At 39.8% G+C, this 72,089-nt stretch overlaps 2 protein-coding genes across 2 annotated transcripts in view; both read left to right on the plus strand.

The window, feature by feature from the left end:
- Positions 1 to 31,855: 31,855 nt before the first annotated feature.
- On the plus strand, positions 31,856 to 41,167 carry Ca3 (carbonic anhydrase 3). Its single transcript, XM_004656915.2, has 8 exons — positions 31,856 to 31,938; positions 32,301 to 32,390; positions 33,019 to 33,216; positions 35,584 to 35,702; positions 37,009 to 37,101; positions 38,004 to 38,066; positions 38,832 to 38,987; positions 40,281 to 41,167. The coding sequence occupies exons 2-8, from the start codon at positions 32,357 to 32,359 to the stop codon at positions 40,398 to 40,400; spliced, it is 783 nt and encodes a 260-aa protein (XP_004656972.1). The 5' UTR covers positions 31,856 to 31,938; positions 32,301 to 32,356; the 3' UTR covers positions 40,401 to 41,167.
- A 17,806-nt stretch (positions 41,168 to 58,973) lies between these two features.
- The window catches only part of Ca2 (carbonic anhydrase 2), a 17,986-nt gene continuing 4,870 nt past the window's right edge, over positions 58,974 to 72,089 (plus strand). Inside the window, exons 1-6 of the mRNA XM_004656916.2 lie at positions 58,974 to 59,129; positions 60,489 to 60,686; positions 68,407 to 68,525; positions 68,978 to 69,070; positions 70,099 to 70,161; positions 71,633 to 71,788. Coding sequence (XP_004656973.1) covers positions 59,096 to 59,129; positions 60,489 to 60,686; positions 68,407 to 68,525; positions 68,978 to 69,070; positions 70,099 to 70,161; positions 71,633 to 71,788 — 663 coding nt within the window. The 5' untranslated portion in view covers positions 58,974 to 59,095. The remainder of the gene's footprint in view (positions 59,130 to 60,488; positions 60,687 to 68,406; positions 68,526 to 68,977; positions 69,071 to 70,098; positions 70,162 to 71,632; positions 71,789 to 72,089) is intronic.

Here is a 72,089-nt window from a genome sequence, read left to right on the forward strand (position 1 = left end):
AGCTATGTATTTATATCACCCTTTCCAGAGAAGATATGATGTTGTATCTCTCTCATAGTTGTTATCAAAAATATATGCATTTGTACTCCCTCTACAGCTAAAAAGAATTTGAAGCATCTTTGTTTGAATTCTGCCCAAAAGCCATCTTGGAAGTGTGCCGTCACCCAACTTAGTTGAGCTTCTCGTAAAGGCATCTCCAGAGCTTCTAGCCAAAGAATATTCCTGGGGGTGAAATAAACAGAGGTGAATTTGGCTGCTGAAAGACACATGTACGCTCTTTATTTAGAACACTGATTCAATGGTTACTGAAGGAAAAGAAAAACAGGGTGAGTTCAAAAAGAATATTTACCATTCCTGCTGTCTTAGAAAACATTACAACCATTTCTGCTTAGCAGACACAAAAATAAGCTGGTAAAACAGGTGGTCTGTCTGTGGAGCAGAGCTGAGTTCACCAGAAAGGTCTGCTAAGACTGGACCAGGTCTATATTAACCACTGGGGCTGCAGAGATGAACAGGTTATAGTTACTGTGAGTTGCTTACAGATGGATAGAGAGCTAAGTGACCACCCCACACCCTTCTGTCATAGGATCTCCCATTCTCACATGGTGACTAAATATGTAACTTTATTGCTCCTGCACTTACTCCCTTAACATTCTATAATGTCACTATACGATACCTGCTATTTTCCCACCTTGTGAAACTGTCCAAGCCAGGGTCTTGATTTGCCTATAGCATGTGATGTGATTGCATATAATGGTCAAGCAAGTTCTATGAAGCCACAGGTAACAGTGAAACCCTTAGTTTTTTTTTTTTTTTCTCTCTCTCTATTGCATGTACTGGGATGAAGAGCAAAGTAGGAATCTCTTGTTCTTATTGGTATACCACAATTTGCTGAGGCTAAGTTAACTAAAATCTTCTGCTATCCATATCTTATACTTCGAGAAGTTCCTAATATGAGTTGCATTTGTGATGATGTGAATGTAATGCCCCCAAATAAATGTGTGTGTATGTGTATGCATGTATGCTTAATTCTCAGCTGGTGCCATTGTTTTGGAAGGTTGTAAAAACTTTAGGAAACGGCATCTTGCTGGAGGAAGTGTGCCAAGGGGATTGAAGGATGCTAGGGCATTAAATTGTTACAGCCCAGGTCCCCTTGCTATTCTAATTTTTTCTTCTTTCTCCCTGCTGCTGTGAATATGTGACATCTGATATTAACTTTTTCCCTGATTTCCCTGCCATGAAAGACTACCTTCTAAAATTGAAAGCTAAACTCTTTTTCTTCCATAATTTCTTCTGTTCTAGTATTTTGTCAAAGGAACAAGAAAGTAGCTAATACAGAAAATTGGTACCAAGAAGTGAAATTTTTAGTGTGATAAACCTAACCATGATGTTCTTAGTCTTTTGGTAATGCTTTGCAGGCATAATGGGAAAGGATTTAGAACTTTTCACTAGAGAAGCCTTAAAATACCAAGCAGAGCTTAATGGATCATTTTGGTGGGCATCTGGAAGATCAGAGGTAGGGAAAAATGTAGAATGTGGTGGCTCAGGTTATGAGGTTTCAAAGAGAAAGAAGAACTCTATAGGGAACCAGACTAAGGGCAGTTCATGTAATATTCTGCCAATGAATCTGGCTGCATTTTGTCCCTGTCCTAAGAACTTCAACGAATTTAAAAGTAATGGACTAATATGCTTGACAGAGAAAATTTCAAGGCACAATAATATTGAATCTGTGGTATGGTTTCTTTTATTTGCCCTGATTCAGATCTACAATGAATGAGAACAAAATGCAGAATGAAAAGATATGAAAAACATAAAGTTTGGAATAGAAAGAAATGTAAGCACATTAAAAATTTGCTGAGAGATTTTAGCAGCTTTGCCTATATTTATTAAAAGACACCACTAAAGACAAGTTGACTGCTCTGTACTGGGGTACTAGGAATGACTTCCTAAAGGCAAGACCAAACTCATTGCAAGCTGAAATTAATAATAATAACAATTCTTTTTGAAAGGAAAAGAGCTGAAGGGAGAATACTTAAAGAGCTCTGTGCTCCCCAACATCAGCATACAGAGGTAACTATAGTCATGGTCCATAGCAGGCTTCATGCTGATATGACAGCAGAACTTGGCAGCATCATACACATGGAATTGGTTTAAGTAGCATGAAAAATGCAAGATGAAGAGTGTCATGGAGTTCATGGCTTCAAAGAGCTACTGAGGCTACGCAATGTGATGCAGGGTTGAAGTCCATGTAAGGAGAACCTGTGAGGCCAGTGCATGAAGATATGAAGGGGAACCCTAAATTTCAGTGGAGAGCTCAGTATATTAGATATGTCAGAACCTGGGACATCTTCCAGGAAAATCTGAGGCCTTAGGGCATGTCTGGCCCATGACCGAGGCTACAGGAAACACAGCTGAAGGGGTGGATTTACCCAAGCCTTTTGGAGCCTAGATGATTTTATCATGAATCCCACATACCAGACATGGAGCTGCATAATTTGGTGTTTGGTCTTGTTTTGGTTTAGTCTTTCTTTGTTATGCCCCCATTCCTATTTACTCTTTGTCATTATACGTAGGAAGTGTGCAAATTGTGTTTTGATTTTATAGGACTCACAGTTAAGAGATTGTTTTGAGACTTTGCACTTTTTTATTTTTTGTTTGTCTATTTTTATTTATTTATTTGAGAGTGACAGAGAGAAAGAAAGAGAGAGAGAGAGAGAGAATGGGCATGTCAGGGCTTCCAGCCACTGCAAATGAATGTGTGCCCCCCCTTGTGCATCTGGTTAACATGGGTCCTGAGTAGTTGAGCCTTGAACCAGGGTTCTTAGGCTTCACAGGTATGAGCTTAACCACTAGGCTATGTCTCCAGCTCAAGAGACTTTGCACTTTTGTACCATGTTGGGCCTGGTAAAAAAAAAAAATACAGAACTTTTTAAAGTTGGACCAAGTGCATTTCAAACCATATGATCTATGGAGGGCGAGGGGCAGAATGGGTGGTTTGAACATAATGTCCGCCATAGACTCATGTGTTTGAATATTTAATCTCCAGTTGGTGATTCTGTGCTGAAGTTTGTAGAATCTTTTAGGAGGTAGGTCTTTATTGGATGAAGTATGCTATTGGGAGGGGGCCCCACTTGCCATTCTCCTTCCCTTTCTCTCTGTCCCCTTTTTCCTTACAGATGTAACATCATGATTCTGACTTTTTGCTCCTGCCATGCTTTCCCCATTATGATCGACTCTATTCTCTGGAATTGTAAGCTAAATAAAACCTTTTCTTTCATAAGCAGCTCTGATCTGGTATTGTGTCCCAGCAACAAGAAAGTAACTAATACAACTTTCATGCAAAGTAATACTGAGGCTACACCACTGCATGGTACATTCATAATGTTTAGATGTTTGTCTCCTCATTTACAAAAGTTGTGATAATAACAACTACAAAAAGCCCATGCTTTCTGCAACTGTAAGATATGTCTTTTTTTTTTCCTAGAGTAGTTCTTTTTGACACATCCCTTCAAGTCTCTAGCTTAGAAGATAAATGACACGGGCATTGCACTGATACTAATGACAGATTTTCAGTAACATGTGATCTAAAAGTTGGCTTTTTTCCAGTCGTGATTCTTTTTTTGTGAGAGCCAAGTTATCCACAGTCTTACATAACCTCTGGTCTCTTTTGATCAGAGATGTGAGCTTTCACGATGCCTGACCTAGGTTAAGGGGTTTGTAGTTGTGTAACAGTTCTGAGGACAGAGCCAACTCCTCTGGGTAGAGATCATGACCATGGGGGCCCATCAGTGCCTGGCACCAACCAAAGTGAAGCTGGCTCTCATAATAACTACATAATTGCAACTTTGGCAAAGGGGAGGAGAGACACTGCTCAGGACACTTTGCACTAGAAATTAAATTCACATTCTGGTCTTGAATTTTTACTACTGTGTCAATTAAAATATATAGTGCACTTGTCATGTTTCCAGAAACATTCTGACAACACTTGCTTCTGAAAATGTGTAGGAAACAAAACTCTCTAAGATGTTTTCATAAGGTAATATGACACAATAATTTCTGCCTTTGGTTGGGGGAAATTTTGTAACCATTAACTATACTCAATTACTTTATAAGTTACATGTAACTCAAGAGTCTTAAGTTAGTGAGATTTTATAGTTTGGATTTCTATAATAACTACTATTGGATGGGCTTAGTTTGAGTTCTAATATGACACAAACTATTGGAAAGATGGCCTAGTCTTTACAGCCAAATAGATCAGGTTGAGGTTTGCCAGGCTACAGCAAGATCTTGAGCAACTTACTTATTTTTTTCATACTCTGTTGAGTCACTTGCTATTGGTTTCTTCTTGGTTTCTTCTTCACATCCTTATGAGGATTATTATGGGTCCAGAAATGCTTGACAAATGCTAAGCTCCTTCTTTCAACATTTTACATAAGAAGAGCTCTGCTTCAACCTTTAGAAAGCTCCTATCCATAATTAATGGATCTTATATCATGTCTATAATATTGCCCATAATAAAAGAAATCTTGGGCTGGATAGATGGCTCAGTTCTTAAGGTGTTTGCCTGTAAAGCCAAAGGACCCAGGTTCCATTCTTCAGAAACCACATAAGCCAGATATACAAGGTGGCACATATGTATGAAGTTTATTTGCAGTGGCTGAAGGCCCTGGCATGCCCATTCTCTCTCTCTCTCTCAAATGAATAAAATAAATTTTAAAAGAAATCTCTGTCCATAAATATATTTAGATAAAATAATAGTCCTTGAAGGAATGATACCAATGGTCCTCTAGGCTTCAGTGTGTGTAGACTTTCTTTTTAATCCAAATGAAGATGTGTGTCTGTCCTAAAGAAACTAAAGACAATGATGGTAGGCTATTCTCTGTTTGTACCTAAAAAGTATTTAATTTGACTTGTGGTCTTTAAAGATAACTTTCTAAAACTATCTGGGGACTGGGAAGATGGTTTGCTAACCTTGCCAGCCTGGGTTCAATTACCAAGTTACCCTCTTAAGCCATCAGTAATACATGGCACAAACATTTGATGTTCATAATAACAAGAGGCCTTGGCGTATGTCTGTGTTCATGTATGTACGTGCATGTGCACACGCACACACAAACCTACGCATGCATGTATGCATGCACACACATGCAAAAAATCAACTAAAGAAAACTACTTGAAATAATTTTTTAAAATATGGTAAAAGACAAGTCTCTCTAGTAAGTTTGAATCATGAACCACATGGTAATAAAGGAAACTGACACCTTGTTGCAAAATGGGTTGTACCATATGAAGCAGAATTAGAAGGGTCAACTTGAAAGGCATGTCCAGAAGGGGAAATTCTTCAGAGGACATATATTATAAGATGCTCATGATATAAGTCAAAGGCTTTTTTAAAAAGTCATGTTGCCTACTGGAAGAATACATCTTCCACAGTAAGCGCATGGAAAGATATTTGATGAGGACTGGAAAAGGAACAAGAATTCATGGAGATGTTAGCAGTTGAGGAATGAAGCACAATAGCAGGCCTCTGACAGGCAGAAGAGCAGGTGCTGTGTGTTAATGGAGACTTTGAAGTGGAAATCTGTGATGGTACAGTTTCCACAGGAGAAAGACACCATGAGAACACCTTCTAGTTACCTGTGCAAATGTCAGTCTTACATGAAAGCAAGTGACTGTCTACTGTGTAATTGTGCTCCTGTGTCTGGATTCTTCATCACTGTTCCTTTTCTTTCCAATGTTCTAGGCACATTTATTATGCTGTATACTTATACTTATGAGCTCTTTTTTTTTTTTTTTTTTTGAAGTGGGGTCTCACTGTAGCTCAGGCTGAGCTGGAACTCACTCTGTAATTCCAGGCTGGTTTTGAATTCACAGTAATCCTCCTATCCCAGCCCCAAGTGCTGGGATTAAAAGCATGAGCCACATGACTCATGAGCACTTTTTATTGTCTTATCTCTCCTTATTAGAATATAAGGTTTGTGAGAGTAAGGATGTCTTTGTACACTTTTGTTTTCCTTATATATGTAAAAAAAATCAAAATGAATGAATGCCACATGAAATAGCTATTTGAGGGCACAAAAAGGTGGTCTTTTTAAGGAAGGAGAATACAATATGCTAACACTATTTTTGAATTGATTTATATGCGACCTTCATAAACATTGGATGAGTGTGAAGTAAATGGACATCTCCAAAACCTGAGAAATACTATTCTAAAATATGACTAGAAAAAGCTTCTTTACCATGAATGTTCTTAATTGCTTCTGAGATATTTTGGTTGATTTTGTTTACATGCTTCTGTTTTTGTTTATTTCCCTAATAGTGTAAATATTATTGATATATCACATCTCTCCATTTGATACATACAGAATTGCTAACAAGAGTACCACACATGTTAAATGGCCAAAGGACTAAGTGATTTTAGTATCTTAAGATGAAATCTTATAGAAAAGGAAACACTGGAGACCAGGTCAAAAGCAGAAGAAGATATACAAGCAGAAATGAGTGTCCTGTGAATTCTTGTTTTCAAAAATATTAATTTATTTTTTATTTAAGAGAGAGAGAGAGCAAAAAACAGAAATAAATAAAGAAAGAACGAGAGAGAGAGAAAGAATAGGCACACCAGGACCTCTAGCCCCTATAAACATAACTCCAGATGCATGCTACCTTGTACATCTGGCTTACATGGGTCCTGGAGAATTGAACCTGAGTCTTTAGGCTTCACAGGCAAGTACCTTAACCACTAAGCCATCTCTCATCATCTGTGAATGCTTGAAGGCACTTTCCATCTTTGTCCCAACTCTTCTCTGAAAAAGGACAGAATGATATAAAGGAACTCTCTATGATCATAGTAAGAATGTATAGACCAAAATACTCTTGCTCTATATGTTACCTAAAGAAGAAGCTCTGACACCTGACTGCAGAAAAACCAAAAGGATAAAGACAAATATTAAGAATTATGTATGAATTCTGTCATTTAGAATGAGCTAACCTTTACAACACTGAAGAGAATAATATTAGCTACTATGTATTAGATCAATTGCAATTTTAGTTAGCAGAATAATTTTATGATTTTTACTAATCTAGTACTTCAAAAGATTTATGCTACATCTTGGCGAAGATGTTAAAACTTTAAGCAGGCAACAGAAAAACAACCAGTTTATATTTTCTAGCAAGAAGAGTGATTTTGTGAGAGGTAGATAAAATAAAAGGACTTTTGAGGAATAAAATAATCATTTTTTTTGTTTGTTTGTTTCAGATTTTGGTCTTGAGGTAGGGCTTCACTCTCGTCCAGATTGGCCTTGAAATCATTCTATAGCCCAGGTTGTTCTTGAACTCAGGGTGATCCTTTTACTTAGCTTCCATAATGCTAACATTATTAAGCACTTTTTTGTCACAAATTAAATAACCTCATGGAATAACAAATCCCTTAAGCACAAACTACCTAAACTAACTCAAAAGAAAATAGAAAACCTGAATAAACAAATATGTCTGGGGGGGAGGTCAGTAATTGATAACATAGAGTAAGGCAAAGGTCAGGTCCAGATGGTTTTGTTGGTAAATTCTACCAAGTTGTTAAATAACCACTAACATTCATCATTGTAAAACTGTTCCACAAAGCACAAGGAGAAGCCAGTTATACCATTATGCCAAAGTCAGCAAAGCAGGGCACAGACTTCATATATAGGAATTAAAGTCAAATATACAATAAGAAACATCTCCACATTTATTAAGAGAGCTATGATAAAGACGGAATGAAAGGAAAACTGGTTCTTCCTAAAAATTTAACCTAGATTTTCCTGTGAGTCAGCAAGCCCCCTCCCAGATGTGTACTCAAGAGAATAGTACAGATTTCATCAGACACTTGTATCTCAATGTGCACTGAGGTATAATTCACAATTATAAAATAATTGCAAGCAAGACAATTATTTATGAACTGATGACATAACAAAATTTATATATTTACATAATTGAATATAATAGCATGAAGCGTAATGAAGTGTTTATACTTACTAACCATGGATGAAACTGAAAAACTACGTTAAGTGGATGAAGCCAGGCAGAATATGTTACATCTGTATGCTGTTAGAGTTGGACCAGTCACAGGAACCACAGTGAGTGTGGCCAGTGCTGGATAGCTTTCTGTTTGGAGCTGTGAAAATGTTTTGGAATTAGATGTTGGTAATGATTTTACATGTTGTGAATGCATTAAAAATCATTGGCTTGGGCTGGAGAGGTGGCGTAGCAGTTAAGCGCTTGCCTGTGAAGCCTAAGGACCCCGGTTCGAGGCTCGGTTCTCCAGGTCCCACGTTAGCCAGATGCACAAGGGGGCGCACGTGACTGGAGTTCGTTTGCAGAGGCTGGAAGCCCTGGGGCGCCCATTCTCTCTCTCTCCCTCTACCTGTCTTTCTCTCTGTGTCTGTCGCTCTCAAATAAATAAATAAAAAATTAAAAAAAAATCATTGGCTATATACTTTTATTTATTTATTTTTTAAATATTTTTTAAAATAAAAAATTTAAAAAAATCATTGGCTATATACTTTTATTTATTTTTTTAAATATTTTTTAAAATAAAAAATTAAAAAAAAATCATTGGCTATATACTTTTATTTATTTTTTTTAAATATTTTTTAAAATAAAAAATTTAAAAAAATCATTGGCTATATACTTTTATTTATTTTTTTTAAATATTTTTTAAAATAAAAAATTTAAAAAAATCATTGGCTATATACTTTTATTTATTTTTTTTAAATATTTTTTAAAATAAAAAATTAAAAAAAATCATTGGCTATATACTTTTATTTATTTTTTTTAAATATTTTTAAATTTTTATTTATTTATTTGAGAGCGACAGACACAGAGAGAAAGACAGGTAGAGGGAGAGAGAGAGAATGGGCGCGCCAGGGCTTCCAGCCTCTGCAAATGAACTCCAGACACGTGCGCCCCCTTGTGCATCTGGCTAACGTGGGACCTGGGGAACCGAGCCTCGAACCGGGCTCCTTAGGCTTCACAGGCAAGCGCTTAACCGCTACGCCATCTCTCCAGCCCGGCTATATACTTTTAAATACTCCAGGAGTTGAGTGTTTTATATTAGGTAGCCTTTATCTCATTAAAATTGACTACATGTCTTATAGGAAAATTAGAGCTAGGGAGACAATACTCAAGAAGTCCTCAGTGATATATGGGTAGAAATCAAATTTAAAAACAAATAAGGATCTAATAAATTTGGTACCACAGTTTTATATACCTTAAATGGTTTAAAATGAATAGCTTTTATAATGTCAATGGTAAGTTATAGGGAAATGACTAGAACCCAGGAGCAAAAACTAAAACTCTTAGAAGAAAATGTAAACAAAAGCCTTGGTATCTTTGAAGCAAGCTATGTTTTCTTAAATATTGTTCACATCTATTTAGTAATTTAATTTATGTAAATGTCCAGAATATGCAGAAAATAGAGAGTGGTTGTCTTAGTCTAAGATAAAGAACATGGGAAGTGATTGCTAAGAGATGTACAGTTTCTTTGTGGGATGGTGAAAAGTTCTGAATTTAGATTCTAGTGAAATCTTCACAGTTCTGTGAGTATACTAAAGGTGACTAAGGTATATGACTAAAAAGGGTAAAATTTGTATGATATGTGATAATCACTAATAGCCAACAATGAATCACTGAAGAAGAAATGATACTTGACTAACACCATTTTCTACTATTTTTTCATAACTGGACTGAAAAAAGCAGACCAGAGAAATTTCATAGACATAGATAATGCAGTTTGGCTTTGTTCATTTTTTTGGTAATTCATTACCTGCTGCTAGTTTGCTGAAAGTTTCTATATTGTTCTGGATAATGGAAATACAGAGCTCAGCACAACACAGTTCTTCATGCATTTGTCTACAAGATTTTTTTTAAATGAGAATTTTGAAATAGAAATTCACAGAGGCTAAATAATTATCCTGAAATTATACAACTAGTGACTGTAAGAATTTAAACTGTTACATGTAGCCTTAAAGCCCATGATGTTCCAGCAGCACGCTCAGGTAAGAACAGGAAGTGGGGATGGCATAATGAGGGAGATTCCACATTACACTGCTGTGTGCACAGTATGTGGGCTCAGACAGGATTCCATCAGAGTTGTCATTGAGTTCTATTTGATATATATTTTTAATTATATATATTTATTTGCATGTATGTGTGAGAGTAAGAGAGAGGATTGTGTATGGGTGTGCCGAGGCCTCTTGCCATTGCAAATGGCAGATGCTTGAGCCACATTTTGTATCTGGCTTATGTGGGTGTCTTGGGAATTGAACTCCAGCCGGCAAGCTTTGTAAGTGCTTTTAACTGTTAAGCCATCACCCCAGCCCTGCTACTTGATATTCTTATCAGGAACATAAATGAAGACACAGAAGTCACATTTTCCATTGACACAAAGCTGGGAGAGATAGTTAGTACAGTCAAAGAAAAGAATCAGGATTCAAATAGATCCCTCTAGATTATAACTAGGAGCAGAAATTAATACAGGATTCCGAGAGAGCTGGATTAACAGGAATCCACATGAAAAAGACTTGGATATTTTAATTGACAGAGAGCTAAATGTGATCCAAAGGTGTGAGCCAAAAAAGCTAAGGCACTCTTATCCTGCATTAGGAGAAATACAGAGTCCAGGAAAAGGAATACAATTGCATTTCTGCTCACTGTTGTTGGCAGCTCTATAGCGTTTTGTTGTGTGGAGCAGCCTTTTTTAAGATGAGCATCAACAAACAGACCATATTTGGAAGAGAAAGACCAGAAGACTGAACTGGCATGTGGAGCACTGGGGACCTCATAGAGAATAGGCCTTTACTGGCCAATAGGTGATAGGGGAAGGGACAAAACCATCCTCTTTCAGAGATTTGAAGGAATATTTAGGGTTGACAGATTATTCTCTTTCTTTTCTTTTTATTTTATTTTATTTTTTTATTTATTTGAGAGCGACAGAGAGAGAGAGAGAGAGAGAAAGACAGACAGACAGACAGACAGACAGACAGACAGACAGACAGACAGAAAGAGGCAGGGAGCGAGAGAGAGAATGAGTGCTCCAGGACTTCCAGCCACTGCAAACGAACTCCAGACACGTGTGCCCCCTTGTGCATCTGGCTAACGTGGGACCTGGGAAACCGAGCCTCAAACTGGGGTCCTTAGGCTTCATAGGCAAGCGCTTAACTACTAAGCCATCTCTCCAGCCCTATTCTCTTTTTTCATGTTGCCAGGACCTATAAGACAGAGGTACAGATTTCTGCTAATACACTGTTTTCTCATATTTGGAGTTCTGAAAATGAAAACAATTTGCTGATTAAATTTCTTAAGAAGACACTGGGTGTCCCCTTGAAAGTAATGTAGAGAAAGTCTTGAATTTTGTTGTAAATTGGCTCAATGAACTGTAAGATCTGTGTGAGTTAAAATAATAATAATAATAATAATAATAATAATAATAATAATATAATTTTATGGTATCAAACAGGATGCTATAAATTCAGGTTGTGATTCTTAACTACTCTATTAAAATTCTCTCTGGCTCCACATTGTTTATTCTGTTATAGTGAAGTGACTTTAGTGAGAAACTTTAGCTTGACTTCTCTGTTTAGAGTGAATATAAATGAGGCGATGTTGTGTTGTTATACACCTGAATAATTCAAGGTCAACAGAACTCTTATGTCCCTGGAGAGAGAAGCTTTGCCAGTGAAATTCAGGATCTGCAAGTCCAGTGTTTAAAACAGCAGATTGTTTAGCTCATATTTTCATTCTTGGGTGATTTTAGGCAGGAATGTGCCAAAGTACATACAAGCAGATAACTTGGTTTCAGATTTTCATTCTTGAATTTGGATTACAATAAGTATGCTATGCTAGCAGATGCCTACCAGAGAATGGAATGAGTAAGAAATGGAAGTTACAAGAGGGCCTACACCCATTAAACTCTCTATTTAAAAAAAAGTAAGGGTTATTTCATTTGTCCTGAAACTAACTTACTCTCCGTTGGAGAATCTGCTTCTCTTTTTCAGATAGATGTAGATCCTAAGGAGAGAGCCACACCATCACACCTCAAAAGGACCCCAGCTGAAACTAAGGAAAATTGGCGAAACAAGCAAGGGTGCTGTTTTCCTAATGAACCAGATACCAGCACAAGGGGGAAAGAGACCAACACAGAAAAATCAACTACTAAATCAGAGAGCCAGAGCCTCAGAGTCCCCCAACACCTCAACACTGAAGCAGACCAAACATGGCTCATGGCCATTTTGCGGAAGAGGGGGCGGAAAGAATGTCAAAGCCACATGTTGGGTCAGGATATGCAGAGACATTTATCGTACCAATAACTGTGGGCTAACTCCACAAGGCATGACCCATATACCTCAACAAGGAGGGGCCAATGGGGACTGGGTAGGTCATGGATGAGCCTAATAATGGTACCAAACTTGCTGAATAGGAAACTAATATATATATATGATAAAATAAAAAGAAATGGAAGTTACCATATTTACTTGTATGTCTCACTAACAAATTTCTGCAAAGTGTGTGGTGATTATGATTTTTTCTGCTATTCATAGTGACTGAGCAAATGACAAGTGTTCCCTGATAAAATAATTGGTAAAATATACCTTTGGCTTTAATGTTTAGACCCCAACAGAAAGTTTAAGTCCTTGGAAGAGAGGAAGAACAGTAGTGTTTTACTTTAACTATTATTATTATTAATTAGTATATATGCATTGTATATAGTAATTGTTTCATAAGGACATTCTCATATAAGTATATAGTGTACTTTGACTCAGTCTCCCCATACTTTCCTCTCTCCTGTTCTTTAGTATCCCTTGTTTCTCTAGACAATTTTGCTTCTATTTTCATATTTGTAAATATATGTTTTTATGTATCTGTATAAAATCTAGAAACCATCAATGAGAGATAACATGATATTTGTCTTTCTGAGTCTAACTTAGTTTGTTTGATAGTATAATATACAGTTACATTCCTTTCCTACAAATGACATAATTTCATTCTTTGTGGCTGAAAGAAATTCCACTATGTATATACTATACATATTTTTTATTCGTTCCTCTGCTGATGGACCGTAGGTAAGTTCCATAACTTAGGTGTTGTGAGTAGTGCTGTAGACAACATCAACATGCTGGTGTCACTGTGATATGATTATTCAGCTCTCTGGGTAAATACCTAGGAGCTAGGTCATATAGTAAATCTGTTTTAGTTTTTGAGAACATTCTATACTAATTTCTATAGTGGCTGGATTAATTTAATTTTCTAACAGCAGTAAATTAGAGTTCCTTTCCCTTCCTATCTTCACCAACATTTGTTTTCTTAATGATAGCCATTCTGACTATGGAGAAATGGAATCTCAAAGTAATTTTAATTGCATTTTCTTAATGGCTACTTGTGCTAAACATTTTCATGCCTATTGGTTATTTGTACTTTTTTTTTTTTTCCTGGTAGGGTCTCACTCTAGCCCATGCTGACCTGGAATTCACTATGGAGTCTCAGGGTGGCCTCGAACTCATGGTGATCCTCCTACCTCTGCCTCCCGAGTGCTAGGATTAAAGGTGTGAGCAACCATGCCCAGTTTGATTTTTTTATTGCTTAATATTTTTAGTTCTTTGTAGATTGTTGATATTCTCTACCAGTAGTGTAGCCAGAAAAGACTTTCTCCCATTCTGTTGGTAGCCTGTTGACTCTGTTTATGGTGTGTTTGTACAAAAGCTTTTTAGCTTCATGAGATTGCACTGCTTGAGTGATTGTTTAATTTCTTGGGATACTGGGGTTTTGTTCAGGAAGTCTTTCCCAACTCCTATATCAATAGAGAGTCCCCTCTACTTTTTTTGTCCAGTTATCTATGAGTTTAGGTCTTACATTGAGGTACTTAATCTATTAATCAACTGATTTTTGTGCATGGTGATAGGAGTGTACCTACTTTCATTTTTATACATGTGGTTATCCAATTTTTCCAGCACCATTTGTTGAAAATGTTGTCTTTTCTCCAGTGTCCATTGTTGGCTCCTTTGTGAAAGGTAAAGTAACTGTAGTTACTTGAACTAAGGTTTGGGTCTTCAATTATGTTGCATTGGTCCCTATTTATGATTTTATATCAGTATCATGCTGTTTTTGTTACCACAGCTTTGTAGTATAGCTTCAGATAATGTAGGGAGATACCACCAGAAATATTTCTTTTGCTAAGGCTATTTTTTTGATATCTGAGACCTTCTGCCATTTCATATGAATTTTGAGATTATTTTTTCTATCTTGTAAAGAATGATGCTGATATTTTTATTGGTATTGTGCTGATTCTGTATATTACTTTGGGTACAATTAACATTCTCTCAATATTAATTCTACCTATTCAGGAGCATGGAAGATCTTCCCATCTTCTCAAGTCCCCCTCAACTTCTTTTTTGAGTATTTTTATGTTCTCACTGTAAAGATCTTTTGCATCATTAGTATTATTTCAAGGTGCTTGATTTTTTTTTGTGGCTGTTGGAAATGAGACAGTCTTACTGATTTCTTTCTCTGTATTTTTGTCTTTTGCATATAGAAAGGCTACTGATTTTTGTGTGTTGATTTTATAGCCTGGCACTTTGCTGAAGCAATTTACGACCTTTAAAAGTTTTATGGTAGGGTCCTTTGGGTCACTTATGTATAGGATCATGTCATCTTGAAAAAGGGCTGGTCTTACTTCTTCCTTTCCAATTTGAATCCCTTTCACATATTTCTCCTGTCTTATTGCTTGGGTTAGGACTTCTAGTACTGTGTTGAAGAGCAATGGTGAGAGTCGGCACTCTTGACTTGTTCCCTACCTTAATGGTAACTTGTTGAGTCTTTCCCTAGTAAGTATGACTTGGGCTTTAGGTGCTTTGTATATATCCTTTATTATGTTGAGATATAAAGCCCTTTATGCCTAGTTTCTACAGCACCTTGATTGTGAAGTGATGTATTTTGTTGAAGATCTTCTCTGCATCTACTGAAATGATCATGTGTTTCATCTGTTTAAGATTATTTTTGTGGTATATTATGTTAATCAACTTCTGTATGTTGAACTATCCCTGTGATGAAGCCTGCTTGATCAAGATGGATAATGATTTTAATATATGGCTGAATTCATTTTGTAAGGATTTTGTTCAGGACTTCTGCATCTAAGTTCATCAGGGATATAGGTCTGTAGTTTTTATTTCTTGCTGCATCTCTGTCCAATTTTGGTATTAGGGTTATTCTAGCTTCATAGAAGGAGTTGGGGCACTTCCTATTTTCCTATTATGTGAAAAACTTGAGAAAAAGAGGTTTAAATTCTTCAATGAAGGTTTAACATAATGCGCCTCAGAATCCATCAGGTCCTGAACTTTTCCTTTTGGGAAGGTTTTTTATTACATTTTCAGTTTTTACAGATGAAATAGGTTTGGTTAGGAGATTTATCTGGTCTGAATTTAGTTTTTTTTAAATTTTTTTTGTTTATTTATTTGAGAGTGACAGACAGAGAAAGAGGGAGAGGGAGAGGGAGAGGGAGAGGGAGAGGGAGAGAGAGAGAGAGAGAGAGAGAGAGAGAGAGAGAGAGAGAGAGAGAGAGAGAGAGAGAGAAGGAGAGAATGGGCATGCCAGGGCTTCCAGCCACAGTAAATGAACTCCGGATGCGTGCAACCCCTTGTGCCTCTGGCTAACGTGGGTCCTGGGGAATCGAGCCTCGAAACGGGATCCTTAGGCTTCACAGGCAAGTGCTTAACTGCTAAGCCATCTCTCCAGCCCTGAATTTAGTTTTTGTAGGTGGTATGTGTCTAGCAATTCATCTATTTCTTCCAGGTTATCCAATGTTGTGGAGTAGAGGCTTTAGAAATATGTCCTGATAATTCTTCCAATTTTGTTGATGACTGTTGTATCCTCCCCCTTTTCATTTCTAACTATGTTAATTTTTGACCTCTCTCTCTCTCTCTCTTCATTTGTTCAATTTGGCCAAGGGTTTGTCAATCCTCTTTAATTTTTCAAAGAACCAGCTATTTATTTCATCATTTTTTTTTCGTTTTCTTAGTTTCCAATTCACTAATTTCTGCTCTGATCTTAATTACTTCTTTCCCTCTGTAACTCATAGTGTTGGGTTGTCATTGTTTGTCCAATGCCTTTAGGTGGGTGGTTAGGTTATTAGTTTGAGATCTGTCTTTGTTAAGAAGGCATTTAGTGCTTTGCATTTTCTCCTTAGGACTGTCCTCATTGTGTCCCACAAGATTTCTATGTTCTGTTTTTGTTATCATTCATTTCTAGAAAGTTTGCAATTTTCTTTTTGATTTCTTCCACAACATTTAACAGCATGTTTGTTCAGTCTCCAGGAGCTGGTATAATTTTTGTTGTCTCTTTTGCTCATTTCTAGCTTTAATGTGTTGTGGTCTGATATGATGCTTCAAGAATCATATCAATTTTTCTGAATTCGTGGAGGTATGCTTTATGCCCTAATATATCACATATTTTGGAGAAGGTTCCATGGACTGCTGAGAAGAATGTGTTTTCTACAGAATTGGGGTGGAATTGGGGTGGTTCTGTAGATGTTTTTTAGATCTAGTTGATCTACAGTGTTAAGCTTTATTATACTCCTGTCCATTTTCTGATTGGATGATCTGTCATTTGATCATCATGGAGTATTTCAGTCCCTTACTATGGTGGTATTAGATTTTTTTTTTTCTGCCAGGGAAAGGAATTATTATTTCGTTAAATAATATGACCTTTAAAACCTCAACATAGGGCTGGAGGGATGGCTTAGCGGTTAAGCACTTGCTGTGAAGCCTAAGGACCTCGGTTTGAGGCTCTATTCCCCAGGACCCAAGTTAGCCAGTTGCACAATGGGGTTCATGCGTCTGGAGTTCGTTTGCAGTGGCTGGAGGCCCTGGCATGCCCATTCTCTCCCTCCCTCTCTCCCTCTCTGTCTCTGTCTCTGTCTCTCTCTCTCTCCCTCTCAGCCTCTTTCTTTCTCTGTCGGTTGCTCTCAAATAAATAAAAATATTTTTAAAAAACCCCTCAACATAGGTTTAAGTAACACATTTCAACAGTGCAGAAATGTGAGGAAATGTTTACTCCTAATTCAATTTTTTTCTTAAATGCAGTTTTGAGACCATGCCAATTATTATTTGTACCTGAGGAAAAGTGTGAGGAAAAGACAGGCCATTTATTTGTTTCTCATTACACAAGCAGATTAGGCAGTGTTACCATTGTAATCAATGAGTCCTAAAGCCCAGTCAACAATGCCAGCTGCTCATCCTCTCAATCAGATATTAAGGTGTGAAGTTAGCCAAAGATAAAAAAAATATCTGACCAGCTGTTGCTCTCAGGTTCAGTTCTGATCCATGAGTGAAAGAAAGAATGCCTCAGAAAAGTAATTGCCAGTCTTTATACAATGGCTGCCAAAGGAGGAGTCTAGCCCTGTTTATCTCGGAAGGCCTGCGTATCTGGCTGTGCGCAAGGTATGGATACCTGAGCTTCTGCGGAGGGGCAGCCAGATTCATCCATCTCATGTGAGCTGAAATTTCTGTGTGAATCATTTGTCCTCTGTACCTGATACCTTTTGAGGGAAAAATGATATCTTTAATGTCAATCATAAATAATTATGTTTGTGTGAGAAGCTAAAGACAAAATATTTGCTCAGGAGAGCCACTATTGAAGATTGATGCTCTGAGAGGCCAGAGGGATAAATTGTCCATAGGGCTAAAGTCAGCAGAACCTCAGTTTACTGAGGGATTAATGGGGGAGGCAATAGAACAGAGCTGCCTCAAGCTAGTACAGTACCTTCTGGTCTCCCCTCTCCTACCCATTACTTTCTCCCCGGTTCTTGTTTGTCTCCATTGACACTTTCTTGGCTCTGCAGTGAGGATATGCTTTCCAATTACCCATTTGTTGCCATTTATAAATATTCACTAGCAATAATTCAGTGTTTTGGACTAAGGAATTCGACACAAAGTGTTTCCATTATCCTGAGGAAGGTCTGGCTGTTCCAAGGATTATAGTTCACTTTTATGTGCCATATGAGTTCTTTCATTCCATTGTATTCCTTTTCCATAGGATATTTGGAAAAGTTAAAACTATAGATGCTAGCTTTTGTTTTTGGTAACTAATATCATAATTTAGGGATAAAGTATATTGCAGATTAGGAAACTATTTAGTGTCAACCTTGAATTCCTCGGCCATATTAATTCACCTGAAATCTCTGATATATGAAGAAAGACACATTTTTGTAAAACTCACTCAGATATGAAAATATAATCCAACTGTGGTGGGAAACCTTCGTCCTAAGGTGACACAAGCACACATCTTCTACCCAGAGAAGATACAGTTGACAGCCCAAAGGAAAATTACAACAAAATCATTTTGGTGAACCAATGAGCTTATTGGGGTTACTTAAAGACGATGGTGAGGGATTGCTTACAGGGCACCAGATGACTCAAACCCAGCAGCACCACGAGAAGTATCATTCCTTCTTGGATGATGACCTCCCAACAGCTGCTTCAAATCAAAGCTCAGCTCAATATAGGTGATGACACATGGAAGCTACATCCCTGGAGCAGACCACACCAGCCTTTCCCTATGCCTGCATAGTGTAGTGTTCTCCCTGCTTTTTATTCTAGTTGTTTTAGAGTTTCAAGTCTTATATTGGGGTCCTTTATCTATTTAGAGTTGGCTTTTGTGCAGGACAAGAGAAGTGAGTCTAATTACATTCTTCTATATGTGGTTATTCAATTTCTGCAGCACCGTTTGTTCAAGAGGCTGTTTTTTTCTTCAATGTATATTTGTGGGCCTTTGTCAAAGTTGAGGAAGATATATTTGCTTGTATTTATAGATGAATCTTCCATTCCATTGACCTATGAGTGTCTTTTTTTTTGTTTTTGTTTTTCTTTGAGGTAGGGTCTCACTCTAGTCAAAGCTGACCTGGAATTCACTCTGCATTCTCAGGGTGGCATTGAACTCATGGCGATCCTCCTACCTCTGCCTCCAGAGTGCTGGGATTAAAGGTGTGCTCTATCATACCCTGTTCTTTTATTTTTAAATATATTTTATTTATTTATTTGAAAGAGAGAGAGAGAGAGAGAGAGAGGGAGAGGGAGAAGGAGAGGGAGACGGAGAGGGAGAGAATGGGCACACAAGGGCCTCCAACCACTACAAACAAACTCCAGATGCATACACCCCTTGTACATCTGGCTTACATATCCTTTGGCTTTGTAGGCAAACTCCTTAACCACTAAGCCATCTCTCCAGCCCTGCTCTCTAGAATTTTAATTTTGAAGGAGTATTATAGTTTTTCAAAGACCTTTTCTGCATCTATTAAAATAATCATGTGATTCTTGTGTTTAATTTTATCCATGTGGAATTACATTTATTGATTTCCATATGTTGAACCATCTGCATCACTGGGATGAGACCTACTTGATCAAAATGGATGGTATACTCTTGAATTCAGTTTGACAACATTTTATTTAGAATTTTCACATGTAAGTTCCTTAGAAATAAAAGACTATAATTTTCTATTTTTGTTGTGTCTCTGTCTGGTTTAGATATTAAAGCAATGCTGGCTTCATTGAAGAAGTTTGGGAGCCTTCCCACTTTTTTTACTGTGCAAAATTGAGGAGTGATTTTAGTTCATGACTAAAGGTTTAGTAAAACTTAGCAGTAAATCCATCTGGGCTTGGACATTTTTTGGTTGGGAGATTTTTAAATTTCATTAGGAGTAATAGGTTTGTTTAGGAAGTTGACCTGTTTGATATTTAATTTTGTAAGGTAATGAGTCAAATAATTCATCTGTTTCTTCCAGGTTGTCCAATTTTGTGGAATACAGGTTTTTGAAATATGCCCTGATGATGTTTCCAGTTTTATTGGTGTCAGTTCTGATTTCTCATTTTCACTTCTAATCTTGATGAGTTTCTCTTCTTATCTTTTGATCAATTTGGCCAGGGGTTTATACATCTTTTTATGTTTTTGAAGAACCAGCTCTTCATTTTATCACTTGTTTCATTTTCTTTATTTCCAATTCATTGGTTTTTGCTTTAATCTTAATAATTTCTTTCCACCTTGTACTTCTGGGACTGGATTGTTCTTGTCTTCCCAGAACCTTCATATGGATACTTAAGTTACTTATTTGATAACATTTTATTTTTGTAACATAAGCATTTAGTGCTCTAAACTTCTCTCTTAGTACTGCCTTCATTGTGTCCCATAAGTTTTGGCATGTTGTATATTCATTATCATTCAGTTTAATAATTGTACTGATTTCCCTTCTGATTTCTTCAACAATCCATTTATTGTTTAATAGTGAGTTGTTCAGTTTCTAGGAGTTGCTGGATTTTCTGTTGTTTCTGTTGCTGCTGAATTCTAGCTTTAATGTATTGTGGTTGGACACGATGCCAGGAATTATGTCATTTTTTTCATAATTTGTGGACACATGCTTAAAGTCATAATAGATGATCTATTTTGGAGAAGGTTCCATGACCTGGTGAGAAGAATGTATATTCAGTAGAATTACAGTAGAATATTTGTTAAGTCCATTTGATCTATGACACTATGTTGAATGATTGTTTTGGTTTATTTTCTGCTTAGAGAATCTATTAATGATAATGGGTGTTAAAGTCTCCTACTTAAAAAAAAAAAGTCTCCTATTATTATTGGATTGGGGTTTATATCCATTTTTATTGTCTAGTTTGCTTTATAAAATTGCATGCCCCTGTTTTGGTACATATAATTTTATTATTATAATATCTTCTTGTTAAATTGTTCCTTTAGTGAGTATGAAGCAGACTTTTTTATCTCCTTTGATTACTTTTGGTTTAAAGTCAATTTTGTCAGAAATTAGTACAGCCATTTTTGCCTGTGTCTTGTTTTCATTTGCTTGGAAAACTTTTGTCCATCCTTTCACCATAAGGTGATGTTTATCTTTCATTGTAAGATTTAAGTTTAATTGTGATTTCTTGTAGACAGCAAATTGACATTTCCAGTTTTCTGATAAAGCCTGTTAACCTATGTCTTTTCATAGGAGAAATTAGCCCATTAATGTTAAGACTTATAATTGTGACTTTTGAGTTCATCCCTGTCATGTTGAAGGTTTTGTGGATTTGGTGCTTTCTTGGTCTTTGTGTGCTTTATGTCCATTTTAATTCTGATTGTTTCTTTTTCTCTTTTCATGTGCATGTTGGTTTCTCTCCTTAGTGTGGAGTTTTCCATGCAGTATTCTCTGTAGGGCTGGCTTGGTGCTCAGGAAATTGTGAAACTGGTTTATATCATTAAAGGTTTTTCTTTCATTTTCTATTAGGATAGATAATTTTTCTGGGCATAGTAATTTGAGTTGTCAGCCATGGTCTTTTAGCTTTTGAAATACCATGTTCCAAGATGTTCTGGCTTTAAAAGTTTTCATTTAAAAATATGAGGTAATTCTGATGTCTTACCTTTGTATATAATAAGGTGTTTTTCCACTTTTTTTTTAACTTGACAATGTTTTTGGAGTTATGATCTAAGTCTTTTGTCTTGTCCTTGAGTTCCAAAATTCTGTTCTCTGTGTGGTCTATTCTGCTGGTGAAGTTTTTGGGGGAGGGAGCCTTTTAAGAGTGTATGGCATTTCTGTTTTCTGCATTGTTTTTCTTCAGCATTTACATTTCTTGCTTGAATTCCATTTTTATTTCCTGTCTTACTGAGCTTTTATTTTTGTTTGTTTGTTTATCATGATAGGCTCTTCTATAGTCCAGACTGTCCTGGAATTCACTCTGTAGTCTCAGAGTCACCTTGAACATATGGCAATCCTCCTCCCACTGTCTTCTGAATGCTGGGATTAAAGACATGCACCACCACACACAGCCATTTTTATTTCTTGATTTGACCTTTTTATTGTCTCTTGTAGTTTATTCCTATATTTGGAGATGTTCTCATTGAGCTTGTTTCATTGGTCTGTGCACTTATTTATTTTTTGATTTTCCACAAATTTCTTCTGATTATCTCATTTTGATTGACTTTGATTTCATTAAGTCATCTGTGGAGTACTGTTTCCTGATTTTCTTTGGTCCCCTTCAGCTATCAATTGAGTTGTTCTTGTAGATTATCTTCCATTTCCTTCATCCATCCCTTGAGTTCTTTTTGTTGCATTTCTTCCACATCATTAAGCCAACCTTTGATTTGTAATCTGAATTGTTTGGGGCAATTTTCTTCCATTTCCTTCAGCCATTCTTGGAGTTCCTATTTGATTATTCTTTATCCAGTTTCTTCCTATTCAACCAGTCTTTGTTCATGGTCTCACTAAATTTGTTTAAAATTTTGGTTAAGATTTCTTGAGCTTCTATGTCTTGGGTTAAGTGCTCATTGGAGGCTTCCATTGTGGGACAGTTAGTCTTGGTGGGGATCCCTTTGCAGGTGTTGTGTGCTATGTGCTTTGCGTTGGGAGTTTGCCCACCTGTATATCAGATGTTTCAATGAGGATGCAGCCATAGCAGCTATTGTATAGCCTGTAGTGGGTTTCCTGGTCTGAATTGATCAGGACAGGTGTGTGATTGAAAACTGTCCACTGTATTGGGGGTGGGTATGTTTGAGCTTGAAGAGGGTTTAATTTGTGTGTGCCATTTTTTAGCAAATCTGGGTCAGACCTTGGGAAACCTGGCTTGCCTGGTAACCAAGATTGGAACTGATCTTCCAGATCTATTTGTGGTCTGGATTTCTGGAGTGAGATCAGCTCCAACTTTCTCCTTAGGGCTGGGGCCTGTATATAGTTGTCATCTGCTTCAGGCCTTCTTCATATAATTTTTTTGAGAGGGGCTGGTCATGTGGGTCTAAGAAGTTAAATCCAACTTGGTCAGCTGCTTGTGTCTGAGCTTCTCCTGGCTGGTTTTTTCCCAGGTACTTATCTTGGGATGGTGTCTAGCCCTGGCACACAGGGGCTTGGCCCTGTCTCACAGTGGCCCTGCTCCTCTTGGACTTTCCACAGATTTGTTCCTTCCCAGGCATCCATCCTGGAATGGCACTTAGCCCTGGTTTAGCCTTATTTTCTAATAGTATGCAGTCCTGCTCCCCTCTGATCTTCTGCTAGTTTGTTATTTCCCAGACACATACCCTGGAATGGTGTCTACACCTGGTGCAGAATGTTTGCCTTCAGCCCTGTCTCACAGTGGTATACAGCCCTGTCTTCTATTTTGATATATTGTTTTGCCCTCCTCCACTATCCATAACAAAATGTTGATGGGCCAAATATTGTGTAAGCCAACAAGAGTTGCTATGAATTTATAAATGCAATGGCATGGCATGTTTAGAACACAGTTTTCCAAAGAACTCCTCTCTATCTCCTTGCTCTTACAGTCTTTCCACTCTCTCTTCTGCATTATTTTTCACATTGGAGGTGATATAAATGTCTCATTTAGCACTGAGTACTCAAAAGTCACTCATTTTGTATCATTTTGATGAATTTTGAGTGTTCCCAGTAACCACTGCCTTCTACAAATAGAAGTTTTTCTAACTCGAGGTAAGAATAGCACTAATATATGGTTATAAACATGAATCTGTAAAGACAATTTAATGGATATAACATACCCATTGAACAAAATAAAAAGTAGTAGCATTCCCTCCCCCATGGCTTATCACTTTCCCAGTCATAGGGTTTTGACTGCATTTTCATTACCAAGTATGAACTTGCACCCATTGAATGGACCTCCAATTCAATCAGATGGTTACTCCAATAGCAGTCATGCCATTATTATATCATGGTAATCTTCAGAAATGTGAAGCACATCTTTGCCTGGATAGTTGGTTGTGTGATCCCCAGGCTCCATTGCTGATTACAACTGGTGATTTTCTCCCCAAGCATCCAGCATGGCACTTTCTTGCATTATGACAGCTAAGGACAGTAGGCTTATGTTTCATTGTGGCAATCTTCTTGACAATTAGAGTTATACTGGCTATTGCCATGGCCAGAATTTTTTAATTAATTATTTTATCTCCAAGCAGAGAGAGACAGATAGAGAGATAGAATGGATACACTCAAGCTTCAAGCCACTGCAAACTACAGACATGTGCCACTTTGTGCATCGGGCTTTATGGGGATGCTGGGGAATCCAACCCAAGTCATTAATCTTTGCAGGCAAGCACCTTAACTACTAAGTAATCTCTCCAGCCCCATACCAAGGATTTCAAACTTTCTCCCTTTTCTTTCTGCGTCAGACTTTATGTTTCATATCTTTCTTGTATGAATGTTGCTCTCTTTCACTTTAGAGCTGGATAAGAGCAGCAAAGAGATGTCATACCACAGACTCAATGATATTCTGCTTTAAAATTTCCTCTGCCAAACACAGTAGTCCCTTACTTTTATATTAAATTTCAGTAAAGTTCTTAGCATATGAGTTGAATGCAGCCAAATTCCTTGCCAGAATATCATGAAAATTTCCTCTTTCATTTTCTGATAGAGTTCTGATTCTCTTCTGAAACCTCATGAGCCAAGCCTCCATTGTTTGCATTTCTTTGTCTTCTAATAGCCAAACATCTCATAAAAATGGCCTATTAAACTCTGCTCACAGTATTCTAAGGTTTCTCTGTCCAAAATTTCAAATTCTTCCACATTCCTTCTACAAACAAATTCCAAAATCTATGAACCACATGGTAAGATTTATTACAGCAACAGTCCTACCTTTCTGTACCAGTTTTCTGTATCAGTTATATTCTCATTGCTGGAAACAAATAGCTTGTCTCATAGCTGATCAGAAACAACTTAAAGAAGGAAAAAGGTTTAATTTGGATTACTGTTCTGGAGGACAGAGTGTATGATTGCAAGGAAGGCATAGAAGAACATGGTGGGAAACTGTAGTCACTGCAGCAGACAGAAAGTAAATAGAGAACAGTAACATGGCTGGTCTATAAAGCCCTGCCCTTACAGAACCTTTGTAAAGGTTCCACACTTTCCTGAACAGGGCCATAAAAAGCTAGGATATAAGTATTCAAACACATGAGCCTATGGAGACAGCTTATATTCAAACCACAATATTCCTTATTTATATATTCAATTAAATTCATAAAATGAGAATAATGGTTAGTAAAAGATATCAATTTCTTTTTTATTAGTTATGTATATAGTGTGTATACAGCCATGATGTTACTATTCTTAGCCTTCTCCCTGTCGTCCCCCCTGTGGATTGTGTTACATCAGTTATGGGGGAGAGGCAATGTCTCTGTGCATAATCACCCAATTTATGGCTCTAACAATCTTTCTTCCCCTATTCCACGAATGTCCCTGAGCCATGTTGGTTTCATTTTATTTTATTTCAGTGACAGGAGGTCTTGGGAGTCTCTATATATCTGATTTGGTAGGAGTTGAGTCTTCTCTGTGTCTGTTTCCTTCACTCTTGTGCTGATACCAAGTTCACCAAGAAAGCATCTCTTGCTCATTACCTTACTAACTCTATGGCTTCAGCTGGTGGGGTGTGATGGGCTGAATCTCTCCTCAGGTTCTGTGTCCATCTGAAAAAGAGAAGGAAATTCTCTGACTGAGAGTGAGGTCAATGCAAGATACATGGATGCCCATTATTATTTTAGAGAGAATTTAATAGGTGTAGGCCCTCTTAGAGCCCACTGTTGGTGGTAGCTTGATATTGGAGAGTGAGCTCATTTTTTGAATATTGTTCTGACTTGTTTCCATGTTCCAGGTATGGGTTCTGTTCCACTGAGTGGGTCCATTAGCCAATCAAGAGCAGTTGGTAGCCCACCATGGCTGTGTGCCACTATTGCTCTTGTGTGAGCATCACATCAGGTTGATTGCTATTGAGTAGCTTAGACCATGAGTTTCTTAGACAGATGTTGGTCATTTTCCCCAAGTTGCTCATGTAACACCTTCTGGCACTAGACAAGCTAATGGGGGATTGACTCAAAGATATCAATTTATAAGTGCAGGCTGATTATTTCATTTGGTGTTAGGAATTGAGTGCAGAACAGTTGTTATTCTGAGAAGCTAGTTGACCAGCATAGGGTGAAAGGGAATTACAGGAAGTGAATTCAAATGTCTTTTTCCTAATTCCTATAGAAGTGAGGTTGGTGAAGGATGTTCTTTGCAATGTAGCAAAATAATTTATATTACAGTGCAAACAGTTCTTTCCTCTTTCTGCAAGAGAAATGAAAGTAAACCTATAGTAGTTTGGCTATGAGCTATGATGGTAGTTGGAAGTAAAAGAAAACAGGTTTAAAACACTGATCTTACAGATGATATTACAGCATAAAATATTTATGCACACTCATTGAATAGTTTATGTAATTGCTGATATGAACAATTTAAAACTCACTGGATTCTGGATGTGGCAGCTAAAACCTAAAATCACAACATTTGGGAAGCTGAATCAGAAGGATCTCTGGGAGTTTAAGGACAGCTGAGGCTACATAGTGAGTTACAGGTCAAGCTGGACCACAGTGTCTGACCCTGTTTCAACCAACAAAGCAAAAACAGAAGTAAAGAGTCTTAAGCTATCAGGTACAGAAAAAGGGAAAAGCAACTGAGCCAAAGGTAAACTATATGAACAGGCAAGAAAGAGTAAAGTGCATCATGGGAAGAGTGAAGGGTGTTCTGAAGATCCAGCGAGGATATATGAAAAGCAAGTGGGCTATGGTTGTGAAAACACCCAAAGGTCATTAAGAGAAGGAACTATAACATTTTTAGGTCTTATCATAGTGCTACGAGTTCATCAACTTTGTTCAATTTATGCATTTTTTGCATCTATGGATTCGAAGGTTTCCTTGTGATAAGGGAATTTTGGGATGTCCCCAGATTCTTGTCTTATAAATTTACTGAATGAAATTCACAGACCAGAGAATTTTTCCTTTTAATTCCAATGGTCAAGTGATAAAAGTGACAGCTGTACAAAACAGTGTGATGTTAGATGTGCTCACAGTGACTCAGAGTGGCATCTGTGCTATGATTAAATTTAAATGCTGTGAATGCATTGTTCTGCTGATGTCTCATCTGCTTTATGAGAGCAGATATGAACCACGGCATTTGGTGAACAGCTTCAGGAGTGGATATCTGAATCTTCATGATGAAAGAGAACTGTGGTTCTCATTTCTGGTAATGATGATTCTGTTAACTTTTGGACATTGTGTGCTAAGTGCTTTTTTTAAAAACTTTTTAATTTAAAAAACTCTCTCTGCAAACAGAGAGAGATAGAAGAGCCACTGAAAATAAACTTCAGATGCATGTGCCACTTTGTGCATATGGCTTTATGTGGGCACCAGGGAACTGAACTGAAGTCATTAGGCTTTATAGGCAAGTACCTTAACTGCTAAGACATCTCTCCTGCCCAACAGTTGTTTTAACCTTATCTCCTCTTCCTTACACTCAGCCCATACTCAGATGTTCCTGTGAAAATTTAGCTCCATCTACCTGGGTTCCATCATCATCCTTCACAGCCTACAAATCTATAAGAATGCGAATCCTAAAGAGCTCCAGTATGCTCAGTGCCTATTTCCTGTTGACTCCTCTTGCTTTCTTCTTTCTCCTCAACATTCTCACAGCACTGTCTTCCTGTATTATACCAATGCACTTTTAGAGTCCCTTAGTTAAACCTACTGGAGACAATTCCCAAGTGCCACACCTTATGACCCCACTCAGCTTGAAGAAACCAGAATTCCCTAAGGGAAGTTAAGGGTACTTCTTCAGGGGCATTGGGGAAATTTAGGGGTGACAGGGCCCCGAAGTGAATAGCTTTCTCTTGGTTAAATATGGGAACTGTTCTTGGGCCTATAGGGGAATATCTAGGTCACTATTCTTCACTATCGGTCAGAAACATCAGGAGGGTCTCCCCTTTTCTTATCTCTACTGCCTTAGGAGTCATTCCACTCTCTTCCAAGAAGGACTTTGTAGAGAAGTGAGATTTCTTGAAAGATTGCCCTTTTACAAAAATCCTGACTATAGACACTTGACAAAGCCAGCCACTCATCCATAAAAATCCCCATAATCATCAAAATCCCCAACCTGAGTCTTGTGGAAGGTTTCTCAATCCTCTTTTTGCCTCCCTGGGCAAGAGTTATGTCTTTCTTCCTTCCCTTAAACTCCTCTCCACTTTTTATTTATTTATTTTGTTTATTAGTTTTCTATTCAGCAAATACAGGCAGTTTGGTACCATTATTAGGCTCATCCATGACCTACCCCCTCCCCAGTGGCCCCTCCTTGTTGAGGTATATGGGTTGTGCATGGTGGAGTTAGCCCACAGTTATTGGTATGATAAATATCTCTGCGTATCATGACCCAACATGTGGCTCTGACATTCTTTCCGCCCCCTCTTCCACAAAATTTCCCTGAGCCATGTAACTCCTCTCCTTTTAAAGCTCTCCTTCTTAAAGGTCAAAGGTATAATAACATCTTTCTAAACATTATCCTCTGGTCTGTGGATTTAATTCATTGAATTCATAAGACAAGAATCTGGGGACAACCCCAAATTCCCCTGCCACTTGAACTCCCACAGTAACAAGGGCCAATAGGTGATGAGGTCAAGCAGTTCAAATGATTGCAATTTTTAATTCACACAAACAAGAAGTGTGCTTCATCTAATGATGCCTGCACATTAGCACCTATGCTTTGCAACATGCTGGGAAGGCACTGTTCATAGCCAACAAGGAGCAAGGATTACTTAAGCTAGGTAATTGTCCAGAGAAACATTAAATGTAATGAGCAAGAATTAACTGCTGAGAGCTCACAATATATTATTCCATTTAAACCTTACAAGTTCCCTCCATTTGCCAGATGAGGTGCCTAAGGCCAAAGAAAACTTTAAGCAAATGGCAGCCTAAATGCTCCTTAAATGTCAAATGTAAACCAAATTACACCTGTTCATTCTGTAAGCTAACTCCACCATTAAATGATTTAAAGTAGACTTTCGGGTTCACATTTGATCTGGACAAAAGGCATAAAAAATGAAATGAATTTTCCTCCATTTAATAGTCTGCTACTATATTTAAAAGACAACTTTCATTTTGAAGAAAATAGATTGAATTTACAGACTCTGGTGATCAGATCTTCCTGGGAAGACCTGGGAGGACTTCACCCTTGAGCTACTGCACTGACTCTGAAGGCAGGTGACTAGCTTTGCTGGATGGATCAGTGAAAGGCGGTATTCTAGCCTGCTCTCCGAAAGTCTTGCCATGAACAGGGGCCAACATTTAAGATATGAACCAAAGGCCCAGCTGTCACTGGCAAAAGACTTTGGAGCTGGGTCTGTCATTTCCTATGGAACACAGTCAGCCAAGCTTTTAGCTGACATTGCCTAGGAGGAAGGTCAATGTTAGGATATAAATCACTTAAGTGGCTTAATTTAAAAGTTAAATTTAATATTTTAGCTATTTTTGTTCTATCCTAGGACTTTTCTATGAAAACATAAGTGTAGTCAAAAATACATGGTCCTACAATTATAACATTTATCACATTACCCAAGTACTCCATATCTTAATTTGCATTTGTTCTCAGAGTTGAATAAGTAGACAACTTTCTCTCTCTCCCTCTCTCTCTCTCTCTCTCTCTCTCTCTCTCTCTCTCCCTCTCTCTCTGAAGAGGACTCACTATGCAGCCCTTACTGGCCTTGTAAAAACTGTGTAGCTCAGGCTGCTTTAAGCTTATGATCCTCTTGCCTTGGTCTTCAAAGTCCTGGAATTGTAGGAGGCATGTGTCATCATATCCACCTTCTCATTTTCTTTGCTTTGTATGGTGCTAGGGATGCAGCTCAAGGCCTTGTGCATGCTGGGTAATCACTGTTGCTCTGGACTATATGCAAGAAAACATCAATAATAATCACTTGCAGAAATCACTTGCAGAAAATTTGAGTCAGTTGTATTAAATGGTATATTTGCAAAATAAAATCACACTTTAGATTTATTAATCTTATAGTTTAATGCTATCTGGTTGCAGATTCTTTGCTCAAATGATTCTTTCCTGCAATGACTCCTGCTTGCCAAAGTATTTCTCCTTGTTTTCCCACTTGTCTCTGTCCCTTTCTCTGTATGCTACACACATTTGGCAGGATGGGGTTGAACTGAAAATTGCCTCCAATAACAACTGTCCAATTATGCTACTGGGAAAGCAACTATCAGTAAGGAAGACACTAGTTTATAGATAGTCATCAATATCTCTTTTTAAACATTTCTGACCTTACCTGATTTCTTTCAGTGTATAGCTAACAGTGTTCCTTTCTAAGCCATATCAAGAAATCTCAAACTCATGGACCTAATTTTGAATGACCTTTTGCTCTATCGAATTTATTTATGATATTGACTTTAGAAATTGAAAGGCAAGCATGCTGGAATAAACCAGTTAAGTCGATGATAGGATTTTAGATGAGGTTTTTCAAAACTTTACTTGCAGAAGAATTCCGATGAGGCTTTTGAAAATCTTTTATAATGTAAAATTATAGAATTTGTTATAAATTATGATTTTGTTAAGTTTTTAAGAGAAAGTACAAATGACAAAAATTGTTTGCAAAGCCATATATCTAAAATTTAAATATTTCATTTTGAAAATTTTACCTAGTGTTTATTTGAAATTATGTTTCACTATGCCCATTATTTAATTACAAATAGCCCACCTAAAATGAAAGTCCAGGTATAACCAGGAATAGCATGATGAACTCCCAGATGGCTTCGATATAAACACATCATCATGTACCTTGCCTGTCTTTCCTCAGTGTTATTAACTATGAAGTTTTGTTACAATCACCTGGCCATTCATTCAGGAGAAGACTTACTGTGACAGTGGGAGGATTGGAATAAGATTATGCCTTACATCAATAACCATGTAGCTAATATGTAACTTAAAATGCCTCAATTAACCCCAAACGCAGCAGCAGCTATCACAGTGAGCTAGAAACCCTGGCAGACGTGGCCACGCTGCAGATCTGGCTTTCTGATGAAGCAATGACATATCTGAGCTCAGAGCCGCCGGCTTGGTGCCCTGTGCCTGCTTGGATTTTCCTAACTGTCTCAGGTCCTGATTCCACATTGCTATTGTGTGGACCAAGTAATCCCTGGGCACAAAAATACCCTGGGTAGTGACTCCCTGGCGTCCAGGTTATGAGCGTGGCCAGTTGTTCCACATGCTTGTGTGATGAGCTGTCTGTGCATGATGAGAGATTTCCTTTTCAGGTTTTGCTATCCCCAAGCACCAAGCACAACGAAAAAGTTGCCAATAAAACTAAGAAGGATTAAGAAAGTGCATACAGAAATCTTGTCCAAGAGAACTCTGAAATTGGGTCTATCTTTGTCTTTTAAAAGATATCCTTGCCTAAACAAAAAATGTTATAACATAGAATTGTAAATCTCTATTATACTGACTTTTTCAATGGAAACAGTCACCAGATGTCTTAAATTATACTTTTGCTATATACACATTGGATATTTTGGACTCCTTTTTTGTGGTTCATGGCATTATGAAACACCCAAGGAAGCGCGGGGCGGGGGGGGGGGGGGCGGGGAGGACTCTGAAACCCAGTTCTGTAAGACATTTCCTCTTTCTTTTTCTCATTCTGGCTTGAAGAATGAAATCCTCTGTTTAAGGCAATGTAACTCACTTATAACAGTGCCCTTTGCTTTGGGTCTCCTTGGTGTCGCCATCAGGACAGAGCACAGTTCGCAAAAGCTCTGTGAAGCTGGGGGGCATAGTCCCCTTGCTGGCCCGAGATCCGGTCCTGAGTCTCACTGAGCCTTTAGAGAACTTCTCTAGGTAGAAGGTGCCTGGGGTGGTCCCCCACAGAGGAGCACCCCTTTAAGGATACTGGGGCTAGAGCTGGACTCTTGCCACCCTCTTCCCATCTCTGTTGCTGGAATTTTATGAGTTTTCTGCGAAGGAATCAAGCTCGGCCAGGGGAACAGAGGAGTTTTTTTTTTTTTTTTTCCCGCCTCAGTAATCGGATCCCCGCAGCTAAAGAAACTCAAGCAGTCAGAGACCAGAGCGGTCAGCCACCAGAGGTAAAAGCAAGAGAGCAGGGGCCGCCTGTAGCCCGCACAGGAGCAGAGCCAGGGCCCCGCGCTTCCACGCTCCGCAGCCAGCCCCCGGGAAGCGCGCTCTTAGAAAGCCCTGCAGCGTTAGGAGCGCGCTAGGGGCAAGGACAGAGGCCAGGGCTCCTGGGAGCCGCAGGAGGGGGCCCTCGCCCAGCCACCCCCTCACCCCGACAGCTGCCGAACTCCTGAAATTCATTGGCTTCCCCCGCCCCGCCTTCCCGATACTACCCCAATCCAGTTTAGCCCCCTGCCCCACCCCGCTGACCTAATAAGGCCATGCAGTGTGCAGGAGACCAAGATAAAAGGCGGGGTTCCTGGGGACTTTGCAGGACGCTGGGAGAGAGACGGTGGGAGCTGTCCAGCGCCGAGAAAGCTAGAGACGACCATGGCCAAGGAGTGGGGCTACGCCAGCCACAATGGTGAGTCCTGCAGCTGAGGACCCTGGTTCAAGACGCTGCAGGGTGGTCCCTGGAAGTGCCTCCGAACATGTGGGCATAGCAGCAGAGTGAGAACTAATATTTACATTGCAGGTCTTTCTAACATCTCGTTTTGATCTTCCTGCTATGGAGTTACTGTTTTTCTTGGAGGGACTTGAGGCTCCGGAAAGTTCAGTAACTTGCTTAAGGTCAGTTGCCTCTGACTGACCAGCCAGGCAACCTAGTCTTGGGTCTGGCTGTACCGTACTCTGTGACGTCCAGCTTTCACTTGGCCTCTCTGAGCTTGGGGCTTTGCCTGTGGCGTCTGCTTCATGGGAGAAGAATGAGGAGTGCTCTGAAAGACATAAAGTAACCCCAAAACTTCTGTGCTCAATGAGAAAATCATTCCAATGTTAACTATTGCAGGCCATATGCATGCTGGGTCCAAAGGAGAGAATGCACAGATGTAGATGAGCGGTCTATAAATAGATCTGAAATGCCAAGGCTGTATTGCCCAATGTCTTTTTGTAATCACCATGCAGCCTCTGTGTATTTTGCTGGCTTAGTCCATTGGAAAGAGGCCTTGGGTTGTTTCATTAAATAAATAAATGCCCTCACTTTTACTTCCTAGGTCCTGACCACTGGCATGAAATATATCCCATTGCCAAGGGAGACAACCAGTCACCCATCGAGCTGCATACTAAAGACATCAAACATGACCCTGCTCTGCAGCCCTGGTCAGCATCTTATGATCCTGGCTCTGCCAAATCCATCCTGAACAATGGGAAAACCTGCAGAGTTGTGTTCGATGATACTTACGATAGGTCCAGTAAGTAAACCCATTGGTAGGGCCACATGTTTTTTTTTTAACACCTACATTGTCAAAGTGTGATTTATGACCCAGTAGTGGAATTAGTGGGAAAGGAGAACTTCATCCCTTGAAATGGAGATGACATTTGACTTGGCTTTAGTTGTAAACAATTGTATTTATACATCAAAGAGGAATGTCACACCTTCTAACTCCTGTCACTTTGTTGCTGCAAAAATGGCCTGTGGCCAAGCAACAAGTTGGCATTCACTCCCACCACAAAGCTTGGTGGGGTAGAGGTGATGGGTTCCACATGAACATTCTGAAGGCCAAGAGCTAGGGTTCTTGTAATTCATGGTGATCAGCAGAGCTGGCTCTACAACACAGAAAGATATAAGGTGGGGCACTTTCTGCCCCTGGTAGCTGGGAGGAGGCCAATCAGGACATAATGTGACTTCAGGCGACCTGGCTTTAGTGCTTCAGTGGGGTCCATCTGACTAACACTGCTGAACCCCGTGAGTGCCCCTGCAGTGTCTGACCATTTCTTCTTGGGCATCAGTATATGTGTGTGAAGTTAGAAAAATAGCACAATTTTAAGAATAATGTAATCCACACTAGTAAGCTAGTCAGGGAAAAAGAACACTAATTGAAATGCTTTATTTCAGCTGGGCCTGGTGGCTCTCCTTGTAATCACAGTATGTGGAAGGCACAGGTAGAGACTGCCACAAGTATGAGGCCACCCTTATCTCATAGATGGTTTCATGCCAGCCTGGCTACAGAGTGACACCCTGTTTCCAAAAAAAAGTAAATAAAAATTAAAAAAAAAAAACAAAACAAAACAAAAAAGCTTTATTTCATTGTAAGTGAAATTAAGATTTATCCTTTAGTAATTAACAACACCATTTCACATAACCACATTCTTAATCAAGTTAACATTTTCTTTATTGAAACTTATAAGTGAATATCCTTGATAATATTATAATAAAGAATGATAAAATCATAACTCTTACTTCCCAGTAAAAAGGAAGACAGAAGCTGACATTTTCTGCAATCATGGTTTCAGTTTATTTCTTTTCCTTTTTCCCCTTGCCATTTAAACAAACTCCATTTTGGAGGAAAAAAACCCAGCAAAATCAAACAGTACTGACTAGGTAGATCCACATGGAAATGTCATTCATGCAAATTAATTATATGTTCAGATACTAGCTATTCTAAGTGACTGGACATGAAAGTACAGTGAATCAAATCAGTCATTTCATTCAAAATTGCATGATTGCTTTGGATCTATACTGTGGATTTACTTGTGTTACTTAGATAGGCAAATCCCTTTCAAAACAGATATCCTTTGAATTTTATTTTCTTTTTCCTTTTTTTTACTGATGACAAATTTTTGAGACAGTCTTACTTTAGCCCAGGATGACCTGGAACTCACTCTAGCCCAGGCAGGCTTCCATCTCATGGCAATCCTACTTCCTGAGCTTTCCAATGCTGGGATTGAAGGTGTACACCATCACACCCAACTCATTTCTATTTTCATTAAGTTTACATAGCTAACCCTTGCTTTTGGAGATTCTGTGTAGATTTGGTAACCTTTGGAAGGAATTTGAGTCTTTTAACTTACTCTCCAGGCAGAATGACTTGAGACCAAATTAAATGAAGGTTTGAGATAGGTGTTACACAAGCCCAAACTAATACCACCAAGAATCATGATGCTTAGCAGTCCACACTGATTTCTGTGGGAAAAATCCAGTTCATCTAATTTGAGTAGACACAGTCTAGATGAGATGAGAATGAAAGTTCTTGCCTGTCATCTTAAGGAAAAGTGCAGCTCAAAACAAGACCTAGCGAAGGAGGCCGTGCTTGTTCAGTGACCCACATGCCCTATATGAGCACAGTAAGAGCCTCATCTTCGTTAGTTCTCACTGCAGCTCTCAAAGTGTGGGATTACTATCGCCTTCTTAGAGATGCAAAGACAAAGGGTTCTGAGAAGTTGAGCAACCTGAGATCACACACTGTCAAGGAGGGGAGTCAGGAATGGAAGCGAAGTCCAGTTGGCTGTCAGCTGTCCAGTCCTTTCCAGGAGCACACTACTGACCTGTTCTCTGGATGTATGCATCCTTATAGTCTATCTATTATTTTGATTTTACTTCCAAAAGTGTTAAAAATATATTTCAAAATAATGGAAACAAGCAAACAAAATCAGTTAGAGAAAACTCAGTTATATCCTGACTTCATGTTGTAAAGACTCTGCAGTGGTTGGGGATGGTTACCTCTAGCAGGAAGGTGACCATGTCGTCCCACCCGGACCTCTCTGCAAAGCATCTGTTTTAGGTAGGGCTCTGCAGAGGCAGCTTGAACTCACTGGTCACCTCATTATCTCACTCACAGTGCTGAGAGGTGGTCCTCTCACTGGACCCTACCGACTTCGCCAATTCCATCTTCACTGGGGCTCCTCTGACGACCATGGCTCTGAGCACACAGTGGATGGCGTGAAGTATGCTGCAGAGGTAGGAGGAACTGCACAGTCCACTCAGGGTCCACACAGTCCAAACTGGGGAATGAGAAATAACAACTATAGCAGCAAAACAATGTCACTGATTATGCTACAAGCCTGCAGCTGTGAGGAGTTGTAGTAACTTTAGCAAATCAAACCATCCAGAAATTCTAGGCCAGATAGTAGTGGGAAGGTGTGTTAGTGTCCTGAGCAAAGATTTTCAAGGTTACATAAGAAATTGGCCATGGTCTGGAATAGGACCAGAACAATATGAACAGCTAATACTTGTGAAGGCCTACATGCATTAATTAGCTCATTTGATCCCCTCTGCAGCTCTGTGCAGGAGGTCATAGATGATGTAACTTGGGCACACAATGGTTACACTACAAAGGCACATAGCATATTGGTGCTGACCTGGTGTTCTTCGTGCAGGTTGGCTTCAGAGTGCACCATCCTACCCAGTGTCCTCTACTGTCTTGTTTGTGAGAATATAGTGTTTCTAGTACTACATTTAGTGATTATGACTTATGTCCATATGCTAGTCTCCTAGTGAGAAGGGCACTGCCTGGAGTGTGGCTCAGCTAAAGCAGATTGTAAAGGGAACATGACAAGTCACCTCAATGTTTTCATCAGGAAGTCATATGTGAGTGGTAGCAGTGGTCCTAGAAGCGAGGCTCCATACATTTTCCAGCTCCATTCTTTTCTGAGGGCAGGAGGTGGACAACAGTTGTCTGGGAAACGAACATAGAGGAACAGCGGCGTTCTCCTTCGTGCCATCACTGATGGTCACGTGAAGCTGTGTGAAACCTGAGTTGATTCCATTTCTCTATAGCCGCTCTAGAGGGCTAATGGCAACATATAGTAATTATTGAGAATGCCTTCCTAACAGATACTTCTTCCACCAATGTGGAAGGCTTAGGGTACTATTTCCAGATGTGGAAAAGGTTCCGAGTGTGACTTTTATGCATATGATTAGCTCACACTTTTGATCTTGGATAAAATGTTTTCTTAATGGCTATAAACTATAATATTCTATTGCCATTCTCAGTAACTCAATATGGGAAACTTGATTAATGTAACTAGTGCTCATATTCTAAATTAAGGTAAGACTCCCGCCAGACTCTAGAGCTCTTTCTGAATAGGAGTAGATAGTTTGATGTACTTCTTGTTTGAACCCTTAAATTTTTAACAAGGATTACATGTTACTGTTGCTAGTTCGATCAGTTTCCATGTAAGTGTTAAGTGGCGGGACGTGTGTGGGTCCACACTCATTTCCTGCTCTAAGGACTCACTTCATGACCTGCACTGTGTGCTTGTAGCTTCACTTGGTTCACTGGAATCCGAAGTACAACACTTTTGGAGAAGCACTGAAGCAGCCTGATGGGGTTGCCGTGGTTGGGATTTTTCTGAAGGTAAGGTAGACATGACTGGTATTTTTTTTTTAAATTTCTTTCATAATTTAGAGTCTTACCAGTATGTAGAAGACCATGAGTTCCATTCCCTCCTTATGCGTGTGTGTGTGTGTGTGTGTGTGTGTGTGTGTGTGTGTGTGCAAGTGTGTGTGCAGAGAGAAGCAAGGGGGTAGAGGCTGTGAGGATACTCAGGTTGGCCAGGCTGAGGAAGAGAACAAGGGGGTGAGAGACATTCATTCATTTTCCTTTCCCACTACTCAATTTCAAGTACAGTGGAAACCAAAAAAGCCAGTGCTGGGAACTTCTCTGATGCTAAGTGTCTGGCTGGATGCCCCGCAGCTTGCTGTGGCCATTATCCACATGATCCCAGGCTAGGATGGCACAAAGAATGTGTGTGTTGTTCAGCCAGCCTTGGTTTAAAGAGGACTTAGTGTCATTAACACATGAATTTAGTGGTAACACAATCTAGATTTTAAGCCAGAGGTGAAAATCAGACTTCTTTCTGAATGACCTAATTTGTCTTATGTTCTGAATTCATTGGGTGGAGTGGATGCGAAAAGAAAGACAGTAAGTTTAGTTTTAGATACATAGTTTGTTCTAGATCTTCCTCTTTTTTTAAAAAAAAAAAGTAGAATGACTTTGCAGAAGAGGTCAAGGACACAGAAGTAGATCAACATGTAATTCTGTGGTTTTGTATTCAGAGGACTGAAAGGCAAGTTTAGATCAGAAAACACATGCTTTCAAATCTTTGGGCAAAAATAAACTTATGTTTGGCCTAGCCTAAGATGTTTTGGCACATTTATAAAGACTAGTTACATATGGACGGATCAAATCAGCTTTTAAGATGCTCTGAAATTATGTAGAAGGAAAAAACATCACCTTGGGTTTTCATTTTCCTCCAGATAGGACGGGAGAAAGGTGAGTTCCAGCTCCTCCTTGATGCACTGGACAAAATTAAGACAAAGGTAAGAACACATCGATTTCCATCTTAACACAGAAGGCATGTTTATTCACTAAATTTCACATTTCAAGTAAAGCCAGCGCTGTTTGATGGCTATGCTGTTTTCATATAAAGATAAGTGTCATTGCATTTGTTTAGTGTTCCTTTCTTAGAATACTCTTACATATATCATTTTATTTATTTGTCACATCAGCCTGCCAGATAGGGACTATACTCCAGGGATTAGGTCAGAGTCAGAGAGGTTCAGTGGTCTCCTCTTCTTCCCCTAGCCACACTAGCCACAGGATCACAAAGTTGCTCCATGTTGACCACTACTAGTGATATCCTCTTCTGACAGAGCCTGTGAAATTTAAATTAGTTAGATTCTTCTAACAGACCCATTTCAGTTATCTTTGAGGCTTTACTAGTAAGCTGTCCTTGAGCTTTACCTCTAAACAAAGTTAAGTATTCTGAATATAACACTTAATACAATTCAAAGCTACATGAAACAAAACATCAACTTACTTGACATAACCCTGTCATACCAGGTATGCGGTGAGTTTCCTTTATGAGAAGTGACTTATAGTGAAAACTATAAGGAATCACAGTGCTTGTCCCAGATAGAGTCAGAGCGCACAAACTAGCCTCCCATCCCATCACTAATGGGCATGGAGCTTGTTGAAATGTTTTCCCTGTTGCATTGGAAACCTGTTCTCACACAACATCCTGAAACCTTATGGGTGAGGAATATCTGCGCCCGCACTCATGGTGGCTGTGCCTCACCTTTCAGGGCAAGGAGGCTCCCTTCACAAACTTTGACCCATCTTGCTTTTTCCCTGCTTGCCGGGACTACTGGACCTACCATGGCTCCTTCACCACACCGCCCTGTGAGGAGTGCATTGTGTGGCTGCTGCTAAAGGAGCCCATGACCGTGAGCTCTGACCAGGTGAGTGCTATTGAAGAGCCCTGTGGATGGGCTGGCTGAGGCAGATGCTCAGTGGAAAACACACAGCTTACCCAGGAGCATCCCCAGAGTGCTCATAGTTTGCCAGGAGAGTTACCATCAGTGTGCTCAGCTTTTTCAAAGCAGGCTTCCCAAGGGTACTAGGATAATTGCCATCCTGTTGGCACAGGGTGGAATAGTCAACAATGACTGAGCAATGGTGACTGACTTTCTGTTCCATGAATACTTAGATCTGGACTAATATATGAGAGAGCACTGTTTAGGGGGCGAGGTGGCAAGCTCAGGCCTAGAGAGGCGAAAGGACTGGAAAGGATTTAGCAATACTGAGGAGCATTTCATTTGTCCAGTTTTCAGATAGGGAAATGTAAGCTAATTTACCCATGAACACTACTGAGTACACAACCCTAATCATGGCTCTCCTGTCTGCTTCCCAAAATTCCTGCCCCCTATTCTCAATCTTCCCTTATTTCAACATTTTTACTGGAGAAGGTTTCAGGGAAATGGAAGTGGATGTGGGCATGGAGGATGGGGTGACCTTTCAATATATATATAACAGAACCCTAACAGTAAAGTGAGCTTGCTAGGCAGTCTCCCTTGCCCAAAATAGCAGTGTATATTTCTTCCAATGTTGACCTAAGTATATGAATTACCTTTTTTTAAACATGGAAGAAAATCTAATGATCTTTTTATCAGAATAAAAATTTTAAAAGAAGACTTTAAGGGGAAAAATGTCAGGTAACAATTGAAAAGGAACATGAATTAGTCGAATTACTTTCTGATTTTTTTTCCCCCCTGAGGTAGGGTTTTACTCTAGCCCAGGCTGACCTGGAATTCACTCTGTATTCTCAGGGTGGTCTTGAACTCACCGGCGATCTTCCTACCTCCCCCTCCCGAGTTCTGGGATTAAGATGTGAGCCACCACACCCGGCACTTTCTGATTTTTTAAAGCAACCAATTCCTTACATAATTGACATTATTCCCCAGTGAAAGCCTATTAAGCTTACTCTTACTTACACTGATAAAAAATTATCATGCCCTTCTACATAAAGAACATACATTATACTGAACTCTCAATTTAAAGTTAATGATAAATACAATAGGAAAAGGACACCAGAGGGCATGGTGTTCCCAGATTAAAAAAAAAGAGTTTTACAAACTAAACTTACTTTGGCTGAAGCCTGCTGGCTCTGCACTGGCTGCTGGAGGCCAAGTCTGTGGCCTGCCAGCCTGTCCAGGGAGCTACGCCAGGTTCCTAACAGTCTGCTGTCCTTGCAGATGGCCAAGCTGCGGAGCCTGTTCGCCAGCGCAGAGAATGAGCCCCCGGTGCCCCTGGTGGGGAACTGGCGCCCTCCGCAGCCCATCAAGGGCAGGGTGGTGAGGGCCTCCTTCAAGTGAGGCGTCCAGTGCCCTCTTCAGGAAAGGAAACCTGAGGCTGGAGAGCTCCCTGCCCCAACTACGTCGCCTTTCCGCCCCGAGAGAGGAAGGGGAGAGATGCAGCCATAGAGAAACCTCAGTTACTTTTGACACAGTCTAACACAGAAGCATAAATTTCACACTTGACCTCTGTAATAATCAGTTTTTATATAAAAGTAGCATTTTTAGTAAGGGTTCAAAGAAGAAGAAACAGAGTGAAGAGTAAAGATATAGAAAAGTGGCTTTTGAGCATCTTAAATTTCTCATAACCTCAGGTTTTCTATTTTTGCCATGTGTTTACTTGTCCTACAGAAGTAATGCCACTCTTATACCTGGGTGTGGTGGTGTGGGGATGGGATAACAGTTAAGTTGAAATGATTGTGAACCTCAAGAATTGAATACACAATGTGCTTTACCTCTTAACATCAGTAAGAGCTCACTCCATCCATCACTTATTAAATGCTAGCTACTGCCAAGATTACCTGGTTTGATTATCATTGAAAAGAAAACCCAGTAAGATGTGTTTGGTTTCTTACATTTTTGACCCAGTGCAGAATTTCTTTTTCTTAAAAGATTGTTTTCTTTACCTGAAGCAGGGTCATTCATTTTTATTTCACTACCTTTATCTTTGCATGCCTATTAAAATAAAAGCTGTCTCTGGTTGAGGTTGGGATTAACAATTCCTAGAACAGGAAGAGATGAATGATATCGTGAAAGCAAAGGTTGCATGGATCACCAAAAACAATAAAGACAAGGATGCCAAAAAAAATTGTCTATTGTGTTTTCTAACATGAATTTCTTTTTTAATCAACTTTTAAAAATTAGCATAAAAATCATTATGACATTCTATACATACAAGTTAGGCTTTGTTCCAATTTGTCTCCTTCCCCTGCTACCCTCCCCCACACTTTAAGTCCCCCTTTGGCTGGTTCCATTTCTTCCCCTACATTTTACTTTCGTATCAAATGTGTTCCATTACCCTCGCTTCCCTGCCTTCTTAGATCTGCCTAGTTGTCCCCTTTCATGATCCTTTTTCTAGTTTCATGACCTCATCTCTACATACAGACAACACATACACACACACACGCACACACACACATGCACAATTTGAAATTTAGGTTTCACATATGCGTTATTTGTCTTTCTGAGTCCTACTTATTTCCATTAACATAAAGATTGTGTTGTGGTTTTATTTTAATGAAAAAGCATTATAAATGACAAAGATGGATGAAACTAATAGTGATAATCTTCCTAGGGTTGTTTTCATAACCAGGGGTTGATAATAAAAGGACTTGAGTTCTAAGATCAGATGCCATCATCCTCAATGAGGGCCAAGGCAGGGGAAGAGGTCATTGGACTAAACTGCAGCCACAGCAAAGCACACCCATCTGCCGGAACACAAATGTCCCCGGAGGGACAAAGTTCATTAGACATTTCTGATTCAGGCCAGGGCAATGAATGATGCTTTTGGGTATGGGATGCAATCAGACAGTAGCTTTGTTTAAATATATACTTTGGAGCAGGGCATGGAGGCACACTGCTTTAATCCCAGTACTCAGGAGGCAGAGAAAAGAGGATTGCTGTGAGTTTTAGGCCACTCTGAGACTACATAGTGAATTCGAGGTCAGCCTGGGCTAGAGTGAGACCCTACCTTGAAAAACAAAAAAAAAAAAAAAAAAAAAAAAAAAGTACTTTGGGATGATACTGGCCCAACAGTGCAGAAGTCCATATATTTAGAGCTTTAATATATTTAATAATTTTAGACATAAAGCCCAATTTTGCAGTCAGTGGCATAATCAACTTTCATTGCCTCACTAGCTAATATGTTACTGTCTTTAGAAAGCAGTAGAGATGAGTTTATTACCAGGAGGAAAGGAAATGGACCTGGGTCAGGTCTTGAGATGCTAGAAGTCATGTGACAAAGCCCTGTGAGGCCAAAGTTATTTAATAGATTACCACTTGGGTGAAGTCAAACCAGGTTGGTCAGTGTGAAGAGGATGTGTTAATTAAATCCCTTGAAATTAGGAGGTGTGGAGCTCTGATCATTAGTGGTAATACTCCAGCTGGTTCTCTCAGGGTACTTGGTAAGCTCAGAGAACTATAAGGAATGTATCCAGCATTCACTGTGTATTGGGAAGTCACATGACCTTTTTGCCAGTTACCCATGATTGTTATTCTAGTATACAGGCTGGACAAGGCTGAAACTGAGCTGAGGGGAAAGGCTGGTGCAGAGGAGGTGGTCTTCCTGGACCGTAAGCTGCACAAGGGTGTAGACGTGAGTCCTGCTTAAATATCATTCACCATATTACCCAGTTTTGTGTCCAGCAGGTAACACCTACTCAATAAGTTTTCGATGAATACATGGTGTCATGAAACTAGAGGCATTCATGGGAAATACTCAACATCTTGAATCCCACATTACTAACAGTAATTACTTAATAAAAATACTAACTAGTTTTGTTCAGTTTATATCTTCCTGGACAATGATCTCATTGGTTTATAGTGGGAGATTACCAAATAGTTTGTCCCAGTTTCAGTGATGATTGATACGTACAATTATGACCTATGTTGAGCCTCCCACTTCATGCTGATTCCAAAGTGTTGTGTCACAAAGGCCTCCTGGAGTAGTGAGGACAGACCATTTCCTCATTTGAAGTCATTGTTTGCTCCAGGAAGCCAGGCCTCTAGACCACAGGTTTCTATAGCCTACAAAGAGGCACATGGGTGAAAAGACTCTAGCACCCACCAATCTGGATTCCACGGTGTACTTGCAGGTATCTGAACATTTGACAATGGGTGGGGAATGTGACTGGAGTATTTCACAACATTCAGGTGATAATCACATGCTTAAAAGTAAGACACCATTGGCACCATGCTGTTGAGGGAGTCTAGACATATTGAGACCCTTGTACTTTTATGGTGGAGAAAGAACATATTTGTACAATGACAAATAATAATGACTCAGGACCCCTAACTAAGATGTTCAAATTGTAAACTCAGTGGATGTTGTGAAGATCAATGGGCAGTATTCTGCATGGAACATGCAAAGCTTTTGACATTTAACTGTAACTACTTGCATAATCAAATACATGCAGTTGAAATCAACCAATGATCAATGAGCTGAAATACATGTGCAAAAGCACACTATATATCCAAACAACAACAGACACAAATAAAATTGGCTTAAAAGAAACCCATGTGGTCCAAAACACATCAGCTAGCACATGTGTATGAAATAAGCTTTCATTTTCTCTTCTAATACCTTCTTATTGTTAGCTAGGAAATCTGATCATAAGTATATTATTTAGCAGAAAAATAAGAAAGAAACGAGAATGATGGCTGCAAGAGTCAGAATTTAAAGATTTCAGATTTTAATGCATGCGAATGTAATGATTCTTCAAAGTAGTCCCACTGTAGTAAAGACAAACTGCAAATGAGAACATACTACATTGCATGTTCTTTTCACTTTGCACACTAGATGGCAGCAAATATCTGTTACAAAATGACTGAAATTAAAAGCAGTGCTGTTTCATACATGCTAACTTCAGAATCATGACTTTTTAAGATTTTTAAACTGGCGCCTTATTTCTGTTTCTTACATGTTTATAATTAGCCATTAATACATATCTATGACTTACTTTTGAGAATCTTAACACCAAAAATGAAGCCTGAGGCATAAAAAGGATAGACTAAGTAGTTACTGAACTAAAAGTTACATAAATGAGAAATAAGCATTGTAAAGCCCTGTTCACTGTTGATAAAGATGGAGAAGCACTTGGCAGAGATCTCTACCCCTTTGGTTTCACTATACCTGTTTCCTCTTCTGAAATTCAGAATTGGTAACAACTCCTGCAAAGTGTCTGGTTTCCTTCCCTTCCAAAGTGAGTGATAACAGTATTGGCACAAAGGGTTATTTTATAAAATAAATTAATTAGTCCATGTAAATACTAAAAATAGTCCTTCTGACATAACTTTCAATAAGGGTTAATTCTTTTTCATTTCATTTCATTTCATTTTTATTGACAGCTTCCATAATTATAGACAATACAACCATGGTAATCTGCGCCCCCTTTTTGCCTTCGCAACTCCACTCTCTATCATATCCCACCCCACATCAGTCACTCTTTTATTTTGATGACATCAGCTTTTCCTCCTATTATGATGGTCTTGTATAGGTAGTGTCAGGCACTGCGTGGTCATGGATATCCAGGCCATTTTGTGTCTGAAAGAGTGCATTGTAAACAGTCCTACACTTCCTTTGAGTCGTACATTCTTTTTGCAACCTCTTCTGCAATGAACCCTGAGCTTTGGAAGGTGTGATAGAGATGTTTCAGTGCTGAGCACTCCTCTGTAACTTCTTCTCAGCACCATGGTACCTTCTGAGTCATCCCAAGGTCACCACCATCTGAAAAGAGAAGCTTCTCTAACCAGAAGTGAGAGTAGCATTAATATTTGGGTATGAATACTAAAAGCAGTGCTCACCAGGCATACTCAGCATAGTATATACATTTAGACAGACACCAGCAGATGTTACACTTCTATGGCTCCTGACTTCCCTCATCATAGGATTTTAGCATCAGGCATGTATTCCTTCCTGTGGAGCAGGCCTTCAGTCCAATTAAAGAGCAGTTGAGTTCCCCATAACAGACATGCCACTATTGCACCCATTGGCTCATTTGGCCTGGCTGGCCAAATTTAAGGCTTGTAGTGTACACTATTGAGTATCTCCACTGGTGATTTCTCTGTCTCCCATGGAACTGCGTGCAGTGTAGCTTTTTCCAGCTTTCTATTGGCTGGTTTATACAGAGGAGGTTTTCAGCTCAGCTTAGCAGGATTTCTCAGTGACCTTGCAGCACTAGTATGTGGAGTCTTCAGCAATCGTGTCTTACCATCTAATCCTGGTGGAAAACCAAGGGTCTCAGCAGTAGCCTGTAATGTTTTGGGTGCATCAGGGACCACCCTGGCCAACAACTTACTAGAAGGGATCCCATCCCTGGCACTGAAAAATCTTCTAGTAACTATCTATGACTTCTTGGAGCGCCATTGTCCAAAAATATATATCTTTTGTAAATTAATTTTACTTCAACTAAAAAAACCCTAATGCCTTATTTCAATAGCAAAAGCTGTGTGTGTGTGTGTGTGTGTGTGTGTGTGTGTGTGTGTGTGTGTATTTGTAAAATCATAAATCCATATCTCATCTATCCAGACTTCCAGTTTGCACTTATGTTTGTGGTTCTTAGGTGGCTTTAGGTGGGAGCTACCACTTTCATAGCAGGAAAATCAAGATGTGCCCACATTGGCCAAACACATTTCTAGAAGTGGTTTGGAGGAGGACTTCTGTCTCAGATAGCAGGTGTATGGTTTGTGAGACATATAGAAAATGAAACAGAGTAGAAGTAGGAGAATCATAGTGTTTAATTTTGTTTGACATTTGACATTCAAATGAAGGTGAAATAGAGTCCCATGCAGTGCTGCATGAGACAGAAAATCTATCTTAATACTAAAGGCAGAAAGCATCCTGCCATGAAATTAACATTGAGCTTGTCTGGGCATGCCTAAATTGAGAATACTGGAAAAGATGGAAAAGTCATGCCTGGAGAAGGACTTACATTTAGAGGGTTTCAGCTCCAATTGAACTAAAGGGAGTAAGGCTATCCAAGCATAACATCTTTGACCAAGGGATTGACCAGAGCGCTCATGGTCCCGGGCAGATGTGAAGTGTTTAGCGGGCTTTAACACCTCTGTCAGGTAGATAATCACAGATAATCAGTGAAAGTAAGAGCAAGTCTAACGACAAAGCCCCAGGGGAACCAAGGGCACCACAGCAGAGTAAACCCAGTGATCTAAAAGCTAATTTTAGCCAGGTGAGAATCAACTGTGCAGTAAACAGGGAATCTGCATCTCCCTTGCATTTAAATCATTCCCAAGTAGAGGAGCCAGAAACCTCAGGGAAAAGATTTTGTGTATTAAGCATGCATTTTCCCTGTTTCAACTTGCCCATGAGTTTCTTATGATCATGTACTCAATTGAAATGAGAGCGTTCCAAACACATTTGTTCAAGGGAAACAATTCCCTAAAGGTCTCTTGACTCCCAGAGATATAACACAATGGAAGTATTGGAAAACACAGGCTCACAGAATTCATACATCTCTTCTTCAGTAATCAGTTAACATCAGGACCTCAGGTCACCAGGGGCTCCTGGATGGAGCATAACCTCAAGTGAGGACCCTGGCAAGGGCAGTGAGACTGTACTAGCTGAATAGGGGAACAGAATAGGTATACCAGTGGAGTCCAGTGCTGGGAGAGCGAGAACTGAAAGGCTACAATTCAGTGAATTCAGAGGGACTCAGGTTCTTGTTCTGTGTCCTAATGTATGAATAATAATAGTTTTTGCATTTAATTCATTTTTGAAAATATACTGCATTCTTGTGGTTCAAAATTCAAATGTTTCATGAAGATTTATAGTTAAAAAATAATATACTATTCCCTTGGGGCAGACATGTTGCCACATACCTTTAATCCCTGCCCTCAGAAGACAGAGGTAGGAGGATAGCTGTGAGTTTGAGGCCAGCCTGAGACTACATAGTGAATTTCAGGTCAGCCTGGGCTGTAGTGAAACATTACCTCAAAAAACCAAAATAAATAAATAAAATTCCCTATGATCAAGTAATCCACTTGCCCTCCCTGAAAGCAGTCAGTATTACAAATTATATTGTATTCTTGCAGAAATATTGTTTATGGAAACAAATCAATAAGAACAGTTTAAATTGTATTGTAACAAAATGTGTGTGTGTGTGTGTGTGTGTGCAAGTGTGTTAAATATTGAGGGGTTGCAGTGAGGTTTTATTAAAGTAGTTCTTTATCTGTCTCATTATGCTACTGAGGCCAGAGGATCTAACTTAGAATTAGAAGTCTGTCAGAACTCAAAGATGTTGAATGGAATGAGGAATCGATGATGGGTACATGGGTAGGTGGATAGGTGGATGGATGAATGACTAAATGAGACTTGTAAATATTGAATGCCATTCTCTGCCAGTGAACTGGTGGGAGCTCTGTCCTTGAAGGCCACAGGTAGACAGCTCCAAGAGCTTTTTTTTTTTTTAATATTTTTTGTTCATTTTTTATTTATTTATTTGAGAGTGACAGGCACAGGGAGAAAGACAGATAGAGGGAGAGAGAGAGGTTGGGCGCTCCAGGGCTTCCAGCCACTGCAAACGAACTCCAGACACGTGTGCCCCCTTATGCATCTGGCTAACGTGGGACCTGGGGAACCGAGCCTCCAACTGGGGTCCTTAGGCTTAACAGGCAAGCGCTTAACCGCTAAGCCATCTCTCCAGCCCTCCAAGAGCTTTTGACAGTGTACACAGATACCTATTTCTGTAACTCAAGCTTCCTGTACAGAGCATGCATGGAAGAAGAAAAGCACCTTGACATATATCTAAACTTTGCTATCTCAATTTTTTAACATATATTTTATTTATTTATGAGAGAGAAAGTGAGACAGAGAGAGAATGGGCACACCAGGGCCTCCAGCCACGGCAAACGAACTCCAGATGCATGCATACCTTTGTGTATCAGGCTTAAGTGGGTCCTGGAGAGTTGAACCAGGATCCTTTGGCTTTGCAGGCAAATGCCTTTACCGTTGAGCCATCTCTCCAGCCCTGTTATTTCAAATTTAAAAGCTAACTCAATATAGCATGTTATAGTAGATATAAAGGCGGATTCTGTTTTGGGATATTTATCTAGCCTAGCACATGCACTTCTGTGTACAAACTTAAGAGGGAGGTTGGCAGAGAGCCTGTGGCATGAAGCTCTGATGGCACCAGTTGGCATGATTCATCTTGGTGCCTCTACTTTCCTGGTCTTCTTGCTTTTTTGAAAGTTTGCCTTAATTTTCTTATTAGTGACTTTAGTTCTCCACTTCATTTAGTTTTGTGAGGGGTGGTTACAGCCATTCCACATGTAATCAAAGATCTTCCTAGTATAGATGCTTCCTTCATGGTCAGATCTTCAAGAGCAGAGTATTTTTGAAAATTTAGTAAGTATTTTTAACTGATGCATTCTCTTCCACGGCAGCCACATCCATTATAAATTCGGGAAAATGCCCCTCACTACCCCTCCCCCACTGACCTCCACACACAACATGGACACAGACACCACATATAGGCTCATGTTCTTATAATTACCACCAAGTACGTGTGTGTGTGTGTGTGTGTGTGTGTGTGTGTGTGTGTGTGTTATACTGGGTATTGAACATAGAACCTTGAACATGCCCTCTGCCACTGAGCAGTCTTTTTCATTTTTTTTTAAATTTTGAGACTGCGTCTCATCAAATTACAAGTCTGGCTTTGAACTTATGATCCCCTTGCTTTGGCCTCCCTAGTAGATGAGAAGACAGGCCTACAAGATTAGGCCCAGCTTAGTACTTACTTTTTTTATACAGCTGAGAATACTTTTGGAAAAAATAGCCAATAACAAAAAGTTATCTCAGACAATGAATTAACAGAACATAGGGCTATTTTGATGTGAGAGGATGAGGATGGTACCTTGTGGCTCAACCCATAAGTTGATCTGTAAATTTTTGTCTACCTATTGTAAACTTTTTTTTTTTCATTTAAAGGAGTACTTTAATGACATTTTATCAGAAGAGGTCTATCTTCTCCCTTATAATTTGTTTGCTCTAGCAAAAGCCCTGTTGTCAAGATGGCAAGATAATGCTAAACTTCTTGTCTTTAGCAGCTTAATTGATATGAAACATTGATTAGGCCCTTAGAGGGATAGAGAGTTTCAGAGGAGTTATTACATAGCCACAAGACTTAGAGAAAGGTGTAACTAGAGGTTAGTGCTTTTAGCTGGGCAAAAGCATTCAATATTTGATACATGCCTTTTAAATACACAAGTGACTTGATAAATTCTCTTTGGAAAAAGGACTGCATGCTTCTCAAGTATTGGTTCAGTATGGAAGGGATCCAAGGAAATCAAGAAACGACATGGTTGCAGTAAGAATCAAATAGAAAATGAAGTGCAGCTCCCAAGCCTTGTTGGAGAGAAGTCTCATCCTGGCTGTGGCTGCTAAAAGGAAGGCTTATCAGGCATGCACACCATGCCCTAAAATGTGGGTGTGTTCACAAAAAGATACAGTACCACTGGAAAGGCTCAGATAGAAGGAGCTGGTGACAGGCGGCCTGCAAAACATGGCTCGGGTTCAACAGGCCTCAGACTGGCAATGGAAAGCCCCGGGACACAGTTCTCAAGCCTGACTCCCCAGTGCAGCATTATAGTTCTGTATCTTTCCTTTTATAAATTGTAAAGAGAGTGGACATTTTAGAGGGCACAGGAAGTAAGTTATTTTCTCCCATAAACTGGGTCATGACGAATGCCCCTGAAATGTGTGGAGATGGCTCGGTATTCTTGCACACAATAACAGCTATAGTCTCCCTCATATCTTTCCTTTTTGTTCCATCCTGTAGTTTCTCATACTTCTGGCCAATTATTTCATCCATAGCCTCATCAAATGGGCACTACCTGAGAGTGGAAAGAGAAGAGGAGACAGTATCACAAGGATGGGAATCATGCAAGTGGGATCTACTGTGAAGGGAGTACAGGACAGCATAGCAGTGTGGCTATCTAGCTTTAGCCTTGACTGGATCATGTTTTTTTTTTTTTTTTTTTTTTTTTTTTTTTTTTTTTTTTTTTTTTTTTTTTGAGGTAGAGTCTCACTTTAGCTCAGGAATTCACTATGTAGTCTCAGGATGGCCAGTGATCCTCCTATCTCTGTCTCCCAAGTGTTGGGATTAAAGGCATGCACCACCATGCCCAGCTTGACTGGATCATTTTTGAGTTGTTAGTAACTTTTTCAGTTTGGTCAGTCATGGCAGAGAGGAGAGAGAGAGAGAAAGGAGGAAGAGTAAGGAAATAAAAAGGAGGAGAAGAAGGAAGAGTAGGGAAAGGAAGGAGAGGGAGAAGAGAAGAGAAAATGCACTGCCTCACATCACACACAGGTCAAACGATATCTCCATCAGTCTTCTTTCTGTTAATTAAACTGCTAAAGTAGCATTCGTTCACAGCTCAGCAGTGCTCAGCTGGAGGGTTCGGGAAAGAAAAAGAGACACAGACAGAGAAATTAAAGGTAATGACATAGAATCATTTTGAAAATTTTTTGTGAAGTAAAATCACACAAAACTATAATATGAAGGAAAGATGCATAAAGAAAAGCCATGAGTAAATTTTTAAGCTCATATATTATTTCTATTCAATATCCTATTTCAAATCCTGACTTTAAGCAGAACAAAATTTTAATGACTAAAATGTTTCTTATCTGCTTTAAATAAACAAAAAATGAGAAAACTGCAGGTTATAAAATGCAGGCCTGTATTTCTGGTAGCATACCCACCCCTATGTGGGACAAAATTATGAAAATGCTCTTTTCCCATCTGCCTGTTCCACTCCAGTCAGCTGAGCTGGTGACTCGGACTTGGCCCTTAAGCAAGAGTAATCACTTAGTTGTGATGTCTTCAGTTCCCTCTGCATGGAAAATGTTAGCTTGTTCTTGCTTAAAAGGAAGTCAGAAATTCCCCAAACAACATACTGATTTATAAGCAAAAGAGAACTTTAATCATGTGGTGAAACTAATGTTAACCAAACAGGCTATTCCAATTTGGGCAGCATTGGATATGTTCAAGAAAGGAAACAGAGTATTTTCCTACCATACAGTAGTAGGGTTTTATTCTTTTCTACTCAGTACAAGAAACCAAAGGTAACAATGAGGGAATATTATGGGCAAACACCACTATTCTAAGGCCCACATGTTTTTGAGTGCATACACAAGTTTCATAATTCTTTTTGAGACTTTTGACAAGAGTTGTCTTATAGATTTGCGAATGTATGTTTGTCTGTGTGTCCATTTGTGTACCTGTGTGTACATGTGTGCTCTCTACCATTGAGCTCCACTACAACCCCTTTGCTCATATTCTTATGGCACTTTCACAGCCTGGGCACAATGGTCATCCCCTTAACTAAAGGGATACAACCCTGGACTCCTAGTGGATACCTGATATTGCAGATGCTCTCAAACCCTAATTAGGGCATGTCCATTTTTATGTGTTCCAGCATTGGCACATACTACCAGATTAATCCATTCTTCCACTTTTTATGAGCTCGTGTTTCATTTGTTACTCCTTTTGTAATTGGGCCATTATTAATTAAGATAGAGTTTGCTTGAACAAAACTTGACATTACCCGTGCAGTCAAACTGATAACCAACATGGCTGGTAGGAAAGCACCCCTCAGGCAATGTTTATAACGTGGTCATGCCGCGCAGAAGAGGGCTCGGCGCTCCAGGTGGGATGGAGCAGGTCCTGTGAGATTTCATGAGAATGATGAACAACTGAAATCTTCTGTTTCTGGAATTCTCCACATACTATTTCCGACGTGACGTTGACTATGGGTAACGAGAGCCCCAGAAAATGAGAACATGAGTAAGGGGTACGGGCAGCTGTATGGCTAACACTTTGGACTGTCTTCTCTGTGGGTGGTTTTCCTGGGTATTGTAAGATAGAAGCAAATTTGGCTTCTGTCCTCTGGATTCCAGGAAAACCAGAAATGTCTCTAGACATGGTCAATATTCCCTATAGGGCAAAACTGGCTCTATCTGATTACTGAGCTCTAAAGAGAAGTGATCCCTTGCTCTTGTTACAACACTTCATGTGTGCTACATGTGACTGCTGCTCTTGAACATGAAATATTAAATGGCATAATTTTCTCCCTTAACATTTCATTCTAGTTCTGTTTGAAATGGAAACTTGGTAACATGCTTGAATACATTGACAGCTCTTAAAAACAGATTTCATTACTTTGAACTTAAATAGCATCAAGTATCATGAAAAAGCAAAGGCACACATAGGCACTACATTTCTAAAAGACTGAAAAGTAGTATGCTAAGAGCAGTTAAGCTCAACTGTTTGTTAGGTCGACAGTTAGTGCTATCTTCTGCCCACCTCATGGTTAGAGGGAGCTGGGGAAGAAGTTATAAAAGTGCCTAACATGTTGGTACAACTACTTCACAAAGCAGTGCTTTGCGTGCAGTCTGAACACAGTGTTACTCAGCACTGCCCAGCAGGGGCCCTGATAAGCTCCCAGAGGCCTAAGTTGGTTCTCAGGAGGCTACACTGCAGGTGGCTGTGGGCTGTTTGGTTCACAACTGGCTCGGTTGCTTCCCAGCTCAGTGACCTGGAGTAAAGAAATTTACCCCTGAGCCCCAGTGTCCCTGACTGCAAAGAAGACTGATGGAAATATGCAGAACTATGTTGGCGGGGAGAATTTCAGTCAATTATTTTTAGAGCATACAACCTCAAACACATTAAATATATATATATTTATTTTTCATCTTAGGTAGTGACAAAATGACAATCTGTCTTTTTTAATTTAATTTTTATTTATGTATTTGAGAGTGACAGACAGAGAGAGAAAGAGGCAGAGAGAGAGACAGAGAGAGAGGGAGAGAGAATGGGTGCATCAGGGCCTTTAGCCCCTGCAAATGAACTCCAGACGCTTGCGCCTCCTTGTGCATCTGGCTAACATGTGTGCTGGGGAATGGAGATGACAGGCAAGCGCTTCACCATGAAGCCATCTCTCCAGCCTGACCACCTCTGTTTTCTAATGTGAAGCATTATAGTGATCTTTATGTCATTTATTCAGGAGTGAAAACCTGCCAGAACTCTATCTGACATCTTCTAGATACTCTTTCTCACTGTAACACTCTGTAGCCAGAAGTCTGTCCCCCGTTTACCAATGAAGTAGGAGAATTCAGAGTGATCCGTCTAACTTGCTCAAGGTTAGGAAGCAAGTAAATATGTGAGCCTGAATGTGACCTTCGATATTGCAAATCTGATTTCCTCTTTCACAGAACTGTGCTTCCCTTCTATAATAACAGTAACACTGATGTAGTTAGGAACACCCAGGCATTCATGCCATATGAATTACTTTATTTATCACTCTCAGCAGCCCTGGGTACTCTGATTGCATTTCACTTATAGGCACAGACAACTTGGAAGGTGGAACAAATCCTGCAAGGTTGTACAGTAGGCTTGGCCTAGAAATCAAATCTGAACTCATAGAACTTGGGTCCTAGCCAATGCATGCTGCCACTTCCTCCTCTGTACATGATGCTTAAGAGACCTAAGGGCTAAGGAGGAAGCCAGAGCCAGGCCTGGCTTTCTATGCCAGAGGCACTTGGGCTCTTTTTTTTTTCTAGCGGCAATTCTTAGAAAGGTTGAAGGAAGGAGGAGTGTACGCTGAGAGACCACTAGTTTCCTGGTCTGTAAACTGAGGAGATGGGATGCATAATCTCGAAACATCTAACTACTTAGCTGTGGTTTGGTCACTCTCTTCCTTATACCCTCCTACTGGCTTCCCCTGTGCTAGGAGCATAAAACCTTTCCTTGTTGTGGAGGTCTGGTAAGACTTTGCAGGCTGTAACCCCTGCCTACTTCTGATGGCACAACTTCTCTTCTTCCTTGATCCCAACATCAAAGCGATAAGAGTTTCTGGTTTAGAAACTTCCTTTCTCAGGGCGTTTGTACTTGTTTAGTGGATTCCCAAGGGCTGTTTCTTCAGTGGGACTTCAAGGACCAATTTAAAGTGGCCTCTTGGCCTCCTCCTCCTCTGAAAAGGCTGAAGCAATGCTAGCTGTACTTGGTGGTGGTGCTGATGAGGATGCCACCAGCTGCCAGGTTTCACATTGGGGTCTTTAGCTCTCCAGTGGTAAGAGCAGCTCAGAAATCTCCAGGCTTATTCCCAAACTCCTCCACAAAGTACCACTGTTCTGATCTATACCATCCACGATTACTTTTCCCTGTTTTTGACTATCTTTTGGCTGTGGTACTAGTAACCAAATAGTAGGACTCACAATGATTACTGAACTTTAAAGAAATGGTACCACTATAGGGAGGCTGATACAGGTGGATTGCTGTGGGTTTGAGATAAATCTGGACTAAATAGTGAGTGCCAGGATGTCTTGGGCTACAGAGTGAGCCCCTGAAGCAGACTCTGTTGCAGTGCACTTGACTCCCGAGGCCCTGTCTCAGGAAATAAGACATAAGGAAATAAATGGATTCACACACACACACAAATAAAATAGAAATAATGTGGCCTGTCCTCCCATGTTGCTCTCTGTTTCATCTTGGTGTCATCGACTTCACGCTCACTGTCACTCTTAAAGTTCATTTTGCTCTTTTAGCTTTCATATTCATGTATTATTTATTGTGGTGTCCATTCCTCAAGAACTGTGAGGAAAAGCATGGGGTTGATGTGGCTGAGGCCCTGTGCTGATGGCTGCTACATAGTAGTGCTTGATGAGATCTTGGTCTACAGATGGTTTCATTTCATGAAGTCCCCAGAGTGCATTATAATAATACTTAATATGGCTTGAGGGTTGGAGAGATGGCTTAGTTGTTAAAGCGCTTGCTTTAACCTAAGGACCCCGGTTCAATTCTCCAAGTCCCAAGTCATCCAGATGCACAAGGTGACAAATATGTCTGGAGTTCACTTGCAGTGGTTATAGGCCCTGACATGGTCATTCTCTTTTTCTTTCTCTCTCTCTGTGTTTCACATAAAAATAAATTAATATGGGTTGAGTAAATACAATAGCAAATGTTATAACTCATATTTAATATGCTCCTTCACACATGTTGCATCATTCAGTTCTGTGAGGTAGATTTAATTAACTTTATCGATGAGAATCTTAACAAGATGCAAATATTTGGCCCAGCATGGTTTGGCATACCTATAACCCAAGCAATTGAAAGGCTGAGGCAGGAGGATTGAGAAATCATATGTAAGACAATTTCCCCAAGGTCACAGAGCTAATAAATGAACACAGATTAAGTCCTGTCTAATTTTAATGTAACGTTATTCTTTTTTTTTTAAATTTTTATTTATTTATTTGACAGCGACAGACACAGAGAGAAAGACAGATAGAGGGAGAGAGAGAGAATGGGCGCGCCAGGGCTTCCAGCTTCTGCAAACGAACTCCAGACGCGTGCGCCCTCTTGTGCATCTGGCTAACGTGGGACCTGGGGAACCGAGCCTCGAACTGGGGTCCTTAGGCTTCACAGGCAAGCGCTTAACTGCTAAGCCATCTCTCCAGCCCTGTAACGTTATTCTTAACCAATTGCCTTCTGTGAAGTTTCGATTATCTCCATTGACTAGTAAAAAGTCAGTGGCCAAGAGCTTCATGTGAACAGCTGCTGCAATGTCCTGAGGCTCAGTCCTGGTAAAGGGTACGAGATACCTAGGATGGAAAGACAAACTCTAGTGATGTAGCTTTCACTTCTAGCAGCACAATGTAAGCGTGATAGAATGGCTGTCTCATGCCCTAGCACTCTTTCTCACAGACACACACATACATGCATGCACACACGCACACCTGGAGGTTCCTCTCTCTTACTAGGATAATTTCTTTGTCATTGCAGTCTACTCAACACTGTCCAGGAAGTATTCTGAAGCCAGCGCTTACTGATGATCTCAGGTAATATACATACATACACACACACACACACACACACACACACATATTGTGTGTGTGTGTGTGTGTATATATATATATATATATATATATATATATATATATATAATGATATATCATAAACACTAGGAGAAATGTCTATGAGTAGAGCTATGGAAGCCCAGAGAAGTGAATGACTCTTAGCTTCCATAGATATTTAATATTATAATTGTAGCAAATATGAGAATACTCATCTTTTTAGTAAATTATTGAATAAATCATGTATATGTCTTTGTAAAATAAAACAATATCTTTATTTTGGGGGAGAACAAATACTTTATCATTTCATTTTTATATCTTAAGATTCATATATTTGCATTTCTTTCTTTTTTTTTATTTTTGTTTTTTGAGGTAGGGTCTCACTCTAGCCCAGGCTGACCTGGAATTCACTATGTGGTCTCAGGATGGCCTCCAACTCAAGGCGATCCTCTTACCACTGTCTCCTGAGTGCTGGGATTAAAGGTGTGCACCACCACACCTGGATATTCGAACTTTTTAATTAAAATAACTGGAACATTGCTTTCAAGTATTTAATACAGTCTTTTACTGATATGTTATCTTTTTATCCCCCAGAGGCAGAGGTAAACACTTTTCTTCAAGTACTATACTGTTCTTTCTTTAGCATCATTCTCAAGTGAATAAACCCTCTCCTCGGATAAAACACAGACATGCGATAAGTACTGTTTTTATTTTTTAAAGTCCAGTGTTAAGCCTCAGGCCTCCACAGAATCACAACTGCCTGAGAAGAATGTCAGTAAAGTTAGCTTGTGGCTGATCAGCATGAGGGCTGATCTCCCTCTCCATCATGAAAAACTAATCAGGAAAAAGCTAACCATGATTAGGCAAAACAAACAACAACAAAAGTAAATAACAAATAACTGGGAGCCAGGAGTGGTGGCGCAAGCCTTTGATCTGAGCACTGGGGGTGGGGGGCAGAGATAGGAGGATCCCTGTGAGTTCGAGGCCACCCTGAGACTACACAGTGACTTCCAGGTCAGCCTGGGCTAGAGTGAGACCCTACCTCGAAAAAAACCAAAAACAACAAACAACAAAACAAGAAAAGAAGCAGCAATCGGGCCTCTTCTGAGCGTCCAAAGCTAAGGTACTTCCTGCCCTGTGGTGGGCACTTGATGCTCCCTAGGAAGGAGCACATGGATGACCGCTGAGAAGTAGCAGAGATAAGGAGTTTTAAATCTAATAGGAATGTAATAATCAAAATATGCTCCTGCCAAGCTTGGTGGCCAATGCCTTTATTCCAGGTAGGAGGATTGTTGTGAGTTAAAGGCCAACCTGGAAGGACAGAGTCAGTTCCAGGTCAGCCTGGGCTACAGTGAGAGCCTACCTTGAAAAATACAAAAACAAAACAAACAAGGAAGATATGCTTCTATTCTCTCCAGGGTAGGAAAGCCATAGCCGGTGGCGTCACAGGAAAAGAGAAGCAGATCCTGCTGCTTCAGTGGCCTGGCTCCGTTCAGGACTGTTCATAAAAACGTACTTCACCTTCATAGACTTTGTGCTCAACTCAGCATTTATAAACGTCATCCCCTCAGGAACAGGAACCTCCCAGCAGCTAGGAGTCCTTCTTCTGATTTACATAAATATTCTAAAATCATGCATTCAGTGGGCCAGTCCTGTAAGGGATTATGCAGACACAAAGACACAGGGGTAAAGTTTCTTCTCTCTGAAGTGAGGTTTGCAATGGTCCCACAAAGCTAACCACCACTGGGGCTCTTTAAGTCTCCATGAAATCAACCCCGTGACCCACATACACAGAAGGACACCATTTCCTAGGGACTTAGAACAGGGAGACATCACACTAATCTTGTTTCTGTGGAATTGGCTGAAATAAAGAGCAAATAATGATTTTAAGATCAACACTGAAAACATATACACGATTTATAACATCATCTTATTTACTCCTGGATTTTTAAATGTAAGATATTTATAAGATATATTTTTAAATATTAGACATGTGATGCCCAGGCTGATACAAGCCCCAAAACACTATATCCCGCTCAATTCTACTTCTAAATATTATGTTCTCAAAAATCACAGAAACGTCCTGACTCCCACACGCAACCTTACACTTTAGGTTTTTTTCTTTTTCTTTCCTTTCTTTCTTTCTTTCTTTTTTTTTTTTTTTGTAGTCAAGTTCTTTGTAGCAAGTAAGTTCTCACGCCACATGGAAACTACAGGGCCCTCAGCTCCAAAATAATTTCAGGTATCTATGAAATGTTTTCCACATCAGTGAGCACAAGGACATTTAAGGGGCATGTTACACATGTAATAAATAGGTGTTCGCGAAGACGTAACCCATGGAAGGAAGCAAGCTGGCCTGGATCACAGCGCTGCCTGACTTAAAAAGTATATATTTTTTTAATCAACATATGTTGATTTCCAGGGTTTACCATATATAAATTTCCTTTGCCGCCCAAGAAAAGTTCTCATCTCCTTGGACGATAGTCTTTTATCCAATTCTTCAGCTAGCAGGAGGCCCCTCTGCCAGGAAAGTTAGGTGCGGGAGGAGGGGGGCGCCCTGCGGGCGGGGGCCGCGCGGAAGCTGCCGCCGCCGCCGCCGCCTTCCCGCAGCCCGGCAGCAGGGGGCTCCGGCTTCCCGCGCCGCCACCGCGCTCCTCGCCCAAGGTCACGCTCGCAGCGGGCGTGCGGGCCGCGGCGGGCGACGCTCGGAGCTGAGCCGGGCGTGCGGGCGGCGCGGGGCGCCCGGGCCGCGCGGTCACAATGGGAACCAGGACGCCGGGCCGGGGGACAGCGCCGCGCCCGGGGCGGCTGGGAGAGCGCGCGGCCCTGGCGGCGCGGGTCGGTCGCAGGAGCGGAGCAGAGCCCGAGGGCGCCCCGCCCCGGCCACACAGCCCGAGCCCCGGAGTCCAGGAGCGCGGAGCCCTCCGCCTGTCACCTCCGCGCGTGTCACCTCCGCCCGCCACCTCCGCCCGTCTCCTCCCCTCGCCCAGGTCCACTCGGTCCCTCCCCTGGGCCGCCCCGAGCGCGAAGTTGGCTGGAGCCTATAAAAGCCTGGAGCGTGAGACCCGCGACGCACACACAGTTTGGCCCCTAGACTGGCGACTGCTGCAGCCCAGCTCCGAGCCCCGGCGCGACCATGTCCCACCACTGGGGATACGGCAAGCACAACGGTGAGTGCGGAGGCCGCGCGCTCCCGGCCGCGCGCCCCGGGTCCCCGCACCCGCACCTGCGGAGGACCGAGGTTCTGGGGCGACGGGCCCTCGGTTGGGTCCCCGTGCCCAGATGTCCCTGGAGCCCCGATCTGCCAGCATCTGAGCGCTGTCGAGGATTCCGCGCCCGCCCCGCCTCGCGGAGGGCCAGGGAGGGACAACCTGGTGCGAGGGATCCTGGTCCTGGGGCTGTCCCTCCCCTCGGGAGTTCACAGCAGACTACCCTAGGCCGATCTTCCAAAAGTCTGTCCCCAACGTTTTAGTTTTAGAACGCAGAGAAATTAAGGGACCCTTTTCCAGCCATCCTGCCAGTTTCTGCAGCACCTGTGGCTAAGATTCCCAGCGCATCGGGTCCTGGGTCTCTTCTGGAACCGGTTTGGATGTATTTCGCGCTGGCTCCTGAGATTCCATTTCTCTGGTGTTAGAGGGTCTATCGCTTCAGTACTGTGTGGGTGTCTAGACCCAGCAGAGGACGGAGAATATGCGCCCGTGCGTCTTTGGAGGAGGTGGGCTTCAGAGTAGAGAGGATTCTGAAGATGAAAGTTGTGCATGGGGGGTGGGGTGAGGGGCTGAGCCTGAGCTTATGTCTGGTCTGTGGTCTGTACTGCCCCCATTGCTAGGACAGCAGGAGTCCGAAACTATGAGAAAGCCTTAAGAAAACTTGTATATCCCAAAGGCAACCAGAAACTGGGACATTAGAGTCTGTCCAGTTTCAGCTGTGAGGTTCGAACATCTCAAAAAAGTTAATATGGAGCGGATGTGGTGGCCCACGCCTTTAATCCCAATACTTGGGAGGCAGAGGTAGGAGGAAAACCATGAGTTTGAGGCCACCCTGAGACTCTATAGTGAATTCCAGGTCAGCTTGGGCTAGAGCAAGACCCAACCTCGAAAAACAAAAGGAAACATACAACAAGTTAATACGAGTGCTGGAGAAGATGCTCACCATTAAAGACGTTACCCCAAGTACCCAAATAAAGCCAGATGCACAAGATGGCACATGAATCTGGAGTTCGTTTGCAGTGTGGCTAGAGGCCCTGGCACACCCATTCTCTCTTTCTCAAATAAATACATAAATAAATATTTTAAAATAGTTGATTCTTGTATGACATGACCTGTTCAAAGAGCCTCACTGTGAGACTTCTAATTGTGACGGTCAGCTGTGAGTTGGACTTGTACTATTATTATATCATGTTATAAGGAAACTGAGACACATCTTGTTTTACTAGAGGTTATTGTGCTATTAAGCATTGCCTCCAAAACTGGAGGGCTCAGGAATCTTTACCCATATTGAGGAGTTACAACAGATATTCTCACCTTCAGGACCTGAACACTGGCAGAAGAGCTTTCCCATTGCCAATGGAGAGCGCCAGTCCCCAGTTAACATTGACACACGTGCTGCCCACCATGATCCCACCCTGAAGCCTCTGAATATCAACTATGAACAAGCAGCTTCCAGAAGGATCCTCAACAATGGCCACTCCTTCAACGTGGAGTTTGATGACTCCGAGGACAAAGCAGGTTAGTGTTTAAAAAAGCAAGAAAGAATAAAGAAGTAACTTTTGCCTTTTTAGCCACTAGCTGCATTCCCATCTCAGTGGAGGGACTCAGGAAGAGTGGCAGGGAGTTCCTCACACAGCAATCTGTCAGACACTTAGGATGCCTCTCTGATGTCTTCATGAGATTCTCTGTGGAGAAATAGGCTAATTACTGTGAACTGTCCTGGGGCTGTCTCTCTCTTCTTCAATTCCTGGCTTCTGTGTAGGACATCTGGTGACTGTGATGTGCCTGTGACAAGTCACAAAGGACAAATAAGGCCCATAAAAATACAGGAACTAGAAAGGTCACAAAAAAAGCATTTGTATTCCAGAGTTGACACCTGTCCTTATATGTCTCAGTGTGTGCTGTCTTCAAGGTGGCAGTGAGGAAGGGATGAAAGCCTGGCCATTTGAGATGATGTTGAAATTCCTGGAAAACGCTGTGCTTGTGGGTCATTTTTCAGTACTGGCCTAGTGTGATCAAGGGAGAAGGAGATCTTGTTATCTAAGAAATTCATTCCACTAGCAGAGGTGTTTGAGAGTTGGTGGATATGCTTAGCCCATTACTGACAAATCCAATTAGCATAATTTATTTGTTATAGAGCTTTTTACAGGATGCCCAGTGAAGTGAATGTGTTTCCTATTTTACTTAGAATAATGTCATTCAGACAGAGTAGATGCCTTTATTGCTCATTGGTTGGTTTAATTGCCAGTGCCCTATTTTCCTGAATGCTTTCTCTTGGAGGTCATTGAAAGAAATGGGCCTGTAATGCACTGTGTTTGGTGATGGTTTGGAAAGGAGGCAGTGTTGGAGGAAAAAGAGAAAAGACAGAGGAACTATTTACTATTGCTGTAAAAGTTTGGTATGATGACTGATAGTCCTAGCATCTTATATGATACATAACTAAAGCCTTTATAATCAAGTTGATCATTCTATCAGTAGCTATAAAATATGTTCACTTCAGCTCAGTTTTGAAAAAGACCACTCTTCCCTTTTTAAACATTTTTAGGTACCTAGATTTCTGCAGCAGTACTTCTGGAAGACAATTTAATGAAAAATAATGTGCAGATAACTGAAAATTTACCTGTTCCTGTGTGCACCCCTTCCTCCTTAGTGCACACAGACAGACAGGCATAAGCATACTGTTTGGTTTTATGTGTTCAAAACTGAGTAGATGATATAAAGTGAAGACAGTTCTTCCACAAGATTTTTTCCACAAGGAAAAAGTGTTCAAGTGATTAAATATGAAATTAGTTCTTTTTCATGAGAAGCTTTAATATAAGTATTCGTGTTTTGGTCTTACTTTAGGTCTGCTCAGTTCATCCTGGGCTTGGGACCCTGAACCAGGCCGTACTTGGCCTCATGACCGTGAGCTTATCATGCCTTAAGTTGGTTTAGATGTTTTGTTGCTAGTTTAGATTTTTAAAAATCTAAGTAGGTAACACAGTGTCTCAAATGACACAGGTTATTCTCTTTCACATTCTAAGTGTGGCCGTTATTCACAAGACAAAAAAAAAAAAAATGCTTATCCTGTCATGTTTAGTCATTGAAAACCAAAAGAAATGTCTTTTAGTCTGTCAACTTTTTTAAAGGTTCCAAAAATCATAACTGTCGATGGGTAGAGTCTAGCAAATTATGAATCCCACCTAGAAACTGGATCTTAAAAGTGGTGATTGCAAACCAGGTGTGGTGGCACAATTCTTTAATCCCAGCACTCCACTCAGGAGACAGAGGTAGGAGGACTGCCATGAGTTCAAAGCCACCCTGAGACTGCATAGTGAATTCCTGGTCAGCTGGGCTAGAGTGAGACCTTATCTCGAAACAACAACAACAGCAACAACAACAAAAAGGTGGTGATCTTGAACAATGAGGAAATAGAGGAAGTTAGATGTGAGTAATTCCTTTACAATGATGATTGTGAAATGTGTTGTTCTAGTCATGTGCATTACTGGAAAGTGGATTTAAACCTATAGCTTCATATCTCTGAGCATCAGCTAGAGTCAGACAGACCTGGATTTGGTTCCAGCTCTTTCACTAACTAGCTCATTAACTTCAGGAATGACAGTAATTTCTCCTTAGATTTAGGGTCTTTCAATTGTAAAATCAATAATCAGTGTCTGCCTCAGGAAGAATTAAATGGAATAATATATAGAAAGCACTTAGCACAGTCCCTGGCACATACTGGTTCCTCAATAAATGGACACTGTTGTGATTTCCTCCCATGTGACTGACTTTATCAGGTGATTGCTGTAGCATTGGTCCCTGGTAAGATCTCTGAAGAAAGCTTTAAGATTGGCTCCCATTATTTGATGAAATTTCAGTTTTCTGGCTTTTATATATTCTGTGATATCCTATCATATTGTTCTGATTTTATTTATGAAGTACTATAAAACCATGTATTTTATCATGAATACATATTCACCTCTGATGGATTGATTTCTACATGATCACTGATTACATTTACCCAATTATTTCTTTCGGTAAGTAAAGCCCATGTTGAGACTGTGAAGCCGGGTAACAGTAGTTTAGATCGAGCATTTACCAGTGTCTTTAGAAGTATGTGTATAATCCACCTAGTTCTGCAAAACAAACAAACTAAAACTCACTAAGATCAGTTAAATACCTAATAAGGGCAGGGTCATGAGGATAGATGGGGCTGGTCTCTTTCCTGTCCCTCTAGCCCAGTATGTGCTTAGGGTACCTGAACAATCACTTTAATACATTACAAAATAAAGTATTCCAAGGAACAGTGGAAACATGAAGGAGGCTTAGGAATCTAAATGTAAGCCAGGAAACAAGAGTTTCCAGGGTAGAGAATGTTCATGCGAAGAATGAAGGATTTTGATGTCTTGGACGGGACTCCAGCAAAGAGAAGTAAGAAACACCAGGGAACTTAATAGTACAGGATGTGTGCCCTAAAAAGTCAAAAAGGTCTAGGAAAAACAAGGGTTAGCAAAGAGGATTAGAGGGACTTACTCTTCCCTGCCTGTGAAAGACTCCTTTGTAGTTTTGCTCATATCTACTCCTGCCTCCACAATCTCATCCAGTTACTTTTGTTAAACAAAGATAGGGAATATATTGAAATGTTGATATAAAAGTAAAACTTACAGAGTAAGTTAAAAATTAATTTTCCCCATGTGGCAAACTACCCTTCAGACTTTTAGTTTTAAAGATCTCTAGATTCACAAAGCGAGAGCAAGTGTCAGGGATGCTGGAATCAAGCACAACTTGAAGGTGCAGAAAGCTAGAGAGTACCTTGTGCATTGCTTGCTGAACCCTCTCCTTTCTTTTGACATCTCTTTAAAAATAGAATTTAAGTCCAAGTCCTTGAATGATAAGAAAACTGTAGTTAGTGCTTAATTTATACAGGCTGTCATTTAAAAAAACTAATGTACTTTTCTATACACTTAGGTCTAAAATTTTATTTGAAAATTAATGATTTGCTATTTTCATATGCTCTTATTTTTAGTTTCTTCCTTATTTTCAGCATTTAAATATATTACTATTATATTTTTTCATTTCCCACCCCTATTGAGATTCTAGCTTTCTTGAACTTCTCATGAATTCAGGTCCTACAGTTTGTGTCTTGTATGTTATTTTAAGGACTTGGGTGTCCAAAACTAAGTGGTTGGGTTTGTTTGTGTTTACATGGAGATAATTCTTTTTAAACATGGAGTTAATAGGCCTGGACTTGAAGTTCAGATTAAAGTTCTCATTAGTTTTCTAAATTCCTTTAAGATAAATCACCTTAAATTAATGAAAAATTGGTAATAATCCTTTTAGGCTCCTTAAAAAATATTATTGAAAAATAACTCTCCCTGCCTGAGATGTTTTGTTGCTGGCTTTATCTGGGAAAAAAAACAGGTCAAAATATTAACTCTGCTAACTTACTAACTCTTGTTTGTAAGTTTAAATCTCTTCTGCATTATTGCAATGTTAGGGAGGAATGTTGAAAACAATGCCAGAATCATTGAGTCAGCTCATATACAACTCTCATTTCACTTCTGTGTTTTTAGAAATTGAAACAATGTTTATTTGTTTACGCTAGTTCAAGAAGAAAGAAAGAAGGAAGCAGAATTCTAGTGTGCTCCACTGAAGCAGACCATTGTCTGTATGACATAATAGGTCTTTGTATGGGAGTGAGAAGTCCTGCTTGATTTTCAGGGCCTGCTTGACTTCGTAGCAGTAAAATTTACCCTCCACAAACAATCATAAATTTAAGGAAACATAACAACAAATGAAGGGCTCTTCATGTAAATGGCTAATTGTGTCAGCAGAATCATAAATACCTGGGACATGGAAGAAAGCTTCCCCAGCCCTATGAGTAGTGAAGCTCCTGTCTAAACAGGGCAGATTGATGCTCCAGTGTTCTTTATAGCTTAAGAGAAAACATCTGCACTACTCTAGTGACACTGACTGATAGACACATCTTTGTTTAGGAGAAACAGAATTTGGACATTGAACCCCACCCCTCAGATTTGCCTGCATTGACTGTTATCCTAGGATAATAATTCAAAAAGTTTACATGCTTTAATCAGTGGTAAAAATAGTAATGCATGATTTGAAATTCTGAAGAATATTCACATGAAAGATGTTCAGCTTCTTGAAATGTCACATTTTTTAGTGAAAAGTATTCATTTTCCATTGATAAGGAGAGTGCCTAAATATATTATCAGTCTTAAAGCTCAGGGCACTTAGGATTACTTGTATTTTGGGATTAAGAGAGATTATTGACATACACTGGACATCTTTACTGTGTTATTCAAATGCATCTTAATCAAGTAGTAATAGTAACCCAGAAGAAAAATATTCAAATGGGTAAATTGACAGTTTAGATTTTCTATAGGTAGTGTGATTTATTTCAGGTTTGCTAAATCTCCTATTTTAACAAAATCAGAAACAATGTAATAATAATGTCCAAGTAATTAGCATAAAAACTGATTATTCTATGTTATTATTCATGGTGTTAATAAACAGATGACAGATTGTGGAAACTGAAATTGGCTTGAGCTCCTGATGTTGAGAATTGAATTTAAATTAAAATTTGAAAGTCTTAAAAATTTTGAGTAGAAATCCACCTTTGTGTACCTTCAGCCATTGCAGCATGTTTCTGTGGAGCCTCACCCGTAGGGTGGGATTTTACATTGGAAAATCCATACAGCTAGCAGTTTCTACTATACTGAAAAATTACTTTTCCATTAGAAGAAGAGATTTCATTTTAAACTGGAATTGTTCAGAAATGGCATGTAGCAACCAAAATAAATTAATAGACTGGGACCATATTTAACCAAAATGTTGCCATTTGTTTTTTCTCAGATAAAATGACAATATTCCACCTCTATCTGAGTTTAAGGAAAATTTTTATTATAAAAATGTTTTACTGGGATGTCATCAACTAAACTCCATGCTAAGCATTTGTTGAAAAATAACCAGTTAAAGACGACCAGACTTTGCTGTTTTCTGTAACAATTTAACTTTAAGGATTTAAAAACCTGTCCTAATTACTATGGGTATCTAATCTGCATAGCAACAAGTTTTATTTTCACTGGGGCTAAAACAGCTCCCTGGTGATAATAGATTAGCACTGAATAAGTTTAATCATTGAGCAGAGAACTTTTTCTTTTTTAGTGTACACAAAACATTTTAAAATAAAGATTATATGGAGTCTTCCTTAATTTAAAGTGTCCTCGGAAACAAGTAAATTAAGATGGCATTTTAAGGTCTTCAGGAGAGATACTAAGAAATAATTATGTGTTATTCACTGCAAAATGTGAGATGCTGGTATGATTCTCCATTGGCAATGAGGGTAATACACTTAGCAAGGCTGTGATCTCCCATGCTTAGCATAGCTTTATTTATTTAGTTTTGCTATGTGGTTGAGCTAATGATGTTATAAATGATTTATCATCAGCCAATTAGTTAATAGTTTTAAGGAGTTAAAATGAAAAACAATTTTCAGTATCTTGATTGCATGTGGATGCGTTTTATTTTTAAGGGTATCTTCTTCTTATTTTTTAAAATATTTTTATTTATTTATGTGAGAAACAGAGAGAGAAAAAGACCCAGGTTCTTAGGCTTCACAGGCAAGAGCTTAACTGCTAAGCCATCTCTCCAGCCCCGTGCTATCTTATTATTAAAAGGGAGATTTTTTTTTTTTAATTTCTAAAATATCCCAGTATGGATAGAAGGGGGAAAGTCTAGTTCTTTACAGAATTGCTAGATAAAAAGAAACTTTGATAATAAGTTGAATTTGTGCTTCAAATGACATGATTTTATCAGAATGCATCTAAATTCATGTTTCTTAACAGACGTGTAATAGGACGCCATTTCTGATACATTCTTACTGTTTCTATTTGTCCTGTTTTCTCTTGACCCATTGGAAGAGCAGTCAGCCAGCATTTTCTAGATGGCATAGAAAGGCCATCCCTGAATATCCAGTCAGCTTCATCCTTTTCTTTGATTAGATGAATGGGTGTTGTTACCACTCAAGCATATTTAAGTGAAGTGAAGCAAATAAAACTTATTCTACAGATGTTGTCTCTTTGTTATGCCAAGCTACAGTAGGTGTAAACTCATTCATTAATTGAATTATAGACTAAGGCTAATAAAATGCACTTAATCCAGGTGCTTTATTTCTAGTATTATAGAAATAAAGTAGCAAAAGTAAATTGCTTTTTCATTTTTTATTTTATTTGTTTGGGAGAGAGACAGACAATGAATCAGGTAGAAAGAAGGAGAGAGAGTGGATACATGAGGGCCTTCAGCTGCTGCAAACGAACTCCAGGCGCATGTGCCAACTTGTGCAGCTGGCTTACTTGGGTCCTGGGGAATCAAAGTTTGGTCCTTTGTCTTTGCAGGCAAGTGTCTTAATCACTAAGCCATCTCTCTAGCCCCTGAGTTGGTTTTAAAAGCACTTAAAGATTATTGATTAAATCTCTCCTTCATGACACACATGTTAATAATTTACAGCTCGAAGTTGTCTAAGAATGTGCTTCTTGTCCTGATTCCACAGACAAAAGTGAAGCACAAGCCAGAGTCGAGAACCCGGGGAAAGTTTCTTTATGTATAATTTTGATACCTTAGAGATAATGAAGCACTGTCAACTACATACAGAAGATGACAGTTTATTCATGAGAAATAAGCAATTGAACATATCTATTTTACAGAGGAGGAAATTAAGGTCCAAGAGGTTCAATCAAAATTTTAAAGAGGGGCAAGAGAGGTGGCTTAGTGGCTAATGTACTTCCCTGCAAAGCCTAAGGACCCAAGTTTGATTTCTCAGTACCTAGGTAAAGCCAGATGCACAAGGTGACACATGTATCGAGTTCATTTGCAGTGGCTAGAGGCCCTGACATACCCATTCTTTCTCTCTCTCACTGTCTCTCAAATAAATAAATAAATAAATAAATAATGAATAAACAAATTAATAACTTAATTAATTAAAGGAACAAAGCCAGCTATTTAGTATAAGCATAATTCTCTTTTATAAAACATCTTGGTCAATGAAATGTTGATCCTTTCATAAATTCTGGAGTGTCTGTACCAGCAGCAGAGGTCAGCAAACAGGTGATTTTTGGACCCCACTGTAAGAGAGGTCCACACATTTACAGGTGTGTACACACATAAAGAGTCCTGCAGGCTCTTTACAAGTGATTCACTGAGGAATACCTAGTTCCACTTAAAATTTCTTCTCTAATTTTAGTGCTAAAAGATGGACCTCTCAAAGAGACCTACAGATTGATCCAGTTTCACTTTCACTGGGGGTCTTCTGATGACCAGGGCTCTGAGCACACTGTGGACAAAGTGAAATACCCTGCGGAGGTAAGACATACTTTCTTATTTTCAAGGACAAGTGTTTGAAGTCATAACTTAGTAGTAACTTCCAAAGCTTAATTTTGTTAATTCAGCTCATGCCAAGTGAATGACTTGCTTTGCAAGGCACTTTCATATGTATTTCACAGGACTTTTAATTGTGATCCCTACTACTACAACTGTAAGAATACAACCAACTCTATTTTATTATAAATTGAGAAATAAGATTTGTACCTTTCTCACAATTCTACATTTCTTTGTCTTAGACTTCCTGGTGTAGTCCTGTGATATTGCATCAGCTACTGGATGATTAGAAATAAAATAAGTGGAATATTCTATTTAAAATTTTCATTATTTTCTCTTTAATAACTTTTAGCTAGAAAGGAAAGACCACTCACTGGATAATAGCTCTTGGTTTTGTCATGGAAATCACAGACTGGTTTTGTCTCCCGCATCTGTAGCTTCACCTGGTTCACTGGAACACCAAATATGGGGATTTTGGGAAAGCTGTGCAGCAACCAGATGGACTGGCTGTTTTGGGCATTTTTTTGAAGGTTAGTTAATTTCTTTCTTTCCTGTGTTCAAAAGATTGATGAGAAAAAAATGTTCATAGTAGGGAAAACATCTTGCAAAACAGTTGAGGAAATGCCTTTGGCTCTGAAATATTTTCAAGCTTAATCTCCTTCCATCTCCCCTTACCTTTCCTACCTTGAAAAAAACACAACAACAAAAATAAATAAAATAAAAACAGAAAGAGACTTTGGAAAGCATCTGTTAGAAACCAGCTAGATAGTAACATGCATAACAGAAGAAGTAAACTGAAGGTAACCGGTCCCTGAATGTTCAGCTAAGATTATTAAGGTAATATTTTATGATAGGCACTGCTAAAGTGGGATCAAGTTTGTGGGCTGGTATAGTGCTCAGTATTGGCAGATTTCAAGGCAACAGTGAGGTCTCACAGGCTGAGCTGTCCTCTGGCTGGTTGGAAAGAGATGTGTAGAACTGTCTGGGCTGGAGATTCATGAGCCTGAGGCCATAGACTGAGGTGAAAACTTCTCATGAAATCACCCAGGGACAGAATGAAGAGGAGACGATGATGTTACTGCTCAGGATGTACCCTGACAAACCTCAGGATGCAAGGCTTCTGAGGTAGTGAGGAGAGGGTGATTAAAGGATTGAAAAGAAACATGGGAGCCAAGAGATGCTAGGCACGCTAGAAGACATGGGGGAAGCCAGAGGAGAAAAGTTTTATCAGGAAGGAAGGCAAGAGTGTGAACTCCCTCTACAAGGTCAAGTGAGGTAAGCACTAGAGAGGACTCTTGGCTTAGCTGTTGGAGGTCACTGGAGACATGGGAGAAGGTAGTTTCAAGGGAATTGTAGAAACAAACAGAAGCTGTAGTGACAGCAGGAGGGAAGCCTGTGGTTTGAATGTCTTCAAGCCAAGACTGACAACATGTGGAATGTCTAAGAGGTAGTTGGTTTTGTTTTCCTTTTAGAAGAAAATTCATGATAATGTCACTCAAATCAAAGCTGGTATAGTGTCAATGGCATAAGAAGATTTTGTCCCTGTGTTTTTCTATAGATCGGCAGAAATAAGCCAGGCCTTCAGAAAGTCCTTGACGCACTGAGTTCCATTAAAACAAAGGTAACTGTTGTCATTAGTTCATGGATTTCAGGGATTTTCCTCTCAACACAATCAATAATCTTCTTGGTGCCTGGTATTATGATCAAAAGTCAGTGAAAGTCAATGACCGCTTATGTATAATTACTTTTTCTTGCAAAAGTTGGTCACAATTTTAGTCTTATAGTTACTTGCTCCTGATTCCCCTCATTTAACCATACGTATTCAAAAATTATGGGGCTGGAAAGAGGGTCCTTGCACAAGAATGATGACTTGATGAGGACTGATCCCCAGTATTCACATATAAAGCTGGGCATGGATACCGGGAGAGTGCTGGGCTCACTGGTGAGCCAGTCTCCTTGCTAAACAGTGAGCTTCCAGTTCAGTGAGAACTCTGTCTCAAGAAAACAATATGGGAGACTAATAGAGGAGGACACATTATGTCTTCCTTGGGCATGTATGCACAGGGCATGCACATCTACATACATGTGCATATACATGCATGAACTACACAACATGTCTACTGGAGACAACAGCATCAAAAAGAAAGAAAGAAAGAAAGAAAGAAAGAAAGAAAGAAAGAAAGAAAAGAAAAGAAAGAAAGAAAGAGAAAAAGAAAAAGGAAGCAGAGAATGCCATGATTGCAAGTGCAAGGGTATGCTTCCTGAAGAATTATATTCTGTGGCCTCTTAGAATTCCTTCGTCCCATGTTTAAATCCCGTGTTGGGGTCATTGACCATCTGCTTAAATGTTATAGTCACTTCCAATTATTGGCAGCTCATTACTATGGCAACCTGGCTCTACAAAACTCATCATCAAGTTGAAACAGCCCAACCTTACAAAATGCAGTCTTTGTTCCTATCTCAGCATCCTTTGAGTCATATGTGATAAACCTGGTCTGTCTTCTACATAACCCTACTTCCATATGCTTTCACCTGTCTTCCTCTGGCTGGTTCTCTCTCTCTGTTCTCATTTGACACAGCTTCATCTCTGCAGCATCTTAATAAGGAAGAGAAAACAAAGAGTGTAAGCATCACGGTTTCCAGCCAGGCATGTCTGTTGGCACCTATTGCTTTGAAAGCAGAGTCCAGAATTGAGTGTTATGCTTTACTCCTGGTCTAGCTACCAGAAACCATAGCAAGACTATTGCCTGCTTATCTGGAACCCTGTATTTCTGTTATTGTAGCCTAAATTATTGTTTTTTTAAAATCATTTTTAGTTAATGAAAACTTAATGGATTTAAAGGAAAGTCTAAGAGATTATTTTAAATAAGATGAAACATAATAATTAGTTTTTCTCACTCATATATGACATTGTTTTTTATAAGTGAGATGTCTTATCTTAGGTCTTTTCATCTTGTTTGCCAGTAAACCTGGAACCTCTGTGTGTAGGGCGACTTCTGATCAGAGAGGGAAAGAGCTACGAACATGAGACTCTCCTGTGGTCCTCCTGTGCTGGCCAGTTGATGACTCTCACCTGTGTGTTTGCCCTGCAGGGGAAGAGCGCTGACTTCCCTAACTTCGATCCTTGTGGCCTTCTTCCTGAATGCTTGGAATACTGGACCTACCCAGGTTCTCTGACCACCCCACCTCTGCTGGAATGTGTGACTTGGATTGTGCTCAAGGAACCCATTACCATCAGCAGTGAGCAGGTTGGTTTTCTAAGGATGTTTGCTCACATTTAGTGGAGGCTGACAGACCTGGCCTTTAGAGTCAGACCTGGGATTTTGTCCTCCTGTTGCTTCTTGCCCCGAGGCTAATGTCTATAGCAGTGGTTAGCATTCAGTAAAGATCTGCCATGTGAGGTAGTTTGTTTATGACGTGAAATTGGTGGTCATTGTGAGGATTAAATGAGAAATGGTAAGCCCAGCAGAGGTAGGAGGATCACCATTAGTTCGAGGCTACCCTGAGACTGCATAGTGAATTCCAGGTCAGCCTGAACTAGAGTGAGGC

The sequence above is a fragment of the Jaculus jaculus genome, chromosome 2 (assembly GCF_020740685.1).
Source record: "Jaculus jaculus isolate mJacJac1 chromosome 2, mJacJac1.mat.Y.cur, whole genome shotgun sequence".
NCBI classification, from domain to species: Eukaryota; Metazoa; Chordata; class Mammalia; order Rodentia; family Dipodidae; genus Jaculus; species Jaculus jaculus.

Excerpts from the sequence above, each read along its gene's own strand:
- Ca3 (XM_004656915.2), top strand. The coding sequence starts at position 32,357 with ATGGCCAAGGAGTGGGGCTACGCCAGCCACAATG. Across the intron at positions 32,391-33,018 it reads GGGCTACGCCAGCCACAATG|GTCCTGACCACTGGCATGAA; the intron begins GTGAGTCCTGCA and ends TTTACTTCCTAG. Across the intron at positions 35,703-37,008 it reads GCGTGAAGTATGCTGCAGAG|CTTCACTTGGTTCACTGGAA; the intron begins GTAGGAGGAACT and ends GTGTGCTTGTAG.